Raw genomic sequence first — 56,299 nt, 5'->3', positions numbered from 1 at the left:
CCGAAAAAGAGCATCGTCCATGGAGTTTTCAACCCCCGAAGGCGAATCGAATAGCACATTGATCAATTCAGATGAAGGCAATGAAGAATTAAGTGTAGGTGAAGTTGTTATTCAAGAGGAGTCTAAGGTATGTTGGATAGGCTGGTCTTGCATTGTATGAAATTTTATGATAATGTGTTATGTGAATGTTTCTTATTCATGCTAATTATATGTTTTTTAAGTTGATTTATTTGGAAAAATCTGGTACAGTGATATGGTTAGTTGAGATATTAATAAAGTATGCTTGACTCCCATGTGTGTTTGCACTTTTTTTTTATATTTTTTATTGGAGCAGTTCATTATATAGTAATGATCTTAAGTTGATAAAAGTTTTTTCTGGTGTCTTTAATTGAAGGTCGACGAAATTACCGACGTCATTGTGATGAGAAAGGATGAGTTGGAATTGAGACACGAGGTTTGAATTATTCCTTATTATTTGTTACCACCATGGTAATGAACTCGTAGTTTTTATCTCGACTCGTTAACCTAATTCAGAATTGTAATTCGTTGAATCGTAAGACGGAACGTAAATGTGACTCGTAAAATATAAAAATTATGAAAAATTTGATAGCAAAAATTTATTTTACCAATAATAAAATAAATCTCAAATAAACCAAATTACCTAAAAGACTATAACTAATATTATACCATAACAAGTTAAAAGTCACAACTCATAAGTCATAACACAAATTCACAACTCAACTCAGAAATCAAAATACAAATTCACAACTCACGAATTTATACGATACCAAAATAACTTCAAATAGCCAATAAACTAACCAAACTAGTAACAATGAACAACTAATTAACTAAAGTCTAAATAAGTCATTTAATAATCTTTCTATTCTTCATTAATCATAAAATCTTCCGCATTATCATCTTCATTTTTAGGAGCAGGAGGAAGAGGTCCTTGGAGAAGTTCTTCAAACTCATCATCATCAAGATAAGAAATAGTTAAGGGATCCTTAGAAGCACCAATAACTTTATTACCATTTGCTTCATCATTCAAATCAGGATCTAAAATTAGAGCATCCAAATCTTCTTCTTCTCCATCCTCATCAACAACAAAATTTATTAAATTATGTTTAATTCCAATTACAACCATCTAAGTTCAACAACAAAGTTCAACAATTCAATTTGAACAAAAACTATTAGCATAACAAAAATTCAAGAATTGTCTTCAATGCCACAACAACAATTCAATCATTCAATTAAAAGAAATTCATCAAAAAAATTCAATAAAGAATTTTAAGTAATTCAGAACAAAATAGAGCAAAGCAAATTTTTTTCTAAAGTTCAACAACAAAGTTCAACAATCCAATTTGAACAAAAAATATTAGCATAACAAAAATTCAAGAATTGTCTTCAATGCCACAACAATAATTTAATCATTCAGTTAAAAGAAATTCAACAAATAAAATTCAATAAAGCATTTTAAGTAATCCAACAAAATAGAACAATATCTTATCACCTCTCACTTTTTATCTGTTGGTGCAACTGTGCAACGGAAGGTTTCAGATTGAGTACTCAAAGTTTTTTATGCAGTACTTTTCTTATCTATTCTTATTCTCATTGTTTTTTATTTTTCTTTCAATAAAACACAATCAATATGAATTCTGAACCTCTATCTGGGCAAAATTGCTTCTCTTTTAGTTTACAGGTTATACTATTTCTTTTTAATTCACATAGTATCCTTTACATTTCACACCTCATGTCTTTTATGTGTTGATACTTGATAGAAAACTCTATCCTAACAGCAGAATTTTTCTTAATGGAATTGCACCTTTAACAAAAAAAAAATACTAAATTGGACTTCATTCTTTAATGCAAAATAAAGATGATTGAACTATCCTTAACTAAAACATAACATAGGCATATTAAGGAAAAATGAGCCTCAACTTTCACAATAGAAGTTTCATGTTCCATATCTAAAATAAACCAACTAAACAAAAAGAAATTCAAAGATTATTTAATAGATAAAGCAAAAACAGCATACAATAATAATATCTTTAGATTACTAAATCATTAAAATTGCATATCTCAAAGAAGAAAAATCAATAAACAATACAAAAGCTATATCATATACATACAGCATACTGATATGAAATACATGCTTGCAATAAACATGAACACATAAGTTAACCTCAATTTGAAAACCTACTATAATTCACATAAAACCATATTCCAGATTGAACAATATAATCAATCTGCAATATAATTGATAAGCCAACAAAGGTAATATCAATTCAACCTGCAACATAATCAATAATAAACAAGCACAACAACAGATTGAGCATTGAAGATGATAAAAATTAAAAAAGAGCTTTTAACTTACCTGAACTACCAGTGAAGGAGAGGAGAAGAGGAGCAACAATCCAAATTCCAGAGCTAGAGAGGTAGGGCCAGAGAACCAGAGACAAAGAGGCAGAGCCAGAGAATCTCGTAAATCACAATCGCAAAGTGACGCTCACACAGCCTAGCCACCACCAGTCTGATTCGACAACAACGGTAGCAAACCTTATGGCAAGTCGGTGACACTCCAAATTGGGAATTTTGGTCACGGAAAATTCAAACTTCAGAGGGATAGAGAGATAGAGTCAGAGATTGAGAGACTTGAGAAAGGTGAAATTTTGCAATTTTTGCCATGGAGATAAACTGTAAAGTGATGAGGAAGGTTAAGAGATTAGGGAATTTACTGCTAGTCTGCTAGGGCTCCCCATCTTCCATAGTCTTCTATTCAAATTAGGCTATTGGGTTGGATTGGGCTGCAATCAGGGCCAAGAAAAGAGCTTCCTCCATCTTGAACGCAACATCGCGGCAAAATCGGCGATTTTGGCGGCTCTGCGCTTTTGCACGGCGATTCCACAAGATACAGGTGAGTTCTGGACGAGAAGCAAAATCGACATGGAGAGAAGATTCAAAAACGTGAAATCGTGCGTTTTCACGTGTTGAAACGCGATTTTAACTACCTTGGTTACCACGTTATAGTTAGTGCGTTAATGATACTTTTAATTGGTATTTGGTTTTGTGAATTGATATTACAGTTGCCGGATCAGAGCGGGAATAGTGAAGAGGAAATTTCAGTCATAGAAATGTGTTTTGATTCGTTGTCTCTGGCACATAAATTTTATGCAAATTATGCAAAGAAAGTTGGGTTCGTAACTAAAGTCAGGAACACGAATTTTAACAAGACGCGGAAGGAATCAAAGATACCCATTAATCAATCTATTCACTGCACGCGAGAAGGTTATCGGGAGTCTCGATTGAAGGCAGCAACTCGGGCAAACAGAATTACAACCATGAGATGCAGAGCAAGGATATATGTCATGATGGATAGGGAGAAGGAAAGTTGGATTGTGTCTAGATTAGAATTGAGGCATTCTCACCCTTGTTCGGCTAAGAAAGCGGTCTACTATCATGAGTAGTTGACGATGCATGCTAAGTGCGTCATTACAGATAACGACAAGGCTGGCATAAGACCCAACAACGTATCTAGCATTGGCAAACGAGGTTGGTGGGTCTTCAAACTTGGGTTTTTCCGAAAAGGATGTCAGAAATTACATCACAAGCAATCTCCAATGTGCTGATGACAATGCAGACTTTAAGGAGATGATGAATTATTTCGTTCGAATGAAAGAGATCAATCCCAACTTCTTTTATGCCATAGATGTTGACGATGCTAATAATTTCAGGTACGCACTCTTGGTAGATGCAAGGTGTAGGGTTTCGTATGAATATTATGGAGATGTGGGTCGTTTGACACCACTTACAGAAGAAACAGGTCTGTATACTTATGGGTCAATCAGAAAAGCAGTTATTTTTTTAATTTGTTTTTGGGTCTGTCATTTGTTTTTGGTATTTTTGCAGGCATGGTCTACCGTTTACATCCTTTGTCGGTGTAAACCACCATGCGAAATATACTCTTCTTGGTTGTGCTTTACTTGGGAGCAAGGAGATCCCTAGTTTTGAGTGGGTGTTCATGAAATGGGTGAGATGCGTCGGGACTGCGCCAAGGGGGATCATCACTGACCAGTGCAAGGCCATGGCCGGTGCTATTAGGAAGGTCCTACCAGATACTTTCCACCGATGGTGCATCTGGCACATACTGAAGAAGTCACAATTCAAGCTTGGAGGTTACGCTAGGTACGGAGAATTGAATGTTAAGATGAATAACATTGTGTGGAATTCTCCTTCTGCTGACTCTTCTGAAGTTGATTGGGGTGGATTCATCAAAGAATTCGACCTATGTCAGAACAGATGGCTAATAGGTCCGTTATCGTTAACTTAACTCCTGTCTATTGGTTGCATATTGCCTATTTATTCACTGTTGGTAATTCTGCCGGTTTGATTTGGTTGTTGTGTTTTTTTAGGAGTGTAGTCGATGTTTTTTTTTTACCTAGTCAGTGGATGTTCTTTTCAATACACAAACAGATGGTTTCTCTCTTAGAAAACTGGATGTTTTTTATTTGTTTTATCAGTTCTTTGGAAGCTGTCATCATATTGTGTCTAAGCGACACTCTTATGCTTTGTTTTTTTATTCGTTCAAAGGCATCAAACACCTAGAATAAGAGGCAAGAATCATACAGTTTTTAGTCATCTAGCGCAGTGACTTACCCATTTTCTCTTGGAAGCTGCTACCTTGTCAAAATATCTGGAATTGGCATTGAAGTGAGGACCCAGCCCCACATAACTCAAGGTAGGGACCTCCCTGAAAGAATCCAGGTTCCTTTTTGCAACACTGTTTCCTATTAAAACAATCATATTTAGTTTCAGTACACAAATCTTAAACACTGAAAATCCACAAAATCATTTAGACCAAAATTCCTGGGAAAATACAGTAGAAGTCATCCTTAAACCGTGATGATTTCGAGTCATTAAAGGTGAAACATATCTACTAAATGATCTGCACGGTCAATTTTAATTGGTTAGGGTCAATTTTATGAGAGATTATATTTATTAAGAACTCCATTCATTCTAGCAAAGTGTTAGTATGTTCTACTTACGTTGCTGTTGACCCAACGACGGGGTTGCAATGTGCACAGGTCTTCTCGGAGCAATACTAGATGTAGCCTTCCTTCATACAATGCCACAGCTTGCTCTTCCCCTAACGACACATTGACAGCCCATTGTCGCACTCGATCTTCATCACCCTCGTCGAGCTTTCGCCCTTTTAGTAACGGATGCACCTTTATAAGAGTACACTGGGTATGGTTCTTTTCCATCTGAGTCATTCCAGGTGAAATCCGGTGGCTCAGTGGACTAAGTGTCCTGCAAGATGGAGTGGTTGGCATCACGGTCTACAGGGGCTCTGTGTATTGAAGTTGCTCAAGGTATTCTCATATTCTTTTGCTCTCCAGGTTTCGCATTGACAAGAAATCAGGATTACTGCATCAAAATCAACCAATGTTAGAGAAAAGTAAATTTTGTATGCGTACATTTCCTAATTCCCTAACGTGCAAAATAGACCCAAAAAAAGAGTTTTGCATAGAAAATTTGCCCGTCAAATTCCCATTCTTGATGTTGTACTAGTGTTATGGAGAGTGTGCCTGCATCGGGAACCCTGGAGTCAGTTGTTTCATGAGGTGTGTTTTCCTGATTGAGGTTGCCGTCGGGGGTCTCCAAACTTCTTTTTTGTTAGTCAACTCCCTGGTGAAACAATCGGCTCCTCTTCTTAGCAAGAGGCTCATTGTCCTCATCATCATCTGGGCTCATTGGGAGATCTTTTTCTTCAGATGATTTTGAGTCGGACCTATGTGGTCGGTCCTTTTTAACCCCCTATTTTCTTGGTAGCTGATCTGCTTATTTGTTTTATGCACATCGAATATATTACTTAAAGAAACATCCAATCATATTGAAATCAACCTTCTGAAAATACTTAAGCTAGTCCAGAGTTTAATCCATACACAACCATAAACGTATACTCATTTTCAGGCTAGTTTTCGATCTCTCTGCCCGCCGTGAGCATTTTCTAGTTGGAGGTGGATTTGTTGTGCTTCCAGTTGGTCATCTTTCCATTGCTTCCTGCTCGCTCTTTCTATCGACGGAGCTTCCCTATTTGTAGAAATAGCGTGAATCAAATTAACAATAATGAAGTCAATTTATTAACATGCTAAGTCGTAAATATGTGCTTACCCCTGGCGCAACCGAAGCTTTTCATCCATGCTTTTGTTGTGTTTTTTTTTTTGCTTTTCTCTTTTTAGCTTGAGGTGATCGGCCTTCTACGTCTTTACTTTTTCCCTTTCTAGTCAAGAGGCATCCCTGATTTAAGAAATGAAAAGAATCATGGATCAAAATCAAACGCCCAAGTATCACCAACAAAAAAATCCGAAACACAAAAAAAAAAACCATTCAAATCTTAAAAAAAACGAAGTCATCCCCAACTACCTAACACATCTAAAATCGAAAAACATATGTAAAAACAACCATTTAGCAAAGAAAAGAAACATCATGATGCCTCTCAGAAGCAGCATCCACTGACATACTGGCATAAAGTATCCGATTTCTAGAAAGAAATGAGTACCTCGGAAATAACATATTGCGCCTTATTTTCTAGACTTTCCGAGATCCACGCAGCAAGCCATGACTCATGCTCATGACAGTTGTCAAGCTGACCATATTACAACTGCTGAAAATAGAGAACCTGGACAGAAGAAGGGGACAAGTTATGCTCTATAACAAAAATGACATGCTCAATTTACTAATAGTCATTGAATGCATCCTACCAGCATGACGAATATGTTGCCCTCACAAGTTTTGTTCCTTTTGAGCTTATACTTCTCGGCTGTCGTGTCGAACCACTTTAGAGTTTGCAACGGCCAGTTGAATCTTCTGGGATCAGAATATCCAAGACGGGGTAAATGTGCCATGGCGAAATTATCTGTTGTGTTGTAGGGCACAGGAACATTTTCATTACCACCAGTAGGAAATATCTCCTAAACTCCATCCCATCTGATTTCTTGCCATAGGACAGCTATAAACCAAATCCCGGAGTTCATTTGTTATCCATCTATGGAACCTCTTTTTGATGGCCACGTGGGCCGGATTTTTGTCATCCAGGGTTGGAAATGGATCGCCTACAACATGTCGATGCATTAGTGCAAGGTAAAATATATACACCCAATGATATTTACACGAATATGCCTGTGGCACATTAAGTAATTCAGAGAGCGGAACTTACCACGAAATTCCGCCCGATTAACGGCATTGAGGCGGATGTTCCCAACGTCGAGTATAAAAGTTCTTGTCTTAACTTCATACGATTCGGCCAGGTGAACTATGATGGCCTGCTTCACAGACCAATTCGGAACAAGCCCCAAGAATCCGAATCCGATTTCATCAATCTCCGCAAGCTTCTCAATGGCGTTGTTTTTAGTTAGCTTGCTCATCATGTCATGAATGTAGCTGGGCGAGTATCGCGACTCTAATACTTTTTGTCAATGGCAACAGTAGCTGTAAGTCACAAATAGGATCATGTGGAATGACATGTCGATAACGGTAAATATCATTTTACCTTTTTTCCCATCTTGATTGGCTTTTCGGCAACACAACCCTGGTGCTTGTTCACAAGAAATAGTTACATAACACCATGCCCAAATCCTTTAATAAAACCTGTAGATGAAATCAGAAGCAACATCCAACAAGTCCTTAATTATACACTGTTATTGCTGCTATATAAAACCCCAATCAAATAATAGCATATACACCCAAATCAGAAGCAACATCTAACAATTCCTTAATCATACCCAAATCAGATGCAACATTCAATAAGTCTAATCTATGGTGCCCAAACCCCTATATCAATTAATACCAATTATTCAACACTAACCAAGTATCGTTCGTTATTGTCTATAATACCCATCAAAAACAAAAAGAAGAAAGATTAAAGATAATGGTCTAATGGATTATATTTATTATGCGTAAATTCTACAAGATTTGTCATGCCCATCTTTCTTATTTGTTATTTTATGTTTTTCCCATAATATTTGTTATTTTCGTTTTTCTATGCACAATGTTAAAACTCAACTTTATTTTATTCTTTTTTTTTTAATTTTATGTCCATATGTTATCAAAACTTTATAGTACCAGGTCTTAACTTACTATATAGGATATTAAAGCTATCACTCTGTCATTTCAAATAGTCCCATATTTATTCCTAAAAAAATAAAATAAATTCGAGTGAATGAAATTTGTCTTCAACTTGTTCACAAGCAATTCTAAGTGAAATGAGATTAATTGGGGTCTAAAGTTGGCTAACAAGTCCGATACTATAAACTAAACTAGCCATACAAACATGAATTCATGTAGTGGGAAAAACATGTTAACAATTTAGTTCAAGTTTAAATAGTGAACATATAGCTTATTTCTTAAATCAGTATGAAATTGCTGTGCACATCAAAGACACAATCCTATTAAACTATATTTTGAAGCAAATAATAATAAAGGAAAAAAAATATGCAAACCAAGTTCAATCCTTAAGCAGGTGAGAGAACACTACATCATAAAGCATAATAGAAAATCAACTTTTGTCTCCCGAGAATCAAATTCAGTTAATGTATACATTCAATAGTTCCCACCTAAAGAATGCAAATATAATAGAAAAGATCATCTAGCAAAATGAAAACATGATTTGTGCATGACATTTGTTATAAAAATCCACATGTTCTTAGCCTCAAAGCTATGTGTTAGAAGGTAGAAACTGGATGTCAAAGCTGCTTGAGTAGGCTTCCAATACAACTTCCTGGTTCATATAAAAACACAAAAATTCACAAAAAACAGTTATAAAACACCATGCCCAAATCCTTTTGATAAAACCTACAGATAAAATCAGAAGCAACATCTAACAATTCTCTAATTATACCCAAATCAAAGGCAACATCCAATAAGTATCATCCACTAAAATCCTACATCAATCAACACCAATTATTAAACATTAACCAATTAGTTCTATCAAGCGAGGTTTCGAGGCTTGAGCAAGGGACGTCCTACTGCGTTTGTCAGAGCAGAACATGGAGGCTTTAATGGCGCTGCCAATAGCGACACACTCTTGGTGAGAAGGAGAACCCCCTTGTTCCTTGCACCTGGGTGGCACGACGTCGCTACGGTAGAGATGGACGAAACTCCGATTAGCGCACCAGTTAGCACGTTGACGGGATGGAAGCGTTGCGACGTTCTGGAGCGAGCTTTGGAGGTCGGCTGTTGTCCGCACGTGGTGGACGGAGGCGTTGCGTCTGTTGACGGCGGAGAAAACGTCACGCGATGAACCTGGTAGTGTGACACTACGCGCCGTGGATGGTTTTGGAGTTCTGCTATGGTGAAACGGTGAAAAGAGATGAAAGGGTTTAGTTAGGGTTAATTTTATTTACTTGGGTGAATTTTGGATGTTGTTGAGGTGAAGTTGGTTTCGGAGTCCCAATCCAATAGGAGTTGACAAAATTTTGGTTGGATCCCTCTTAATTTCCTAGCATTATTGTTACATAATAACCTTCATGGAGTTGCTATTTGTCCAAAAATATTCAGAAGAAAATAAAAAAATCATATTAATATAATCTAAAATTATTTTATTTTGTATTCTTTAATTATTATTTACTTGCTTTATTTTATATTTTTTTTAATTATTATTGAAATAATTAGATAATATGTTAAACATAATAAATATATAATTAAAAATATTACATGTATAAAATAATAAATATTAAATTAAATAAAATACTTTTGATTATTATCTCTCTAATATTATGCTAGTTGTCAATTTCATCACCTACTCCATGGTCACCTAGAAAGTATGTTGTTCACCTTCTAGATTGAAGTAATCTTTCTATATTTTGATCAATTCTCGTAAGCGTATGCAATATTAAGGGTTGTGTAGAATTCAAAGAATTGCTCATGATAATTTGAAGTTTCTAAATGGGGCCATATGAGAAATCATTTGACCTAACTGTGATTGCGAACTTGAGACTAGGAAGTGTGACCATGCATGAGCGCCATGTGAATTGTGTTTCACATTAGCTTCATTGTCCTGATTCATGCACTATATTTGACTTCTCCAGCTAATACTGGTCAAATACAAAATCCAACAAAATTAGGCAAAGTGACGACTGATGAGGATTATTCCATTATTCATTATTATTGTCTAATTCATGTGAGTACCTTTGAAACTAAGAGGGAATAATAATTATTTAAGTATGGTGGGATATTGAAATTTACGAAAGCATATAATACAGGAGGAGTATGTAAGATTAAAGCCAGAGGACTCTTTTTTTATATTAAGAAATGAATTCCTTCCACTAATCCACTTGGTGGAGACACTTTAATTTAATCTAAGGCATATTGATATTAGTCACAATGGTGAGAAGATTTGAATTAGCTGGCGTGAGACCCGTATTTTTACTTGTCCCACTTCATACATAAAAGTTATTCCAATTCTCCATTTGTTCAACCCGACCATTGACTTTTTTTTTTTTTTGCCACCCACACTGTTTGTTTTCAATCCTACCTACTAGGGGTGTAAGTTACGGAACCGAATCGAAATTTATCGTAAAATCGAACCAAACTTACAACAACTAAATAAAAAATCGAAAAAATCGATTTTTTTAGTTTTTTTTGAATTAAATCAATTGGTTCGGTTCGGTTTTTGGTTGGTTCGACAGAAATCGAATCGAACCGAACCAAATTGAAAAAGTGGCTTAGTAATGCATTGAAATAAAAATTTTAGACTTAACAAATATGTTTGTTTTATGTTTAGTTATTGGAATGAATTGAAATTGTGTTGAATTTGAATGTAATATAATATTATTTCAGTTTATTAATTGTTTTGAATATCATTTTACTAAGATTAATTTTCTATTAGTTAAGATTTAAAAATAAAAAAAACCGATCAAACCAAACCATTTTTGATTCGATTAGATTCAGTTCGATTATTGCAGAAACAATAAACCGATTAATTGATACTCTATAAAAACCGAACCGATAACACCCTACTACCTACATCCTATGGATATGAGGAATTACATTAGATATCCCAATAATATAAAATCACAAGAATAATCTCATCAAAGAAGGAATGTCAAAAAAAGAGAAAACTTGTATTTCATACTATTTGGTGTCAAATTTACATCAAGTTGTAGACGAGCGTTTGTTTGGCGTCCACAAAAGTGACAAGAAAGGCAAAAGTTGACTTTGCCTCGGATATTTTGAAAGGTGAATTTCAGGTGGCAGGCGTGAGTGCCGTTGATGAAAGATGCTGAGGGGAAAATCCAACGGGTTGTGGTTGTGTTTGGGTGTGGCGGTGGTCACCCTCGTAAGTAACGATGAGCGTGTTGGGGTCGTCTTGTGCTCTCTCCACGTGCTTCCTGGCTGGACACCCTCTCACGCTACTGCACCTGTAGTAACTACTGCCACCATCCAACATTAAAACTAAATTAACATCCACACCTTTTAAAATAATCATAATTCATTTTCCTAATTAACAGAATAAAATAATACCGAGGGTAGGGTGATCCCTTGATAGGTTTTTGACCGTATTTCCTCCACGAGTATTCGTCGGTTGGGATATCTGCAATCCTTGAGCTTATTGCCGCCATTCGAACCACTCGTTTCACACGGGTTTTCCTGTAAAATGATATAATTTTATTATCCAATTTAATTTTATTATTTAAATTTAGGTAATTTTAAGAGTAGTTAGATAAAAATTTAGTTACGAAGTTGATACTTCAAAGTCGATAGATAAAAATTTAGTCAAATTAGTTAAATCATTTTATAGCTTTCAAATATCAACTTCACGTGAAGTCGACTAAACCTACGTTTTTACTTTAAATTTAAGAAAATGTCTAGGAGACCAGCAACTTTATTGAATTCTGGTCAATATATAACCAACAAAAAAAGGTGAACATTTAGATAAAATCTCACATCATTAAAATCATCATTGATAATTATTTGATGGATATAAATCACAACAATTGCTGACCCTAACAGAACACTTCTTAGTCGAAGAAAACAAGTCATTAATTAATTACCTTCTCTTGGAGCAATGACACTGGGAGGAGGAGGATGTGGCTTTTCCCGAGGAAAGGGTGGCGTCGTGACACCTTTTACGGTGAGATGAGGAGAGAGGAGGCTTCCCAGCGGCGATGATGAAAGGACCTATCTTACCGTCGGAGACGCTGCCATCTCCGGTGATGGTGGACATGAAGGAGGAGGTGGTGGTGGACATGGGAGGAGAAAGCGATGTGCTACATGATGTATTTGGATTATTATTATTATTCTTAGACTTTGAGTGGTTATTTGGATTATTAATTGATGGCTGGTTGACCTGAACGGGCTTAGCAAAATCTAGAGTCAAACCCTGAGGAGGAGGAGGTGGCACTACGACTTTTGATTGGTCAAGCTGAGGTTGAGATTGAGAAGGTGCGCGACGGAAGCGAGCATGACCGGTGCGATTCAACAAGTTAATAACCTGTTTGAACTTTGAAACTGTGAAGTCGGTGATTTCTGTGCAGTCACGGTTATTGAGATCGATGCGGTAGTGATTATCGTGAGAAGAAGAAGAAGAAGAAGAAGGGGATTGTGAAGAGAGAAGTCGGATGAGATGCTCCATGCTCTTCAAACCAGCGGAAGCAGCTTCTTGTATGGCAATCTGTGACTCCATCTTGGGTTGTGGTGAAGAGAGGGAAAGAGGAAGGAGAGCTTGTTATAAAAGAGATTGGGGGTTGGGAAAGTCAAACAAGTCTCTTCAATCCAACGGTCCAGATTCATTAATACTTCGTGGTGGGTCCTCCCCACTTGTTCCTACGAAACTGCTAAACAATCATAATTCATATCTTCCTTTAACTAACTAATTAATACCTCATTTCTTAAGTTTTTTTCTAACCCCAAAATGGTCAACGCACTTTCACGTACTCCTTTTTCAACACGCTAATCAATTAATACCTTGCTGTATTTTCTTAATTTTTTGCAAAGTTAATTTACGGTAATAGGTAAAATAAATTTAAGACTCCTATTCAACATAGCATATATATAGTAGTTTAAATATATATAAAAAATAGAGACGTTTGTGATACGGTTTTGACTTTGGTGCGCTTTAATAATAATTAGAAAAGGAAAGGAAAACTAATGCGAATTTGTTGGTGAACAGGAGACTCTGCATAAATCACATCAACGATGTATAATATTTGCTACTGAAATAACTTTTCAAGTCTTTAAAAAGCAAGTTGTTACTTTTAAATTAAGTGAGGGGTTATTTTCTTATCGGCCATGATGGAAAAGCTTTGTTATTCCACACTGTATAGTACTATAGTCCACTAACAAAATATATAAAATTAGTGGAGTGGCCTCCTCGGATGTTTCTCCCTTTATCTTTTTTCCTTTTGTCATTTTGCCTATCGTTGACTATATCTCTACTTATTAAAGCAGCAACTAGCAAATAATGGAGCTTTAATTTTGAATTAATTTTTTTTCATAGCTAGCTTGGATTCCCAATACAATGAGAAAAGTAAAATATAGATTTAATTATTTTATTTATCTTTATAATTTTATTAAATTTATAATTATATTTTTATAATTTTTTAATTAAATTTTTATATTGTTTCTAATTTTTAATGTAAAAAATATTAAAATTAATTAAATGTTTTTTTATAAATTAAATATATTTATAATTAAAATTTTAATTAGATCTTTGAACATATATTTTTTTTAAAAAGTTCATTTTAATATTTTTAATAAAAAATATTTAATTATTAAATTAAAAATAATATAAAAATCTAATATATATATATATATATATATATATATATATATATATATAATTTAATTATAAGTTTATAAAATGATAGAAGTTATAGACTAATTAAATTTAAATTATATAATATTAATAAAGATGAAACAACATAATCAAGAGTACACAACTTGAATCTTTTTGTTAGGTCAATGTCTAATTTGTGCAGCCATCACATAGAGGAAGAGAAACGTTATGATGGCATGTCAACCAAAATACAATGTTCTGATTTTTTTGTCACTTCAATTCAACCATATGGGAATAAAATAGGAGGAGGAGTAGCACTTCTTGCTATTTTGAATAAATTGTAAATTGAAATGAAATCGTATAAAGTAACACCCATTTGATTTGATTTGGATCAAGAGCCGATGATAAGAATTTATTCTATGATAATAATAATGATAATAATATGCTTTTCATGATGCGCCAGATGTTTAATATTCCAATTTGATTTAATTGAAACCTTAAAGCCCATAGTGAGTTGATGAATAAGGACGATCAAGCACCGTTGGATTAGTCCAATGGGCGAGATGCATGTGGTGGTGGTTGACCTAAGATTTGTACGACATTTATTTAAATAAAGAGAAGCACATGAGTGCGCGTCAACCAAATTGGAGTATGTGTATATGTTTTTATTTCGAAGCACGTGGAGCTTGGGAAGGGGTCACTATTCAAACAATAAATACGGTTGCCAAACACATTATTATTATTAGAAATTCTTCTTTAATTTGCACTATCTCTAAGTAAACTCAAACCAATTGATATTTAGGTACGAAAGTGGTCCAGGGAAACAAATTGTTGGTGAGCAACGTAACCTTGTAGACGAAGAACCTGCAGGTGCCGTGAAGTTTGAATCTTCCGTGAAAAACTATATAAGTGGGATTCTCTTCAATAGTCAATAATGTTGTAACTCGTAAATGCATGCAATTTCCTTTTCCAATTCTTTCATGCCTTTAGCTAAAGATTCAGAGAAAATTAATTTTATATAAAGTTAACAGTTGAGAGTCGATAAATAATTTAATAAATTTGACTAAATTAACCTATGATTATTACGACCAACGGCCATTTCAGCTACACCTATTGAAGAAGAAATTTCAATGTATAATGACTTGAACGAGTCCCACTACTTTAATTCCTATTTTCCATTTTAATATTGAACCTATGTCCGACAAGACTCAAAGCGTTTATTTTGAAATACTAAGACATAGATTTAGTATCATGTTTATTGATTCAAAGACTGGTATTAAAATTTATGTCTCTTTCAGTATTTCAGTACTTTCAAAAAGTAGAGACATAGAAGACTAAAATTTTTAGAGATGGAGACTAAAACTTTAATAATATTTTATACATAAAATACCTTCATTTCAATTAATTAATTTCAATGTTATCCTTTGTACAAATTAAATTAGAATTTCATTATTGTTTGCACCAAATAGAATATTGAAATTTATTATAATTTCAGTCTCTTAGTCTCTGTCTCTCAGTCGCAATCTTTTCGTCTCTATCTCTTCACCAAACGCTACCAAATTTATTTATGTGGACTACAACGAAAATACATGTCACTTTGAAACAGGGAGATGGGAACTAGCTAGATAAGCTATTTTCTCTCCTGTTTCTTATATCAATCCAACCATCATGATATGACCCAACAAATTTATATAAAAGCTCGAGTAAAGTTTTAAGAAGTGTTTATGAGTTGGGATTCGCTAATGAAAAAAAGAAAATGCATAATGAATACAGAAGAAAAGAATCGTGATGTGCAAGTGTTTTCAGTATGTTAATATGAGAAAATTGTAAGAAACATTCTGTTTTTGGTCAATTGAAAATATAGATTTAGTTAACCTTAAATATCATGGACCAAGATGTACTTCGTTGCAAAAAGCTTTTATTGTATTGGGCTGTTATCTGTTGAGCCTTCCCACCCAGAAAACGAAATCCAAAGATAAGGCCTAAAGTATAAAGCTAACATTGAGTACCCAGGAAAAGAAAACGAGAGGGACAATCATTGTTTTTTGTCATAAGAGAGAGGTAGCTTAATAACTTGGAAAACTCTTTTGGGCTTTTGCCCCGTTTATATACCCAAATAAAAAGGAATCCGTTCTAGCATGACTATGTTATAGTGACTACGGTGCTATGAAGTATGGGCACTTTACTGAATTGTTGTGTCTACGTGTCGGACACATTTCAAATGCGATATCATTTGACACGCATGTCTGTTGTATCCAACCGTATTTTAATAAAAAATAAAAAATAAAAAATATTTTTTCGGACGGATCTAAACACACCTAAATACCATCACGTGTCAATGTGGCCAGTCTTATTCTTAACATATATTCTTAAAATAAATTTAAATATAGTATATATTATTATTTATTAAAATAAAAATTATTTTAAATACTTGATATAATTAAAATAAGACATTAAAAATAATTAAAAACATTAATTTATATTTTAATATCAATAAAATATCAACATATCATTATAATTTATCTAAAAAATACTTTATATTTTATATGTATGCGTGTCCCAGTGTCATGTAAGATTTTAAAATTCACGTGTCATATCCTGTTCTGTATCTGTGTCAGTATCTGTGCATCATAACTACGATGACTATGGTATTTCAAACAATATTGCTAAAGTTAAAGTAACATTTTTTTATTATTAAACAATATTTTTTTAAAAATATTACTTAAAAAAATATTATCGAAATATAAAAAAATATGACTTTAATTTTAATAATACTTGCATAATGACCATATAGCATAGTCATATACTAGAATCCACTAATAAAAAAATTCAAAAAATAATTAATTTGGATTGGTATAGTGGTTAACTCACTAATTTGCTTAAATAATGATCGGAGGTTCGAATCCTGCGTTGTTCATATAGTATTGTCTAATAACAAATACTTAAACGACAAATTAGAGATATTGTAAAAATGATGGATGTATTAGAAAGTCAATAATACTAGCTAAATAGATAATTAAAGCTTATACATTCTATATGATACGGAAATAATAGATAAACATAAAGACAAGAATTCAAACTGAATAAAAAAATACATTAAAATTGAAATAGGAACAAAAATGATAGATTGAAATTGAGTACAAAGAGAATCACTTTACTTTCTACCCAATTTCTTGACGCAACAAGAAATGGACTCCTCAACCTAACTTGTCAACGCCATAGTTTGGAAATTGAATCGAAGGGACTCCTCAACCTTCTATTCAATTCCCCGAAGTAACAAGAGAGGGACTCCTCAACCTCAATTGTCCACACCATGGTTTCATCACGAAACCAAAAAGGGTTTTTGAAACCTCTAAAAATTCTATGCTACGACTACAATAGCTAAGGAGGTATTTATAATCTCTTATTAGGTTAAAACAAAGAAAACCCTAAAACCCATAAACATAAGGCCCAATCTAGTAATTAAATAAACAAAATCAAAATACATTAAATAAAATATTCTAAAAATGTAAACTAAAATATCTTCTAAATAACTCTTGAACTCTTCATATCACGAACATTTGAAGCACGTATCACTATAGATAAGAGAATTGTTTAAAAAATGGATAATAGCAAGATTAAGTGTCATGATATATTGGATTATAATAAATTAATAATCAATATATTGTCCGATAGAATAGTAATAAACAATAATGCTAAAGAATCAGTATATTTTATAATTTATATTTATTACTTAATTATTATTAATATTTTTAATAATGTGAGATTATATTTAATAATGTAAGATTATACGCTATTTTTTTGATAGTTAAATATTAGTTAAATTTTAATAAAAATATTAGTCTCTAAGACTTTCTCTAGTAATAAATATTTATTCTTCTTCAGTCTTAGCAAGTGTGTTGAGCCTTATTTTTTTAATTAAAAATGCTAAGGTAATTTACTAATTTACATATATGAAACATTTGCAACTCAATATCATGTAAGTATGTTTTTATTTTATTAGACCAATTCTAAAATTTATTATTTACATTGTTTACGAAAGTCATTGTCTATCTAGTAAAATCGGACCGAAATATCTTAAAAGAAATTTAACTGCAAATTTATCATCAATTTTATTATGTAAATCATGGAATTTGGTCATAATTTATGTTTGTTCATAAAACCTAAAGGAAACCAACAATGCAAGTTAGTATGGAGGACAACAACACTAAATCAAAATAAGAGTGAAACATATATTATTACTAAATTGTGAACTAATGGTTAAAAAAAAAATGATTACCCAAAGAAATGAACAACAGATGGACGATCTGCGTATGGTGTTGTTTTGTTTTTGAGAAGTAAAAGAAAGTTAGATGAGCAATTATTGGAAGAGAGCACGTCATAAACTAGTTTTCATACATAAGCTAAGGCTAAGAGAGAGTAAAACTATTGTTTACATTAAAATAATATGATTCCCTTGGGAAGAAGATCTTTGCTGCAAGCGCAGATCACTGAATACTGCCCAATTCACATGTGCATGAACCACTACAATGCCGCCGAGTTAGTAGCATTTAGCTTCTTTATACTATACTGCTACCACTTCATGGAAATTCCAACCCTTTTATTATTATTATTATTTAAATCCTCCACTTGTTTGGTTTATGTTTATATCATGTCATAATAAATAAATAAATAATTTTAAAAAGTAAAATTTGAAAGTATGTATCTATCTATAAGAGAGGCCTAAGAATAAAGATTTCAACCTCTTTATTCATGAAACTTGTTTTCGCACCTTAATTAATAATTTTCAGCATGATCACGGGTAAGGATATCTACGATGTGTTTGCAGCCATTGTGCCACTGTATGTGGCTATGATCTTAGCATATGGTTCAGTTCGGTGGTGGAAGATCTTCACGCCGGACCAATGCTCCGGGATTAACCGCTTCGTTGCGGTGTTTGCAGTTCCACTCCTCTCTTTCCACTTCATCTCCTCCAATGACCCTTACGCCATGAACTACCACTTCATAGCAGCTGATTCTCTTCAGAAGCTTGTGATCTTGGCTGCGCTTTTTCTATGGAACACCTTCACAAAACACGGTAGCTTGGATTGGACCATCACCCTCTTCTCACTCTCCACTCTCCCAAACACACTCGTCATGGGAATCCCTCTCCTCAAAGCCATGTACGGCGACTTCTCCGGCAGCCTCATGGTCCAAATCGTTGTGTTGCAGAGCGTTATATGGTACACTCTCATGCTCTTCATGTTCGAATACAGAGGTGCTAAGCTTCTTATCTCCGAGCAGTTCCCGGAGACTGCAGGCTCCATCACCTCCTTCAGGGTTGACTCCGATGTGGTGTCGCTCAACGGCAGGGATCCACTGCAAGCGGATGCAGAGATTGGTGAAGATGGAAAGCTTCATGTCGTGGTGAAGAGATCAGGTGCTTCCTCCATGATATCTTCCTTCAACAAGTCTCATTTAACTTCCATGACTCCTCGAGCTTCCAATCTCACCGGTGTTGAGATCTATTCCGTTCAATCATCCAGGGAACCAACACCCAGAGCTTCCAGTTTCAATCAAACGGACTTCTTCGCCATGTTTAATGCAAGCAAAGCACCCAGTCCCAAACACGGTTACACCAATGGCGACTCCAAAGGAGCGACGCCGAGGACATCGAATTTCGAAGAAGAGATGATGATGAAGATGCATAATAAGAAAAGAGGAGCGAGAAGCATGAGTGGCGAACTGTTCAACTCTTCTTATCCGCCTCCGAACCCTATGTTTTCAGGATCTACAAGCGGCTTAAAGAAGAAAGATAGCGGCAGCGGAACTACTCCTCCTAACAACAAGGAGTTGCACATGTTTGTATGGAGTTCAAGCGCTTCCCCAGTCTCTGAGGGGAATCTCAGACAAGCTGTTCATAGTGCTGCATCTACGGATTTTGATAAGGCGGTTACACCAGAGACTCTTGCCTCCAAAGGTAATAATTAAGAATCGTTGAATAATTTGATAAGTTTGACTAAATTATTATCTAACAGTTCTCAGCTATCAACTTCACATTAAGTTAACTGCACCTTATTTTCTATCAATAACTAACTGGTGAAAACTTAGGTGCAGTCGTCGATTTAACGTGAAGTTAATAGTTGAGAATCGTTAGATGAAAATTAAATCAAATCATCTCACGGTTCTCAGTTATCAACTTTACGTAAAGTTTAGATTTTTGAGAGAGTAGAGAGTGTAATACATGTGTGCATGGATGCATGCAGCTGTGCAGGAGTTGATTGAGAACATGAGTCCAGCACGTAGAGAGGCGGAGATTGAGGAAGGAGGAGGGAAGAAGGTGGTGGAGATGGAAGAAGGAGATGCAAAGAAGAAGCAACACATGCCGCCGGCTAGTGTGATGACAAGGCTCATCCTCATCATGGTTTGGAGGAAACTCATTAGAAATCCAAATACTTATTCAAGCCTTTTGGGACTCACATGGTCTCTCATATCATTTAGATTTCACATAGAAATGCCGAGTATTGTAAAAGGATCCATATCTATACTTTCTGATGCAGGTCTTGGAATGGCCATGTTCAGTCTAGGTACTTGTCTTTAATTTGTCTCTTGCTCAAACCATTTAATTAATTTCTTTGTGTATTGTATGTTTTTGTTTAATGGTTTAATTTTCAGGTCTGTTCATGGCATTGCAGCCGAAGATAATTGCATGTGGAAAATCTGTTGCCGCGTTTTCTATGGCAGTTAGGTTCTTGACAGGTCCAGCTGTGATTGCTGCTACCTCCATTGGCATTGGTATTCGAGGAGTTCTACTGCATGTTGCAATTGTTCAGGTCAATGCATGCAATTACCTAATAATAATAATAATAATATGGTGGAAACTTAGGTGCAATTAACTTCACGTGAAGTTGATAACTGAGAGCCACATGAGATGATTTGACTGATTTGACTAAAGTTTCATCTAATGATTCTCAGCTATCAACTTCATTCAACTTCACATGAAGTCGACTGCACCTGAGTTTTCACCTAATAATATATATACTTGTTAATGAAATTATTATTAACTAAACCATTGATTCATCAGGCTGCACTTCCCCAGGGTATTGTTCCCTTTGTGTTCGCCAAAGAATACAATCTCCACGCGGATATCCTCAGCACTGCGTAAGTCGTATTTATTTTTTGGTAGAAACTCGCAGTCAATTTAGTCAAATCAGTTAAATTATTTAACAGTTTTTAGTTATTAATATCACGTGAAGTTGATTATATTTGAGTTTTTTTTAGTTAATTAATAATGTGATTATATTAATTAAGACTTAAGAATATATGTGCAGGGTTATATTTGGAATGCTGGTAGCATTGCCCATAACAATTCTTTACTACGTGCTCCTTGGACTCTAATCAGAATCTATCTACTTATTATCTTGGAAGAAACTAAACAAGTGTGTGATGCTGTACAAGATATAATATATAGTAGTATAGTACTATTGATTCATATCAAAGTTTTGATTTTATTTGTTGCAAAAATTTCTAGCTATTATAGATCAGTCTTAATTAGAGATGTTCACATTTTTATTTTGAATTTTGATAACACCAATATCAATGTAGCAAATGGTATCATGCAATTTAATATAAGAATTTTACTTGGCTAGCTGATTAACGGTAGCACTGGTCAAGACTCAAGAGAATGGCCTCATTCTAAGTATTGAAATTAATTAAAAGCCTGAACTCATGGCACGAAAACTCGTCATTAGCAGTAAGCTCTACATTTTATACTAATATTAATCTTCACAATATTAAAATATACTCATTGACTTATGCATCGCCAATTCTATCATGGTAACATTCGCATTTCCAATAAATTTAAATATTTAATAACATTCAACTCTAGTTTAGTCTTTACAAGCCATGTGACTTACATAGATGATAGTAAACGGCTCTAATTGGAGCAAAATTATTAAGGGTAAAGTATATTTTTTGTCCTGAAGTTTCACAAAAATTTTAAAAATACCCCTAAGTTTTATTTTGTTTTGATTTTGTCTCAGAAGTTTTCGACTTGCATCAATTATACCTCTAACGGCTAATTTTTAAAAAAATTTAAGGTCAATTCAACAACAATTTTATAAGAACAACCCTCAACACAAGTAAATCAAGCATAATTTTCATCTATTATTGTTAGATTGGTCTTAAATTTTTTGAAAATTTGGCCGTTAGGGGTATATTTGATGCAAATCGAAAACTTTTGGGACAAAATTGAAACAAAATAAAACTTAGGGGTATTTTTAAAATTTTTGTCAAATTTCTGAGATAAAAAAATATACTTTACCCAATTATTAATTCATGTTAACTTCTTGCATGTTATTAATATCTGTAACAATAATTTAAGCTAATTGAAAAAGGTAATATCAATGGTTATATCCGTAATAATTATACGTTGTTTCAAGTATTTTATTATGAAAATTTAAAAAAAAAATATAGGTAGACAATGAAAATATTAAACAATGTAAACAATGGATATATTAGATGTTCAATTCACTAGGTGTATAAATAATTATTCTAATATTAAGATCTAAATGAGTAATTTGGAGGATTTAATGTATTTTACTTGAATTAGATCAATTTTAGAATTCATCGTTCATGTTGTTCAAAAAAATTATTGATTACCTACTATAACCAACTTTTAAGCATATGTATTGATTGACCAACGCAAGGTTCTTGGAAATGATAGATAACTCTAAAATCATTTGTATTTGGTACATAAGACAAAAATAATGCATTAATCAAAGTAATGAGATTAGATCAGAGACATGACATGTGTCCAAGTTCCTTATAATCTCACCAATATCATCCATGCTTATGAACAGGAATCAGCGGTGTCTGTGCTTAAGATAGAATTTAAGAAACACACAAGTGATCACCGTAATGAGATATATATAAAATTAATTGAAACAAGAAGAATCAATTTGAGTTGTGAGTACAACATGTTGTGTATTAGTCACTGATCACGTGCAACTCCAAAAGGGTGTCTTGTCCTTTTTATATTATGAGTTCCAATTTGGAAGGTAGTAAGAGAAAAATGGATTGGCAGCATTATATTGCACATGAATGTTGTCCCTGTTCCAGGTACCTCTCAGACAATTATTCAATAAACTAAGTTTGTGTAAACAATGGTTTCGACAAGGAACTCTGGGACCCATGTGGGGAACGCCCTCCTTGGCCGACTTATTAGTTAAGACATGACGCAAATATAAATATAATTTTGTTTTCTTTGTTAAATACAGATCCTGAATGATTAAGATTACAGACAGAAAAATTATGTAGTCAAGAGATTCCTTTTGTAAGTAACTAAAATTGAATGTCGTATGTTTAGATATTCAGTACTTTTGTATCCGGTAATGTGTATGTCCAATTACACAATAATACAGAATTTGATCCTATAATAAAATTGAAGCCAGAGAAAAATGAAAATTGTGAACCAAATCATCCATATACAGATTGGTTTCTAGGGTATTCATGGATCGGATCGTATCCGCAGATCCGCGGTAAATATCCGCATCCGATCCGAAAATTGCGGATACGATCCGATCCGCAAATTGATCGGATCGGATCGAATTACGGATATCTGCTCTACATCCGCTTATCCGATCCGTGGATCAGATCCGCACAATAATAATTAAAAATAAATAAATATATATGTTTGATATTATATTTACTTGTTTGTATGTTTTAGTTAGTAATTATTATTCATATATTGTATTATTTTATTTTTGTTATTTAGAAAGAGTTTGATTAAAAATATTTTAGGAATAAATAAGTTTAAAAGTATAAAAGAAATATTTTTATTGAATTTTTTTACATAAAAATATTATTAAAAAGAGAATGTTTAATTATGCGGATATATCCGATCACTCCTATTGGTTTCATCATATATATAAACACAAATAAAAATTAATTATTAGTATATAATATACATTAAAAATGAATTAGATTATATATATATGATTGATTAATTTTAGTAACTAATTTTAGTGTATAAATAATATTTTTGAGGCAAAATTTATTCACTCATTTGAATTAAGACCGAATATCATTTATAACTACATTTAAATTTCTGGCATCAAACTACACATACTGTATGACTTTGACAACATCTTCAATTGGATGAAACTAATTAAAGGATAAGTTTGAGATAGAGTAAATGATGATCGATGATATCTTAATTAAAATCATAGACACCTTGGTTTATCTGTGAATAATCGTCGTTAAATTATTCTAAGAGAATAAAAAATGGCAATTGTTGATGGAGCAAAAGAAAGAGCCGAGTAGTAAAAAGAAAAAAAATGGAAGAAGAAGTGAAATGAATTGTTCATGAGTTGGTGAAGTAATTACGAGGCGAGAAGAGGCGGCGAGGCGAGAAGATTCCCATGTAACGCGGTGAAGCAAGACTATCAATGGGCTTATAATCCGGCATTACGAAACCTTCGCATTCTTCATGGCTGCTCCTCCTCTTTGTTTCTCCTCCATTGAACGTTTTGTACTTCACCAACTTCCCAACCCATGACTTCTTCTTCGTTGACGGGCTCTCCGACGACGACGACGACGACGAAGAGTTCATCTTCTGATAGAGGTACCCCTTCACGGCATATAGGCCTTGTTCCACCACTTCTAGTGGCGGCGACATGAGCGGATTTCCATCAACACAGAGCTTCTGGAGCTTGTTGAGACAGGCAATGGAAGGAGGCAAGGAGGTGATTCTGTTGTAGCTGATGTCGAGTTCGACGAGGGAGAAGAGAAGACCGACGGAGCAAGGGAGAGAACGGAGGAAGTGAAAGTTCTGGCTGATGTTGAGGGTTTCAAGGCTGACGAGTTTTTCGAGGTCTTCGGGGAGAGAGCGGAGGCAGTTGAGGCGGGCGTCGAGGAGCCTGAGAGAGGTGAGGTTTGAGGTTGAGTGTGGAAGGAAGAGGAGTTTATTGGAATTTACTGATAACTTTTTCAGCTTTTTGAGTTCCAAACCAATATTTTCTGGAAGCTGTATTAGTTTGTTGAAGTTGGCGTTCAGTTCCTCCAATGATTTGCAATTGTCAATTGTTTTTGGAAGGTATTGGATCATGTTTCCAGCTACATTCAAGACCTTTAGTTTACACAGGCAGCCAATGGAGTTCGGTAGCCTTCTAAGCTGGTTGGAGTGCACATCCAACACCACCAAATTCACCAGTCTTGCTGTCAACGACTCCGGAATATTCTGTCACAACATGTCAATATGTCAAAGGAACAAACAATCCATCATATCATCGTTAATGGCAAAAGAGAAATGTTAAGCGCCATCAAAATTTATTGTCTTTCATTGTTACTAGCAATTAATTTAATTTTACTTTTTTTAGTTTAGTTTATATAGTTTAATAATTCAATAACATATTTTATTTTATATTTTTAAATATTAATAATTAGGTGAATGTTATCCTACTTTTTTTTAAGTAACATGTAAGTTATCCTCTTTGATGTATCATATTTTAATTGGGTGTTTATTTTAACTTTGAGTTACCTTCTTCACTCTTTCGTCTTCGTTACGCCTCCCAAGCATTACTGTTTCATTAGTGTTTCATTTTCTCTTCGCAGATCATTCTTCTAGAAAAGATATTTCAACTCTCTCTAATTGCGTTTACTTCTCCTCACTCCTTCGTTGTCGTCATTTCGCCTCCCAAGCTTCACCGTTTCATTGAGTGTCTTATTTTTTCTTCCCAAATCATTCTTTTAGAAAAGGTACTCCAACTCTCTCTAACTACGTTTACTCTTTTCCATTGTACTCCTTCGTGGTCGTCGTTACGCCTCCCAAACACTAATAACTTACATGTTACTTTAGAGAGGGTAAGATAATATTCACTTAATAATTAATTATTGACTAAAAATAATAAATTCTGCTAGTTTTAATATTTAAAAATGTAACTTAAAAATACATTGTTAAATTACTAAATTAAAAGATTAATTTGATTACTAAAAATAATAACTAAAGATAATAAATTTAGATGGTTTGCATTTTTGAAGCAGTTATCCTCTTATCTAAATGTTTGTATCACCATTAAATGATTATCTAATTTGTTGTATTTGTACCTCGAGATTGTTGTTAGAGAGGTCCAACTTGCAAATGGTGGCCAAGTTAAGAGAAGGGTTGGGAAGAGAGTCCAAAGACATGCCACTGAGGTCCACAATCTTAAGTCTCTCTTCCTCTATGCCTCTGCTCCAGCTGCTGCTGTTGCCGCCGCCGCCGTTCCTCTCTGCCTTCTTAATCATCGGCTGCTGTTGCACGTACAACATCGTTAGATAATAATAATAACCACCATCTTTTGTTATTTCGTCATTTCTTCCTCCAATCCCATTTAGCTTTTACATAAACCAAACAGAGACAATAATATTGGAACTAAATTATTGTACATCACTTGAGAAGATAATGGAATAATGAAAAAAGACAGAAATTAAAACTAGGAATTAAAGAGTGATGGAGTGTGATTGGATTTAAATGGAAGAGGGAAGAACGAGGGGACGTACGGATTAGAAGGAATTGAAGTAGAAGACGGTTAAAGTATAGTGATTATTAGTGAATACACAAGCCACTTGTTTTGTTGCTGACGTAGGATCATATCACACTATATACAACGTGACACAAGACAACCAAGTACAACAACCGTATACTTAGGTTTTTACCTGCCCATGTTGATAAAGTCAACCACACACATTTTTATTAACATGTTAACTTTTCTACATGTTATTTGCATTATTCTTTTAATGTATTTTTATATAAAATTTTTATTTTTTATATAAAATTAAACACAATAAAAAATCAAATTCAACGAATATATGAAAAAAGAAAGAGAAATTTATAAAAGGTGATAAGTTTAGTTGTTGCTTATATCGTTATCTAAAATGAAAATATGATTATGTACCAAAAAATAATATAATTAATTTTTTTATGACTAAATAAAAAAGAAAGAAAAAAAAAAAACAGAGACAAAACTAAATTAATTGATTAGGTTCATATCTAAATCTATTAGATGTTGAAACTCATCTCATGGTTGACTCTAATTCGAGTGAATGTGCGCGTAGAAACAGCTGCTTTAGTTATCCAACCCGTAACATTATTTGCATTCCTCTAAATTAAAAGAATAGATACTCTTCAATTTTAATTCATAATTTTCTATATATGCTTTGCCAAATTCCATTTCGGGATATCCTTACCAAGCATTTTTTGGTTTACAAAAAACAAAACTTTTAAACAGTTTGTTTCACAAATAATCTCACAAAATCTACTATCTCAAATTAAAAAATAAACCTCTCAAAATCGCATACCATTTATACAATTCAACCAAAAAAAAAAAAGACAAAATAATACAATTAATACAACTTGATAAATGAGAGTAGAAATTTTTAGAACTAGTTTGAATTGGCTTTTAAAAAAAAATTTACAGATAAAATTTATTTTATATTTAAATAAATTTTAAAAAATATTTAAATATTAAAAATATCTTTTGCGTTTATTGTTTTAAATAAAAAAACAAATAATTTATTTTTAAAATATTAAAAAAAAAACATATTTAAATAAATTTTAAATTAAATAAAAATATTTTATTTTTTAAATAATTATTTTTTTTAATTAAAAAAATCAATTAAAACTAACACTTATTTATCGGGTGAATCCATACAAACTATCCTACAAATAGAATTTAGATTTTTTAAATTTTAAATCTTATTTCAAAAAATAAAATATAATTTTTTATTATTTATTTTATAGATAAAATTAAAAAAAATATTTAATAATAAAATATTATACTTTATTTTCTCAAATAAAAATTTAAAATTGAGAGGATGAATCAATAGTTAATAGAATTTGAAGGAATTGAAAGTGAGGAACATCATTCATTGGAAGACACGCCGAACGCTATCTAATTAGCTATGCATATGCAAATGGCGCTGACCATGCAACTCACCCCCTTTATCCCTAAACTCGGACGACAACGACATTCTCACAACCTTAATTTTCACCACAAAACAGCTTCAACATCGATCATCGCTTGTTGCTCTGTTCGCAATTCTTCAGAAGCAGAGGTGTTAGTGTCAGAGTTCAATCCTAAGATTCCCATAGAAGAAGCTGTGACACCCCCAACATCATGGTACACTGACCCTTCTTTCTTCCAACTTGAGCTCCATCGCATCTTCTACCGAGGCTGGCAAGCTGTCGGTCAGTTTCTGCTTCTCTAAAGTTTCTAACTTTTTGTTAACCATGTGAAAATGAAGAATTTTTCACTTCAATTTACTACCTTTATTTGTATTTGAATATATCATCAAATGTGTACTGGGTTACTGTCTCCTAGATTTTCCTATTCGTTCCCAGAATTTCTAAATATTAAATTGGTTTTACTAACCAGGATCAACAGAGCAGATAAGGGATCCCAATAGCTTTTTCACTGGAAGGTTAGCTTTTTTTTTTGTGATCTAATTTTACTTTTAATTCAGCTGGATTTGTCCTTTAGATATGTTGGTGTAGAAAAGTAGGCTAATTGTTGCTCCATTTGGTTCTTGGAAGGGGGAAAAGGGTGTTTAGAGGTCAATTATTAAGTTGTGCACTCTGCTCACTTTCTTTTCTTCCAAGTTTCTAAGAACCAATTGGAGGATTATTTATTGTAGACTAGGAGATGTGGAATTTGTGGTCTGTCGAGATGAGAGTGGGAAGCTTCAAGCCTTTCACAATGTGTGTCGACATCATGCCTCTCTTCTTGCTTCTGGAAGTGGACACAAGTCCTGCTTTGTCTGCCCATACCATGTGAGTTCACTTGTAGAACTCACTATGCATATTTTTTAGTTCAAAAATGATATTTGTACACCAAAATCAGCCACTATGTATTTGTGTATAAATACATGTGATGTTTAACTTATTCGCAATGTGTATTTTGTATTCCAGCATGTATTTTATACTTGTGGATGTGGCTGATATTGTTGGCTGATTTTAGTGTACACCTAGCATAATTGTTTTTAATTAGATATGATGAAAGGCAATCATTTCTTCAGGGATGGACGTACGGGTTAAGTGGGGCACTTCTTAAGGCAACTAGGATATCAGGAATGCGGAACTTCAATGTAAAGGTATGAAGTTCTGAGTTCTGAAATATTATTCTAAGTTATCTGTTGTTCAATGTGTTTGGGGTGGCTGATTTCTCTAACCTTGAAAGGTAGGATTTTGGGCTTATACCAATTAAAGTATCTACCTGGGGACCTTTCATTCTTCTCAATCTCGAAAAAGAGAGTCTTCCTCTGATGGAAATTGATAGTACTTATGTAGCAAAAGAATGGCTTGGTAGCTGTTCAGAAATATTGAGTACCAACGGAATTGATTCTTCGCTAAATTATGTTTGTAGACGTGAATACACCATTGATTGCAATTGGAAGGTAATCTCTTGGCGTAACTGATCATAATTGGCCTAACTCGAAGGTATGTTTGAAAATTGAAACTTTCTTCTTCTTTACAGGTATTCTGCGATAACTACTTGGATGGTGGCTATCATGTTCCTTATGCACATAAAGGCTTAGCATCCGGTCTTAAGTTTGATTCTTATTCTACCACAGTATGCTTCTTTGCTACCCTTTATCAAAATATCATTTACAATACAATGTACTTTATCATGATATATCTCCCACCCCCCAGAATATCATTTTGTTAGATCTAATTAATGTGCTATATTAAGCAAAAAAAAGATATTATGATACTCCTAGAATTGGATTTCTGGACCTCTGGTTATCACGGATTGCTTACTGAAGGGTTCTTATGAATGAAACAGATATTTGAAAGAGTTAGCATCCAAAGTTGTGAAGGCAGCTCCGGGGAAAGCAAAGACAATTACGACCGACTTGGAAGAAAAGCTATATATGCTTTCATTTACCCAAACTTCATGATTAATAGGTTCCTGCTTTGTTATTTGGGCAATTGGTTGATCTTCTTTTTAGTCCCGATGATATTACTTTTATGGATGATAAAACAATAAACAGCCATCTTCCTTCCTTGTATTCGTTTTGCAAATCAGTGTGCTTTCTTTTTATAACAAGTTGTGTTTACTGGTGGCATGACAGGTATGGACCTTGGATGGACACCAATCTTGTACTTCCACTAGGACCCAACAAATGTCAAGTGGTATTTGATTACTATCTTGAACACTCTCTAAAGGTAATTTCAAGTCATGCATCTGCCTGATATTATACCCTTGTTCGGCATTGGTATTCCTCTCTCAATCTGTTATAATAAACCTTGTGTTGATAGTTTCTCACCCTCTGCATATGGTGGGAAGATACTTTGGCACTAAGATAAATAGCATTTGAGCAGGGTTAGTGACTGTAATCATGTTAAGAAATATAAAGTCTGGAACTTTGCTTTTCATACTTTGAATGGTTCCAAGGAAATGCAAAAAATAATTATTTTCTTGTTTGGATGGATTCTACTTGATCTTATTGTCTCCATAGTTCTTTGAAGGGTTGAAACTTTTCTTCTCTCTAACATTCTTCTTTGGCTGAGTAGCATGACAAGGATTTCATAGAGTTAAGTTTACAGGACAGTGAGAAAGTGCAGGTACAAATGTTAGTTTTCTAGGTCTGATAGAAATTTTCAAAGTGTCATAACATAGTACTGAAGTAGTATATTTGGCTGTTCTTGTTGATGATCAGATAGAAGATATTGTGCTGTGTGAAGGTGTTCAGAAGGGCCTCCAATCCCCGGCATATTGTGTGGGTAGGTATGCCCCTAAAGTTGAGCAGGCCATGCACCATTTTCATTGTCTGCTTTATGAAAACCTAAAAAAATAAATTCCATGACTAGGTATGTGTGTGTGAATTTGAATTTGATGCATGCCATGCATGCAATTACTCCACTTGCAATAGTAGTGGCTTTACCGAACGTGGTTGTTGTTGGGAAAATTTACTGAGCATTACCGTTGATACGAATAAAACCAAACCAGCAGTAGTGAATGAATCACTAGATGTAAATATGCAATGAGGATCTCTAGACCTAATAGATTCACTTAATACCTCTTTGTTTTGTTACTGGTGTTAAATTCTGCATGCAAATTGCTGTCACCATTGTTTATTTATTTTATTTTTTTCCTTTGAATGATTCAAGATGCTTTAAGGCGTAGAGAGGTTAGATTTTTCACATGTGCATTCTAAACTTAATCAGGGTTGAACCCAAATAAGGAGAAATAAGGGCACTGGTGGGTGGTGGCTGGTCTGCAAAACTCATCAAATCTTGGGCAAGCAGCTAAAATTGAAATAATAATCAAATATCTGTAACTTTCCACATATAAGAAAGTATGAATTGGTGTTTATCAGGCTCACAAAATACAGTAATAAAAAAATAGGGAAAAAAAAAAGAAAAAAGACCATATACATGTTAAAACCATTTGTACAACAGTATACCATTTACCATTACCAGGAGAATGTAAGCTATCAAGTCAAAATAAAAGAAATTGCACACACGATAGAAAACCAGCTAGACACCTATACATGATTCTCTTCAGAAGCATCACAACAAAAACACCTTCGAACACGGTCAGCACACTCCCTAAAAGAGTTACTGAGCTGCTTTTCTGGCTTTTCTGGTACTGGTATCAGTTTTCCAACCACAGCAAGAGGCCAGCTGAAAGTGATGGGAAAAGAAATGATTTTAACATATATATGTACATGAAGAAGCAACTCTTCTTCTCAGCTACCATAAATGCATTAATCTCTCTCTAGTGTAAACAAACTCGTTGAAAACTGACCTGATAAATCCAATGATGACACAAATGAGCCACTGTTGCCAAGTTAGCTTGACTGTTTTAACGAACTTTTCTAGAAATTCAATGATGATAATCTGATAACAAATAAAGAAAGAAAGTTTATGTTCGTCCTAAAATATAAGAATATTTCATGAATAAAGACCAAATGCTCAGCCAAGAGTTCAAACAAGACCAACCTGAAGTACTACAGTCAATGCCACTATCCCCATAAAGAGGTAATTTCTTGTCACTCCCTTGAATATATTGAACTCATCCGGCTTGCGGGCATTAAATTCATTAAAAACCTGCAATTTTGGAAGTATATATGTTTTCTTTCTCATCATTTAAATGAAAATCCGAAGATGAAATCTATGGCCGTGCTACAATAGCTTAACAACAAAACCTTTTGACAAGGTTGATTTACAATGTATTAGAACATTTATAACCCAAGTGATACTTATAGAGTTCAATCCTTATTTTCTCAATCTTCTAAATAAAGAGAGTAAATTTTAGCACCAGATTAAGGTAGGCCTCAGAATTAGTTCAATACGGTAAGTACTTACTTGACAGAGAACAAAGGCATTGAATATCAAAGTGTCCTTCACTTTGAGTGCGTGGTCACTGGACTTGTGTGCCAAATTCAGTATGGAAATGCCTCGGAAATTGAGTATAAGTAGGACAGACACTTGGTAAATTGCCTGAAAGGTTCCAACCATTACACGGATATATGTAGACAACAGAAATAAAATGACATCCACCGAAGCAATGCATTATACTTTTACTTTAACACTCATTAGTTGGTTGTTTGTAGCTTAGCGAACTTAAAAAAATTCCCCTGTATTTAAAATGAGAGGGGCGCTACTAGTTGTGAAAGAGCATTCACCTGTATCAGCAGATTCCTCCACATAATATTTGATATAAGAGGTTCTCTGAAAAGCAAACAAGATATTATTAACTTCTGTAGATGGAATCTACCCCAGCACATAGCACAGCATCAGATGTTATGATAATGGAGCTGCCTACTAAGTATAGGTCGATTCTCCGAAATGTATTTGAAAATACAGGCAAGAACACATAAACTTGGTGCTCACAAGTATCTCCATGGCTTCTTGCTACTGGTTATTTTCAGAGGGAATCACATAGTATTATTAAATTGATATGTTATGTTCATGTACCCTGATATTATTGTATTTTGCCTATATATATATATATATATCAGTTTTTATGTTGTACAATATACTTCTCTCTTTAAAGTTCGTTCTTATAAAGATCTTGATTTGAATCTTGCTGATGGTCCTTAGTAAGTCATTTGAGAGTACTAGTAAGCTCTTTCTAAGGCTCGTGACATGCTCCAACCTTGGAGTATGGTAACCTCCCTTCCCTTAAAAGCTCATTACAAAAGAAAGAGTAATCAGAAAAAGGATTGGCTTTCCGTATTGTCTACAGTTCTTTAAATATTCAAGTACCATGCAACACTATAATATCATATCGAACAAAAAGTCATGATTCAAGGCACCAAGTTCTTTATAAAGGGGCATTTTAGACCTTCGACTCATTGGATTACGATCCATTAGATGATCAGTTGGTGGTTCAGTTGCCAAGGCTAGAGCTCCAAGTGTATCCATGATAAGATTTACCCATAGAAGCTGTTGAGGAAAGCATACATATAACTTGTAAGGATGGCCTCTTGAATAGTGAACACAAAATCCATGACAGACTAATAGAAAGTAATACCTGTACTGTATTTAGTGGTACGTCACCGGAAGAAAATGCAGCAATAACATTTATAACAAGAGCTGCTATATTCACTGTAAGCTGAAACTGGATAAATTTCTGAATATTTGCATACACAGACCTCCCCCACCTGACAACCTGCATTGTTGGAGAAAATTGAAAGCAACAAAAGTTATGCTTCAGGTATCAATTTATTATTATCATCTTATGTTAAACAATGTCAAGATTGCATATCAATTCTATGCAAAACCTATAATTTGGCAACAGTTTACACGCTGAATAAATAGTGGACTAACCTTTACAACTGAAGCAAAATTGTCATCCAATATAATGATATCAGAGCTCTCTTTCGCAACTTCTGTACCTTGAATCCCCATTGCAAGACCTATATCAGCCTGAATACCAAAAAGTAAAGAATCACAATCATAACCAAAGTAATCAAAAGTAGTTTGTATAATTTCAACATAAAAACAAGCCTTAGATCCAAACTTAGAAACTAGGAAACGGAATCATGTCATATATGAGGACTTGTCATATGATTCCATAATATGGATCCAATAGAATATTTTTTATTTATTTTTTTTGGGTCTTTGACTGTTATTCAGACTCTTGCCAAGAATCCAAACAGAATATGAAATAGACGTAGGAAAAACAATCTTGGCAGTGTACACCACTGTTAGTTATTGTCATCTTCATAGAGAGTACTTATCACTAAATGAACAAGGCCCCAAAAAGTGGGAAAAGAACAAACCTCATGTAAGGCAGGAGCATCATTAGTTCCGTCTCCAGTTACAGCAACAACATGCTCCTTCCTCCTCAGTGCTTGTACGAGCAAAAGCTTGTCATTCGGAGACGATCGTCCCATAACCTATCACACAGCATTGGCAATCAATTTGTTGAGAAGCTACATCACTATATGAGCACAAGCAAAAAGCTATTGTAGTAGTTGAGTAATACTGATATCTTTTCAACAATCTTTAATCTCTCTTCATCTTGCATCGCACGGAAGTCTTTTCCTTCAATGATGACATATGGCTCTGTAGCTTCGGAATATGAATTAAGTATTCCACATTCCACGGCAATTGCTGTTGCAGTTTTGACATTGTCACCGGTGACCATTTTTACCTAGGATTAGAAACCAAACCAAATAAATCAACAACGTTTTACATAGAAAACTATATATGCAAAGCACATTCCAATTTTTAGGCAAAATAATTTCTCAGTCACCAGAACATTGAAGATTTAAAGTGGCTAATAATAGATAAATTGATCTTTGCAAACTAACTTAAAGACATCAAAAGCAATTCCTTAGTTATTTCTAATAATTCATGTGGCAAAATCCTCCATTTTTTTCAACATCAAAGGCTTTTATTAATAATACCTTAACTCCAGCTTTCTGGCAAAGCTTCACCGCATCTTTCACACCAGGTCGACAAGGATCCTGCATTTCAAAGGAATATTTGATATAAGAAATAACAAGAACAAACTGAAATGATAGAAATCAACAAGTAAAGATACTCAACCTCCTAGCACAATATAGGTAGAAGATTTTGAATGTGAACAAAAATGTACGAGTTAAAACACAATATTAAAAATAATCTGCTGGGAGACAATTCCTAATTACATTCAACAAAGTTGAGTCCATGATGAACGGGAAAATATGAACAATGTGCTAACGAGGTTCTACTTCAGAAGAGGAAAATCATGATCATACAGCATACCAAAAGAGGACAGTCAGGACAGTATTTTATGATACTGATAATATAACAGATGAAGAGGGAAGTACTATTTTAGAGGAAAGAAATACCTTCAGACCAACAATAGCCAATAAGATGAGATTATCCTCAGGTAATGACCAGTGAGCAAGGTCTTCACTAGTTGGAACTTTCTCCATTTCATATAATCTATATGCAATGGCAACACACCGTAGACTACGAGAAGCCATATCTTCAATAGCTCTTCTAAAATAGTTCATCTGCAAACCAGAAAAACTTTCCTCAGAAGAACTTTGCCAAAACAGGACAAGACATTTTACTGTTAAATGTCGTCCAAATATATCATACAGTACTACTATTTGCACTTTTAAATACACAATAAAATGAAAAAAAGACGAGGCAAATTGTGAATACCAAATTAGTGAAAATTATATAAAGACAAATGATAGAGAGAAAAAGAGGATGCAAAACGGGAAAAGCAAATTAATTAGTTATTGATATCAATATGTAAACTATTTTCTCATACCTTTCCTTCATCCATCTCTATTAAGTGATCATTTACATCCATATACTGTGTACAGCATCCTAGGACTATCTCAGCAGCCCCTTTCCAATGTATATGGATTTCAGATTCAGTCTGCAAAGAAGTGTAAAATTCATAGTAATAGTGAATTGGATGACAAACAAGATATGGAAAAGTATTGACATTTTATAGTAAAAATTTCATTATGGTACCGTCTGTACTGCAACCCCGCCTCGTTTTTTATCTGAATTGAATGGGAAGACATGAATAATTGATGATTCTGCTCTAGCGGCTTTAAAATTCATCCCAAGCTGATAGGTCATATAACAGTCATAACCAATTGTTAAGACCCAACGATCCTAGAAGAAGAGAGAAAGGAAGTAGTTTCAAAACATACCTGAACAGCCCAATGTAAAATTGCCTTCTCCGTTGGTGATCCAGAAACCTCAACATTGTTACTACCCTGTGAAAAACAGAATCACGCAGAATGTAGTTGAACCACTCAAGTAGGCCATTATTGTAGGAATGGAAAAAAAAAAAGAACAAAAAGAATTCTAGCATACCTCAGGTACAAAAACACTGCCATTGGTGTTCTGTGCAACTCCTTCAATCAGCAACGAGCAGAGTATAGGTTTGAGCTTTGACTTCTCGTGAGGAGGATCAATGTTCTCCCCACCAATGATAGCCTCAACCACAGTCATCTGTCTCAAAATTTGGGTGAAATGAAACTCAGCTAGACACACAATTATCTCCAACAATGGCAACAGAAATGAACTTCTTCCTCAATATTCAACCAAAGTAAGCTGTTAGTTGTCAACACACAGAAAACACTCTGCTCCCTATTTAAGTTGGCATAAGATATCATAGCGATCGGCTAGTTTAAGTGTTGAACTCCAAATATTAAATGCTAAAGGAGTTCCTTCTTGTCATAAGCTACGAAGCAAACATGCCAGAGCAAAATGGCAATATTTGCAACAATGTTTTATGTAGCATACCATAAATCTGAATCAGGTTTATATACTGCATCCCAACTAACCTGATTCATAGTCAATGTTCCAGTCTTATCACTGCAAATAGTTGTGGCTGAGCCCATAGTCTCACAGGCAGAAAGCCTACGTACCTGCAATTCATTGAACTTATATAAAATAGTCCGTCTGAAATAGTTATGTCAAAATCCAATAGCACAAACAAAATTCAGCATACCAAAGCTTTATCTGCCATCATTTTTCTCATAGAGTAGGCAAGTCTGTAAGACAGTTGATGGACAAAGTTTTAATAGAGAGAAATGAGATTCTAAAAGAATGACAAAGAGAATAACTGTAATATACTATAGTATGTCAAAAGATTTGCCAAGACAAACACAAGTGAAAAATAGAAGAGTGAAGGGGGAGGCTAGAAATTCAGTTAAAAAATTAGGAACTTACGTTAAGGTAACTGCTAAAGGGAGTCCTTCAGGTACTGCAACCACTACAATAGTGACCTATATATTCAATGTGTTACAGACTTAGAATCACCTCAAATGTATTAATTTCAAAGCCAATAACAGTTTATGAATATGAATACAAGTGGCTAACAGATCATGCATGTTTCGGTAGTCCAGTACTTATCAGTGCACATACCGCAACAGTGACTATCTTTATTGCTCCATCAATTGCAGTACTGAGTTTAGTCTTGCCAGCTGTAAATTGAACACTTCCATCTGGGTTTCTAGAATGCCCAGAGAAATACCTGTGCTTATGAACTGCCATTTCAGAGACATGCATGACAAAATCTTCACTAAATTGAAAAATTGCAACTTAAAATTGTGTTTTTGGCAGATGGAAAAGGATCCTCTAAAGTGACGAGATTGGTAAAGTGATAAAATGAGGAGTTAATCACCATTGAATTACCTTAATTCAAGAGTGATTAGATCTTCATTTTCTGACTTTACCAACCTCCTCACTTTGGAGGAGTTTGATCATTTCCTGTCATTTCACTTTTGAGACAGTAATCCACTCAAGTCTCAATACAAGAAAGTATTCTTGTGGTCTGTAGAGTCCCATTTTGGCAACCAACTAGACTAACATTTAGCAAATGATAACTTACTAAATGATTTTAAAATTTGCCAAACACCAATGCAGTATTTGTAAAAGGTTAAACTTGAATATACAAAGAAACAGATAGCAACCTGGCCAGTAGCACAACCAGAACGATGACGGCCACAGAGAGCCCAATTATACCAATGAAGGTGGCAAGACCATTCAAGCGTACCTATATTGAGAACTCATATAGGTGAACAGCCCAAAAGGTGCAGGAACTCAAAGAAAGCACAAGTAGAAAGGGTACCTGCAAAGGTGTTTCTTCACCATTGTCTTCTGAAATGTTAGCCATTAGAAGCCCCCATTCGGTATTAATACCAACAGCCGTTACCTTAATAAAGGATTTAATCAAAAATGAAAAATCAGCAAAAAGGGCTGTATAATCAATAAAACATAGGAACTAAATCCAAGGAAAAATATGGTCAATTTTAATATATTGAATTATTGATGGTTCATTTTATCTAACATTTTTATCCCTCCAAATTTTTGGACTCAGTTGTTTCAAGAATCAAAATGTGAATGAAATCCCATCTTGAATACAATATGTGCATGCATTTTGATGCCCTAAGAATAATTGCACCTCTCTCTCTCTCTCTCTCTATATATATATATATAGACACACACACACATGGCAAAAGAAAGTAAAACATTACGAGCATAACACCACTGCCATCTGCAACTTTACAACCAGATATCAGAATAGGGTTCTTAGAATTCTTTTCAACCTGCAAAAAGGAAAATGATTATCAAGCTTAAGAAATGAGACAAGTAATTTTTCTTATTTAGCACATAATGGAAAAAAACACTTACAATATTGCTCTCCCCAGTCATACTAGATTCATCAACTGCAAGAGAGTGACCGATGATCAAAATTCCATCAGCAGGGACCTAGAAAAATCAGGTATAAACTAAATAACAAGAAGGATAAGCATTAAGTAACCATCAGGCATGATGTGCAAAAATCACAGAAGATGAACTCATGTACCTGGTCACCAATATTAAGGGGTATGACATCACCAACAACAATGTCATAGATTGAGATCTCAACTCTTCTACCTCCTCTAATTACCTTCTCATGCAGAGAGAAAATTTAAGGATTGAAAAAAAAATATATAAATATGATAAGGAGGATGCTATAATAATAATAGTAATAATAAAGAAGTACAGAGAAGCAAAAAATCAAACCTCCAAACGAATGTTTCTCTTCTCCTCATTTAGGTCCCGAAACTGAAGAGACTGCTTATAATCACTTATAGCTACAAAAGGAAGCGGAGAAAGAAAGAGAGTGATGCGCACTTCAAACGATAATATTACTACAGATGTAACTATTGTGATAAGTGATAACCTCCATAATATATAACAAAGTTATATAAAAAAATCAAGTTGAGAAACAGAACCATAGAACATGTTTGAATGCTTTATTAGAAACTTTACAAAGACAAAATATTGGCATAGTACCTGTAACAACAATAACAAGAATAACTGCAAAAGCAATGCTTCCACCATCATACCATCCTTCCTTAATACCCTGAAATATAAAATTAATTCTTCTATGGATGAAAACCTATTTCTCAACATTTAAAAACATCTTCCTAATCATAGATGGTATAGGTACAAAATGAAAGTACAGCTACAAAGTATAAGGGATGATGAAAGACAATAATCAAAACAATGCAAATTTTAGTTAGACTGCAATGATCAAGTCTTGACACTGCCAATAGATTGCAATTTACTTTATTATTAGAACCAATGTATGCTAAAGAACCATAAGTTTGTTTGTCAATATGGAATATGGTTGAGACAAGTCCAGTCTCCATTAAATGGATTGGTACAAAGATGAATACCTAACAGGATACATTGTTTCTGATATAAAGGAACATTATGACTCTGCCACGTTTTCTCACCTCAGATTTTATCCCCAGTACTAATGAAGCTGCAGCAGCTACCATTAAAATAATCAAGGTCAGATCCTTGCAAGCATCCCAAACAAACATCTGTTATAGACAACATAAACAAAGACATCAGCCCAATAACCATAAGCGGACCATCCAATATCAGAGTGCACCAGACTTTACCAAGAAACTTCTTCCTTTCTTTCGAGGATAGTTGTTCGAGCCAAAAGCCTTTGTCCGTCTTGACAAGTCAGCGTCATCACCTTGAATCCCCTTTTCTAAATTGGTCTCCAACAAACTTGCTATCCCTTCAACCTTAAAATGTGATTCAGAAGAATTGCATGAATATTTATAACGTTAATAAATTGGATTACCAATTTAAGAAAGAACTATTATTGGCACACTTACCCCTCCTTTTTCTTGCAGAGTAGCAGTATTATGATCCCTTGCAATTGAAGAAAGTAACTCTAGCCCAATTTGAAATTCTCCAGTGGTGCTTGTAGGATGTGGGGCAATTCCTAATTCTAAAAGACATTATCATCAATAGTGGGAGAAAAAAGAAGACCCATAAATAGGCTCTACACTTATATTAGATCAAGCCATTGTAGGACACATAATTGTAATAAAGGTCGAACAAGATCATCACTGATAATTGGTTATACTGATATCCTAGCAACAACTTAAGAATAAGATAATACTTAAGATACCATTTATTATGTATCACCGTAATAAAGACACTTCTTACAAATCATGAGGCAGCCATAAACCACAAAAAATGACAACCATATCAGCTACTAGTATACTGCAATTTATACACAAATAATCACGAGAAGATTGACTCACCACTTTTCAATTTTTTTGCAGACTCCTTGAAAAGATACGCTGCCTAATAGGAAGAATAATTAATTAAATCCATTTAATGTCTGATAGATGAGCAATTATAAAGAGAACCAGCCAAGGAACCAAACTCTGATGACTTGAACATGCCCTCTAATCTTTCTCAGCACTTGCTCCTTTTCTTCTTCTTTCTTCAAGTCCAAGGTGTAGCGAAATCGGCGAGAAGCGTTAAGCACAAGCGCTGCTTGCTAAAAAAAAGAAGAGAATTTTTGTCTAGTCATTAGAAAAGCACTAACTTCCAGAAAACGAAAAGTAATACGTAGCCCAAAAGCAGCAAAAAACAGAATAATCAAATAGAACTAGCCATTGATAAAACAGGCTAATATAATCATAACAAGAAACACTGATGTTGCTAAATAATAAGTTTATGGCAACTTAAAGTCCAATGGAGGATCTGCTAGTTTTGCAAAGTGAAGTTTATATTTGTTCTGGTGACTTCTAACTACTTTTCTTAAGGGCATATTTGCAACTTCAAAAGAAGTAATATCTGCAAACGTTTTTTTTTTTTTCCTTTTCTTTTGTCCACTGCTAGTTTTCACATTGCTGTTCATGTTTATATCCTAGTCTCAACTACAGTTTGCCTCTCTTAGTGTTATGGTGTTATAACTTATAACCGTTAATGGTTGAATAATCCTCCTGGTTTTTTCCATTAGAAATTAGCATTATCCATCTTCTTCTCTCTTTTTTTTTTTATTTTTTATTTTTATCAATAACATATATCAGACCTGGAAATCCGTCCATCTTATAGAATTCAAATCCACCAGTCATAATTGAATCCCATATCTGGAAACTCAAATCATCCCTTATCCCACAGGGTCCAGTGAAGTAATTTTCTTAGTTATGGAAAAGAATGGAATTTTCTAAAGACATGAACTGCTCTTCAGATCAAAAGTAGATAAAACAAAAATTTATGAAAAACTGGACCTATCTTGCTCCCACTTTATATAGATGAATCTAAGAAGACAAGCACATTATCTTGTATGCACTGTGCAATAAACATACGGTTTGATCTCACTGGAGCTTCCCAATTTGATTGAACAATGGTTGCTGCGTCCAATTCACCTTTAACTACAACTCAGTTGACATGTTCTATGTGGTGCAACATGGATTGAATGCAACAAAATTCTTAACTTGACATGTTCTGCCGGTTCTGTTTGTACAGAAAGAATCCTGGAGTGCTGTTGTTATTCTTGACAGAACAACATGTTTGTTCCTTGTAAATATAGAAAAGTATTCCATGTAACACTTCCTACGATGCTGATCCAATTTTGATAAATCAAAGGCACTAGAGCAAAGTTAGCCCCCAAGAATTTCACCTGTTCCTATCCTCTGGTGTACAATGTTTTGAAGAGATTCACAAATCGCAAGCTGATATAAATAGAACCAGAGATCCCAAATATTGTGCTAACTGGAGCTTATATCATGTAATTACTTCACTTTTTTCAATGCCTCAAAGTTCAAAATAGTCAAATGCAACGTTCATGTGTAGATAGGTCCTTGTTCTCTCAATTTGCCAAATTTTATAGTTAGAAAAAGGGGAAAAAAAGGATAAAGAAGATAAATGAAAGAACCTAGTCTAATCTCATATCTTAAAAATTACAACTGTGGACCTCAGAATCAATGGCAAATTTATGAGAGAGGGGTTTCTATAAACTTGCTCTGCAAATCCCAGAACACTAAGAATTAAATAATCCTAAAATATTTCAGCTTCTTGTTTTTTAACCGGTACCTCTATTTTCAAATGAATATAATATATCAAACACTGAATTTTAAAAAGAAAAAAGAAAATGAATGAATATAAAAATTATTAAGAGGAGAAAGGGATATAGAGATATACCCTCCAACGCTTGAGTCGTTGAACGGAAGCATCTTTTGTTCTGGCAATATCAAAGGGACTGGAGGAGGAGCCTCCGTCGTCGATGTCACCGGAGCTCCGAGGAGCTTCTATGTCGTCCTTTCCATAACTCATGCTTCTTCCAATAACTGTCGCAGGAGAGATCACACTGTATGTTACACTCTATCGTATTCGTTCATAGTGGCATTATCATTATCATTATTCTCCATCAACCATCATTTCAATTGCAATTAGCAAATTAAATCAATTTAACGGTGAGTAATAGTGAGCATTGACAATTAAATTAACTAGTCTTTGTTGACTTACCAGTAAAATTAGAGAAGAGTAGGTTTTAACAGTGACAGTGATAGCAGCGTTGTCTTCTTCTTCTTCCTTATCTTCGTCGATTGCTCTTCAACCATTCATACAAACAAGAAACGACGAGCTTAATTAACGAAGCGTTTAAATTTTCGCATTTAATTTTAAAAGAGAGATACTTTTCTAATGCTATTGGTTTTCTCAGGAATCACGGGTGGAAGTTGTAGATTCAAGGAAAGTATCCACCACGCTAAGAATATATTCCACTCTTTCTTTATTATTGTTAGCTTATTTCTAACGATTTGTTCAAATTCTGAGAAGATCGGAGCTTGTGACACCATTTTTTCTATGCACTCCTCTAAACTCTAAAACTCTAGAGTCTCATGCTTCAAGGCATTCCATTTTCCATTATTCTCACCACTGGTGTATGACATGATATGAGTTTCAGAAGAAATAATAACGAATCGGATTTGGATCCTCTAAAGTTTGAATTTTATTTTTAGAGAGTAAAGTGTGATTTATTATTATTTATTTTTTATTTTATAGGTGAGACAAAAAATAAATATGAGAGAAAAACTAAGAGTAGAAGATCATAGTTTATCTTCTAAAGTACAAATTTAAAATTTAGAGAATCTAAATTCTAACGAACCATAGGATATTCTAGTCATTTTAGCTCTTTAACTAATTAATTGCTAGCAAACTATGTTATGACAAATTCTTTGGTGCCTATAAATTTAGTATCAAAATTATAGAACTTATCTTTTATGGTAAATTTTAAATATTTAAAAATTATTTATTTTTATATTTTTAAATTAAATATTAATTTTTATTTTTTTTAGTAAATTAGATAAATATATATAAGTACCATAGCGTACACTTTTTTTTTTTTTTTACCAAAGATAGGAGACTCGAACCCGCAACCTCTTAATTGAGTATAGGGAGACTATGCCATTTGAGCTATTACTCGGCAAAAAAAAATTTGAAAGATAGGAGACTCGAACTCGCAACCTCTTAATTGAGTATGAGGAATTTATGCCATTTAAATTATAATTCATTGGCACCATAGCGTACACTTATGTTATACATAATTGTTCATTTGAAGTTATCTTTATAACTATGTAATTATTCTTGAAAATTTTTTTTTGGATAAATAATTTTTAATATTTTTTATCATCATGTGATTAGTACAAATATTAAATTATCTTATAACAAATAAATTTTATTAATTCAGATTAAATAGCAAATGTAAAGAGTGTTATAAATCAGTCATACATAAAAAAAAACAAGAAAAAAAGAAGAATTTATAAAATGAAAAATTCATTAACTTAACACCTTAATGTTTTTTTCACTTGTTTTGTTTCCGATAAAACTCCTTTATAAATAGTACTTTACGTAAGTAGTCACTATTTTATATACTTAAATATAAGTCTATGAATATTTTTAATTTAATATATAAAGAGAAGATCATATCAGTGAACATGTGAAATAGAAAATTATTTTGATGTTTAATAATATGTCATGAAGGGGTAACATCAAAGCTGAGGATAAGTGAGACAAGCCATTTGGTAACTAATGGCCGTAGGAATAGGACACGACATATTCCATTAATGTTGATGGAAATTTGGAAAAAGAAGTCAAGGTTCACATGATGGAGCTAAAATAAATAAACTCAAAAGTTGAAATTATGGACATTTTTTGTTTTCAAACAACTATATATATATATACCAGATGAATAATAATTACCTGTATAGAATAACGAACGGTGTGGTGGTTAGAATCACACAATCAAGATATGAAGATATGATGAATAATGTAAATGTAATAGATGATGCATGTGTGTCACGGATTACATATATATAGATAGAACTTACGCACATATATGTATATATAGCATGTGTTATTCGTGCATGACCCCAGCCAAAGTGCTGAATGCAGATTCAGTCGGCAGAAAAATTTAAGAAATTTTTATAGTATTCGTTATTAGTTGTAATAATATTATATATACTTGTCTCTTTCATTTTATTAAAAGTAATTTGGTATAAATTAAATAATTCTCATAGTTATGAACATAGTATTATATATATGGTACATAACATCTCATCACATATGTGAAGAGACAATTACATACAAAATAATGTATATTTTGTAGCCAATTAAGAAGTATGAAGAACAAGAAGAATCACCTTAATTAACATGCCATCATGACCAAAAAACTCAACATGAGTAAGAAATATAGAATTAAGAGAAGGTATAGCTAGTTATATATACCTTAAGATATACAGCTAGATGCTTAATTAAGGAAAAAATAACTGATGAGAATTTATATAATTAATGTGAATATGGATCAGCAACTACATTAATAGTCGAAAAGCAAGCATCCAAAGTTGTATTATGTGTGTCAAATACTGATTTGTCAATTTAATTTGTTTGTCAAAAGATAAGTTTGAACAAGAAGAAAAAGGTTTATGTTTTCAATGTTATTTATTTTTATACAAGAAGTCTTAATTAACAAGGTAGAGAATGACAAGGGAAATTTAAAAAGAACAAAATTGTATATCTTCACCTTATAGTATGAAGGGTAGGAGCAAAATTGCATGAAGGAGCAGACTAATTGGATAATCACTTTTAATTGCATATTTCTTTTGTTCTGCGACTATCTTTATTTAATTCTTGCATATGAAGCCTTTTTTTCCTTGAACCTTCCTTTGTTTTTATGAGGTGGGACATAGGACTAATATAATTAAGTAAGGCAAGGTATATATATATATATATATATATATGTTTATGTCAATAAGTAGCTAATGTTTAATTTAATTAAAATTATTGTTTAAATTGTAAATTTTTATTTAGAGTAAAGTATTGTTTTTGTCCCTAACGTTTGAGGTAAGTCCTATTTATATCCCTAACGTTTTTTTTTTTTTTTGTGACTTAAAAGAAAATAAACAAAAACTAAGAAAGAAAGAAAAAAACAAGAAACTGCTTAAGAAAGGCAGTCCCGCTGAATATTACTCTCAAACTCCTTCCAAGGCAATGGAAGCTCCACTTGGGGAGAAATATTCCTCATTGCAGTCTTTGCCATGATGTCTGCTACTGTATTTGCATCTCTCAAGATCAACCGAAGATCAGCACGCCATTTCCAAGACATGATATCTCGGATTTTTAACACCAAAGGATCAATAAACCCAGAGCAATCTTGTAAATTATTGACAATAGTAAAAGCCTCCACACAGTCTGTCTCACATATAATGTCTCTTTGTCCCGAGTCCCATGCTAAAAGAAAGCCTCTCCAAATAGCAAACAACTCTCCTTGCAAAATGCTACGACTCTCAATTGTTCCCAGACAGCCTCGTTGCCACCTTCCCTTCCAATCTCTAACGTTTAAATCGTCCTATTTGTATTCTTAACGTTTATAAAAGTGATTCAATGTTATCCTACTATCAATTATACTAACAAATCAGATTATATTTTTTATTTTCACTTGGATGTATTCATTCTCAATTAGGTCTCACTTGGATGTGTTCAATTTTAATATTATACCCATTATTTGTGTTTAGATTCAATTATGTCTCTAAAAAAGTGAATTATGTAAATATTGTAGGAATTAGTTTCAACATTTGATGAGCTATTTTTCGGAGTAGATCATCGATTCTATCTCAGACATTTGTATTCTAACTTCAAGAAGAGATTTTCAAAACTCAAACTAAAACACTCATCATGTGTAATTAACGGCAGGATAACATTGAATCACTTTTACAAACGTTAGGGATACAAATAGGACGATTTAAACGTTAAGGACACAAATAGAATTTACCCCAAACGTTAGGGACAAAAACGATACTTTACTCTTTTATTTATTTCATTTTTCTTTAATTTCCACTGCACACTACTATGAGAAAGTAACAGAATACTCTTTGCTCTGTGTACAAGCAAGCAAGTTCTGATCTCTTTGGTGTGTGATGATCAACAAGACACACGGTTTGATCGGTTTCTAATATATATATATATATATATAGTTTCCTTGTGGTTCATTTGGCTTCTGAATCACTATTAGCTAGAATTATCTAACTTTTGAATATTCATGCATAATTTAAAATAAAAATATTATTTGTACATACAAAATTAACTATCAAATAAATTATTATATATATTTTTTTATATTTTAATATAAATTTTATAAGCATGACTGATTTAATAGCCGATGAAAATTTTTAATAACATAAAGAATAAAAGGTTAAATCTAGTTAGGACATTTTTTTTATAATGAGTCACCAAAAACATATTTAAAACTTAGTTATTTTAGAGTCTGTTAACATGATTAGGCAAGAGATAATTTATTTTGGGATTCTGTTAGAAAACCAATTAAGACCGTAGTCAATTTAAATTAACAAATTGAAAAACAGGTCTATTACAAAAGAAAAAAAAATATAATTTTTCACTATCTTAATTTTTTAAATTTTAAAATTAAAAATAAAAAAATTAATTAAATTGGCTTATATTATAGTTAGTCTCCTAAAAACAGAAAAAAAAAATTAACACCACCATATATTTAAATTCAGCCACTTAGTATAATGTGACATATATTCAGTTTCTACCACAATAATAGTAAAATTTTTACTATAATAATTTTAGAAAAATTACATTCACTGATCCTCTAAAATTCTTCTTGGTTCTATCAAAAAACATACAAATTTCTAACTAAGCTTACAACCATTAAGCTAACATAGTTTAGATTTCTTATACTAAGTATTTTTTTAATTTAGTAAGAAGAACCTCTAAAATTCATGGCACAAAATAAAAAATACATCAAAAAAATTTGACATAATCTAAGGTTTTTTTTTTTTAAGTGTATCTCTCTTTTTTTTTATTGGTTTTACAAATTTATCGTATAAATGTCTTAAAAAAAAAAGGATAAACTATAAAAAAAAAAGTTACATATTCAATGTAAATAATGAAAAAGAAGATTCATATAAAAATGAAGTGATAGTAGTAGTTAATTAAAGTACTTTTGACGTAGAAACAAGATTGTTGATGTTATGAAATAAAACACAGTAGATGAAAAAAGAAAAACTAACTACCATAGTTACCGCCCCACAGAATCTGAATCCAGAATATAATATATATAAAAACATAAAAGATCAGAGATAACAACAACGAACCAAACGCGCTTTAAAAGAACCCAATGCAAAGTGCATACGTATCATCAACTTCTTGTTTAATTTGTTCTTTTCGTCCAGGTTAAGTTTATTCAGAATAAGAATGCATGCTTTTAATTTGTTGTTGATTTATTCTAGAGTGAAAATTCACGTGTATTTATTTTTACGTAAAATTGTTAGTCGAAATTTGTAAAATAATAATTTAATTAAATATATTAAATTATTTAACGATTCTCAATTAACAACTAGTGTTCTGATTAATCTGATTAAGCAATAATATTCATATTGTTATAATTAATAAGACACCAGTAGAGTCTTTTATCTTGGGTCAACGTCATACAACACGAAGTTGAAACGACACAGCACGAAACTTCTGGGAAATTTTCAATGGCCCTTCTTTCCTATACTCTATTATTGATACCTTGCTTCTAAGTAACATGCATGTGTATAATTATTAATTTGTTCATCAGATAAATCCTATACTTGATAATGTGCCAATGCAAATGAAAATTTTGTTTGGTTATATATATAAGTACGTAGTCCCCCTCAATAATGTTATACCAATTTTTTTTTAAGGGAAAGTATAAGGCTCATCATTAGTATATAAATATCTTCTCTTATAATCTGTGACACAAACAAAAAATATAACTCAAATTCTTGTGTTTTATATAATTTTTAAGTGCTAATTTTAAAATTAGTTACTAATATGACAATACATTATTAGATATGAGTAAAGTATTGTTTTTGTCTCTAACGTTTGGGATAAATCATATTTGTGTTCCTAACGTTTAAATCGTCCTATTTGTATCTTTAACGTTTATAAAAGTGATTCAATGTTATCTTACTATCAATTATATTAACAAATTAGATTATATTTTTCAATTATTTTCACTTTGATATATTCATTCTCAATTAGATCTCACTTGAATGTATTCGATTTTAATATTATACCCACTATTTGTGTTTAGATTCAATTATGTCCCTAGAAAAGTGAATTATGTAAATGTTATAGGAATTAGTTTCAACATTTGATGAGCTATTTTTTGGAGTAGATCATCGATTCTATCCCAGACATTTGTATTCTAACTTTAAGAAGAGATTTTTAAAACTCAAACTAAAGCGCTCATGATGTGTAATTGACGGCAGGATAACATTGAATCACTTTTACAAACGTTAGGGATACAAATAGGACGATTTAAACGTTAGAGGATACAAATAGGATTTACCCAAACGTTAGGGACAAAAACAATACTTTACTCGTTAGATATTCTGTGTATATTGTGATTGTCAGATAAATTAAATTTTATTATTACTAATATGAGAACACATTGTCATATCTCATTATATTATTAGTTGATATTTTTTATTACTATGAAAAAATAAATTATTAATGTAGCATCTCCTTTAAACTTTTTGGTTATGCTTTGGATTGTTCAAGAGCACGAGGATTTATCGGAGGAGACAACACCATCTTTAATAAATTTGATTTCAAAATGATATATAGACAAAAAGAGTCAATATAGCTAGAAGGCATAAGGGGAACAGCAATGACATATTTTTACTTTTTTTTTATCTATTTATTCATCCTTGTGTCATTCGCATATTAAGAAATGCCAAACTAATAATAAAAAGTAAAAAAAGAAATAAAATAGTAAATCAAGTAAAAAATTAAAATAGTATATAAATGATTGTTTACTTTGAGTTCTTGATATATATATTTTTTATACCTATTCAAAGATGCTAAAAATATCTTTTTATAAAGATTTTTGTGTTAAAAGTATATTCTATTTATTTAGTCATATTTTTTTAAAAAAAATAATATTTTTATAATATATCAAAATTAAATCTTATAATTTATTATTTAATAGTAAAAAAAAAATATATTCATATAAAGATAATTGTAAAATTTTAATGGTAGTATTTATCTATATTTTTTATTGTTCAAGAATGATAGCAAAGTGACTATGATGATAAAAAAAAAAACATTGTACATTGAGAAAGAGAAAATAAAAAAAAAAAAAAAAACAAAAGTAAACACTTTATTTTTAAAGAAGTTAGAGAAATTTTAGTAAAAGTTATTGATAGATTCATATATAAATAGAATAATATTAATCCGCATTGCAGAATAATTACTTAATTAGTGTACTCCTCCAAGTCTTTTTTTTTTCTGTTTGTACTTTATTATTGGTCTTTATTTATTAATTTATATAGGATTGGGAAGTATCTAATAAAGATTAAAAGTATAGTACGTAGAATTTGTTTACCTTCCCTCCACTTTCCTCCACTAACAACCAATAACAATTATAACGCAAAAGACTTTAAATAAGGTGATTGCTATGATATCTAAAAGTGTTTGTCTAACTTACTAAAAAGGATTAAAAATTAATATTTAATTTTAAAAGTATAAAAATAAATAATTATTAAATATTCAAAAGTTGTCATAAAAAGTAAGATAAACAAAAATTAGACACCAAATTATAGGCATCATAAAATTCACTTTAAATAAAATGCTGTCTCTCTCGTTAACTTAGTAGTAGGCATCAACTTTATAAGTTTCTTTTTTTGATTCAATTGTCCTTGCATGAATTTAAGATAGGTGAGTTTTTAAGTTTGAACGTGATTAATGCTCGAACTATATATACGACTATATTAAATGAATGCCGTAGAAAACAAGAAAAAGGTTTATGAAACTTGAGACATAATAAGACAGGAATCTACTGAGTCAATGAGTTGGGAAAGTAGTTAGTTGCATGGAGGGTGGTCGGCAATACTATGTACTATGATCTTGTTCCGTTAATGACGGTTCGACTTCGTCGGCAAACCACCGTCATCGTCTGAAAACCCAAATACATGGAATCCGTGTGTCGGTGGATGTAACCGCTTTTAAATGTAAGATGTCATTTTCAGATCATAGTATATGTAGGGGACAGGGATCATGAACACTACTGTGGTACTTTCGAACATTTTATTGAGAGTAAAGTGGCAAATTAGATTTCTGAGAATTTTGTTTTTGGACTAATTAGTCTTCGAAAAAAATATCAATTAGATCCTTTACGATAACAAACGGTGAATATGTATTTTTTTTGTTAATGGATAGTATGAAACGAAATAAAATTGTCTATGTATTTCGTTATTTACAGTGGTGCTCGGTCACATAAGCATAAAAACGATGTAATGTTGAACAGTGAAATATGGTGAAAACTCAGGTGCAGTTGAATTCACGTGAAGTTGATAGCTGAGAGCCGTTAGATGATTTGACTGATTTGACTAAATTTTCATCTAACAGCTCTCAACTATCAACTTCACGTGAAGTCGACTGCACCTGAATTTCCACCGTGAAATATTTATTAGGTGAAAACTCAGGTGCAGTCAACTTCATCTGAAGTTGATAACTAAGAATCGTTAGATGAAAATTTAGTCAAATCAATCAAATCATTTAACGTCTCTCAACTATTAACTTCACGTGAAGTTTATTGCACCTAGAGTTTTCACTTATTTATTATCTTTTGAATTTTCATACAACCTTTATCAATTGTTATCTATCTATCTATCATAAATCCTACCAAAACAAGTGAAATTTTACTTCAAAAATTATTATTTGTGTGACAATATTTTATAAATAAACACGTCATAGCAGGTAAATGGTACATATAAGCACCACCATTAAGCTTTACATGATGAATTGATAGAAAAAAGACATCGCGTGTTTATCATTTGCTATCATAAAAAATCGAAACTAATTAGGCTAAGATCAAAATTTTCAAAAATCTAATTATCACTTTACTCTTTTATTAATATTGAGAAAATTAGTATCAAGAACATTAGCCATTTAGCCGGATGTTTATAAGGGAATTTCGGTTACTTGATAGCCTTTTTTTTTTTTTTTTTTTTTGGTCGATGGATTGGACAACCTCCAATCCTAGGTTACACACTCACACACACCACACCCACACACACATGATATCCTCCTTTTTGCTCAAGTTTGCACTACATGAGGTTTGAACCCAAGACCTCTTAATAAGAAGGAGGAACTAATGCCACTTGAGCTAAGTGTGTTGCATGGTTCATCATTTGGACCTTATAGAATTTGTAGACAAAGTCTATAATTCAACTGGAACCCTTTTTTTTTTTTACACAACTGGAGCCTTTTTGTTTTTGGACGGGTCAACTGGAACCTTTGAAAGCTTTATAATTGTAATCGAACAGAGAATAGGGGTTTCTTTGTGTAATTTTCCATTGCGCTCCATTGGGCCAGACCTCAGTTCATAGCCCATATTTTTCATCGACATAATCTCGCGAAAGAAGAAAAAGGCATTTTTGGGTGAAGACGAGATCCCTGTTTCACAATCTGCAAGCCTAAACCAACTTCCATGACACTTCCACAATCCCTCAGCTCGGAGTAAAAACAATCATCCAGCCCAGAACAAATTAATTATGAATGAACTTTTGTTTTACTAAATGCAACATTTAAATATGTTAAACTTCAAAAGTCAATGCTTAATGGTTGTCTGGTTGACACAACAATTTGTCCACCTGAGAAAACATCGTTTCAGCACATATAAATATAATTAAACAAAATTATCATGGCAACGCCAGTTTTAACATAATGCTGCACTAGCAACATCAAAGGGATTTTTCCTTCTCCAAAGACCCCAAAAAAATGGATGCTTCAACGTTATTCTTCATCGGAATAATTGAACTTTACGGAGTGGGATTGTAAATCAATCTGTCCTCCCCTGTAAGATCCACGTTTCTTCTTGGTCTTCTCATGACGGAAATCCCTGTAAGGATAAAAAGAATTAGATCTCGTAAAATGCTAGCAAAAAGTGATGCCTACAAATGCATGGAAGCTACAAATCCAAACTTGAAAGAATACCCATAAAACAGCAAGGATTTGAATCCTCTAAAGTTTGAATTTCATTTTAGAGAGTAAAGTGTGATCTTTCACCATTGATTTCATAGGTGGGACCAATAATAAATATGAAAGAGAAACTATTCAAGGGTAGAAGATCACACTTTACTCTCTAAAGTGAAATTCAAACTTAGAGGATCCAAATCCAAACAGCAGATTTTCCATTGAAAGTAAAAATGCAACCAAATGCACGAATAAATTTGTAGTTTTAAAACAAATGAAAAAGAAATTAGAAAAACTGTTAATTACAGATGCATGAAACATAATTTCAGACAAATGCAAAAGATGGAAAGAAAAATTGTTTCTACTACCACATAAAGTAACAGACCTTCCTCTAACTTGGCCAAGGATTTCCTCTGCTTTGGCCCCATAACCCACCTCGGCACCGGACTGCAATAACAAATTTGTTAGACCGTGCGACCCAGAAAAGAATCACAACAATGCATGGGAAATTGAACACACCTTTGCCCAATAGGAGTTATCCTGAAGCCTCTCATCAGCAAACTGCACCTTATCTACCTGTACTCGTTGAAATGCTTTCTTTGCAGATGTCTGCATACAGTTGCGTAGACAAGAATTTCAAGGAAAATCAAATCTTAGCAACCACAATGAAATTGGAATCTTAAATCAAAAGGTTAATTTCATAAAAAGCTTATTTGTGAGAAGAAATAATTGTGAGTGACTCAATAGTGACTAGTGAGATTTCAAAGTGCCACCTATTAACCAAATAAATATATTCAGGCACAACTATTAGTTATAACATACCTCAGCTGATTCCATCTGTTGTTTCTTCTGAGATTTCTGTGCCGAAGATTTCCCTCCAGCACTCTCAAGCTGCCCATTAGTGTGCCCGTTTGCAACATTTTCTTGACTGGAATTTGAGTCATTTCCAAGGTCTACACTTGTTTCTGCTAGCTTCTCTCCTCCCTTAGATTCATCCAAGTTTTCTACTTTTCTACGTTTGGGTTCCTCAGCTGCCTTTTTGTCTGCAACCTGTTGACCATTTTCTTCAGAAGTTGGTCTTTTTCTTTTCTTTGTATCTTTCTTCTCCTCATCCATCACTTCTCTATTTGATGCTTTAGAATTATCCTTTTTTGAAACAGTTCCATTGCAACCTCCAGTCTCCTCTACTGCATCCGCTTGACTATTTTCCTTCTTTTTCTTTTTCTTTTTATCCTTGGATTTCTTCTCTGCCTCAGCACCATCAACAATTTTGTCATCTGCAGATATTTCATCCTTTCCCTTCTGTTCTGTAACCTTAGTTTGCAACTCCACTTGGTTATCTTCTAAACTAGCAAGAGACTCAGAATCTAACTTGTTTTTCTTTTTCTTCTTGTCCTTGGATTTACCCTCTTTGTTTCCAGATTGTGTGCCATTAACTGCTGTGGTAGAAAATCAAACATAGAGATTTTAGTTGGCAGGCCCCGGAAAAAACAGAGATACACGGTGCAAGTATCGAGGAAGAAAGAGAAAATAGCCATGACAAAAGAGAAGAATTTGATGATTTTGAAGAATACCTTGATCTTTTTGATCTTGGATATTTGACTTGGCATCTTTATCACTGGAAAGAGATGAAAAAAGTAAAACAGAAAATCTTAATCACCGCATAGAAGAAAGACATTTACAGACCCAAAACATAACTCGTGCAGAGAATAACTGGTGGACAATTAAATAATGTTATTGGCTTTTCCCATTATTAGAACCATGTTGATTAGTAATTACCATTGTTATTGTCCCGCTGATGCATAGTTCTGAAATGCACCATTTGACGGGTAATGCAGTGTCCTTCAAACTTGGAAAATAAGAAGGGTTTTTTGCTAGCTTCTGCTAGCGAGGGCGTTACATTACTCATTATATATGTTGAAAACTACAATAATAATAAAAATTATGCGAAATACAAGCCATTGATTTCCATGACGAAATGCAAAAATGCTTTATTGATGACAACACTATACGTTATAAGATTGCAGTAGATATACTGACACAACTCTTGAAGTTTAAACATAAGCTATTTGGCAATTATATTCTTAAAATCTTAAAGCCACAACAAACACCCAGATCTTTTAAGAATGTAGCAAAACCACAGTTAAAATATGCTTCAACAAGAGTACCTATAATTAGAGAATATCAAATTGGAGTCTCCTCTTTTTGAAATATACTTCTGATCCAAGAAAAAGAATTACATAAATAAAATATCTATCCACAGTCTACACAGCTTGGAGCAAATGGGCATTGTAACAACACAAAGCCTATGGTTCAAGCCTTACCGTATCTCCAAATACTTGAGGCACATTTCTTCTAAATCAATCGACATATCCTCCACATTATCTTTCTGCATTACAAGCAGGAGCAACAGTATCAAACAACAGAAAGAAAAAAAAAAAGCCAGTGTCTCGTCAATCTGTTATTCAACAGTTATAAGCATAAGAACATATACAGCAGGATATTGAAGAATTTCATTCTATAATGTGATATCACAGCACACGGCACACATTCTGCTATCGACAAACAAATATAACTGATAAAAGCAAACTTGCCATCCAAGCAAGAAGCTTTTCTTCTCAATTTAAAAAAAAAAAAAAAACATTGGATTTCAATGAGCATTACAAGGTACAACACCATTATAAAGTAAGAAAAAGTCTAGGGGCCAGCAACTTTTGTGTTTTACGGCCAGCACTTAGCCATCAAAACAAAAATGAGTGATCTCCCACCATTAGATGTAATCTCACACCATTAAAAACACTATTGATGGCCAATTGATAGTTACAAAACACCAAAATTGATGGTCCCCTAGCATTCCTCATAAAGTAATCCTGCTAAGTTGTTGCATCAAAATCACAACTTAGGACTATAGATAAGCATGATAATAGGATTATTGTACAACTACGAATCACAAGTAGCTAAATAAATAAGTGAAACCTGTGAAGCAGGTTAAGATTCCGGTTCGAACTTGTAACATGGGAAATTCTGAAGGTAAAAAGAAAAAGGCACAATAGGGAATTAATTACCCACCTCGATTTGGGCCTCTTTGCGAAACTTTTTTAGGGTTTTGGAGAAGGAACTGCGCTCCAAGTAACGAGCAATGGAGTGGTGAAGAAGAAGCTTGAAGTTGGAAGAGGATTGCTTCATGGTTTGATTGGTTAAGAGAAGTACTTGGCGGGGAGTGAAAGCGAGGAGGGTAAAAGCGTCTTTTTTGTTGGCAGATGGAGTTGCAGGCATGCGGCGAAGAGTTTCTTCCTCTTCAGCTCTGACTTCAGTTGCTACCTTCGCAACGAAACGAAGCTGAACGAAACCTTGCAGGTCCTGAATGAAACAAGGGTTTTAGTTGACTCACAATTAGGGTTTCTTAACGCCATGGCTATATTTACAAGTTTACATTCTTGACCTTTTATGTTAATTAAGTTTTTTGCCCAGTAAAATATGTTATTTTTTATTTGACCCCTATTTAAAAAATTATCTTTGTGACTTAGCATCCATTTAAATAGGTTTATAAGAGATCTTTTAAACTTTTTAAGTAGGCTGAACGCGGATAGGATCGGATCGCCAAAATTTCGATCCGATCCGCACTAAAATCATCGAATCGGATCGGATCTAATATCCGCAGTTTTTAAGTTTGGATTCGATCCACACATTTGTGGATCGGATCGGATATCGGATATATCCGCAAAACTCAAAAATATTTTTAAAAGCTTATTTTTATTAAA

The 56,299-nt window shown here is 33.2% G+C and overlaps 6 protein-coding genes across 13 annotated transcripts; 2 read left to right on the top strand and 4 right to left on the bottom strand.

The window, feature by feature from the left end:
• Positions 1–11,100: 11,100 nt before the first annotated feature.
• LOC107642920 (putative WRKY transcription factor 11) lies at positions 11,101–12,713 on the bottom strand. Of its 2 annotated transcripts, none has more exons than XM_016346432.3 (3): positions 12,051–12,713; positions 11,521–11,646; positions 11,101–11,429 (listed from the first exon to the last, which is right to left on the bottom strand). In XM_016346432.3, the coding sequence occupies exons 1-3, from the start codon at positions 12,680–12,682 to the stop codon at positions 11,243–11,245; spliced, it is 945 nt and encodes a 314-aa protein (XP_016201918.1). In that variant the 5' UTR covers positions 12,683–12,713; the 3' UTR covers positions 11,101–11,242. The 2 variants fall into 2 exon arrangements, with proteins under 2 accessions (XP_016201918.1, XP_088358418.1); XM_088502292.1 differs by having other exon boundaries at positions 11,101–11,426.
• A 5,780-nt stretch (positions 12,714–18,493) lies between these two features.
• Positions 18,494–21,433, top strand: EIR1 (Auxin efflux carrier family protein). Its single transcript, XM_016346421.3, has 5 exons — positions 18,494–19,733; positions 20,020–20,340; positions 20,429–20,586; positions 20,838–20,914; positions 21,085–21,433. Exons 1-5 carry the CDS (start codon positions 18,566–18,568, stop codon positions 21,149–21,151), a joined length of 1,791 nt encoding a protein of 596 aa, XP_016201907.1. The 5' UTR covers positions 18,494–18,565; the 3' UTR covers positions 21,152–21,433.
• A 2,683-nt stretch (positions 21,434–24,116) lies between these two features.
• On the bottom strand, positions 24,117–26,062 carry LOC107615750 (plant intracellular Ras-group-related LRR protein 6). The gene is made up of 2 exons (XM_016317787.3): positions 25,859–26,062; positions 24,117–24,992 (listed from the first exon to the last, which is right to left on the bottom strand). The coding sequence occupies exons 1-2, from the start codon at positions 26,060–26,062 to the stop codon at positions 24,117–24,119; spliced, it is 1,080 nt and encodes a 359-aa protein (XP_016173273.1).
• Positions 26,063–27,631: 1,569 nt separating this feature from the next.
• Positions 27,632–30,822, top strand: LOC107642900 (choline monooxygenase, putative (CMO-like)). The gene is made up of 10 exons (XM_016346407.3): positions 27,632–27,980; positions 28,168–28,213; positions 28,427–28,562; positions 28,808–28,882; positions 28,973–29,185; positions 29,266–29,361; positions 29,575–29,696; positions 29,864–29,957; positions 30,306–30,356; positions 30,452–30,822. Exons 1-10 carry the CDS (start codon positions 27,695–27,697, stop codon positions 30,587–30,589), a joined length of 1,257 nt encoding a protein of 418 aa, XP_016201893.1. The 5' UTR covers positions 27,632–27,694; the 3' UTR covers positions 30,590–30,822.
• A 205-nt stretch (positions 30,823–31,027) lies between these two features.
• On the bottom strand, positions 31,028–45,234 carry LOC107642879 (calcium-transporting ATPase 10, plasma membrane-type). Of its 6 annotated transcripts, none has more exons than XM_016346397.3 (35): positions 45,094–45,234; positions 42,540–42,624; positions 42,216–42,361; positions 40,450–40,566; positions 40,325–40,367; positions 39,890–40,005; positions 39,665–39,796; positions 39,494–39,583; positions 39,048–39,117; positions 38,775–38,845; positions 38,575–38,658; positions 38,400–38,477; positions 38,243–38,314; positions 37,837–37,920; positions 37,679–37,761; positions 37,131–37,239; positions 36,936–36,991; positions 36,715–36,757; positions 36,548–36,631; positions 36,075–36,212; positions 35,909–35,974; positions 35,724–35,822; positions 35,515–35,625; positions 35,081–35,248; positions 34,655–34,714; positions 34,231–34,398; positions 34,025–34,141; positions 33,570–33,668; positions 33,274–33,411; positions 33,085–33,185; positions 32,423–32,468; positions 32,103–32,237; positions 31,737–31,844; positions 31,543–31,634; positions 31,028–31,418 (listed from the first exon to the last, which is right to left on the bottom strand). In XM_016346397.3, the coding sequence occupies exons 3-35, from the start codon at positions 42,345–42,347 to the stop codon at positions 31,280–31,282; spliced, it is 3,249 nt and encodes a 1,082-aa protein (XP_016201883.1). In that variant the 5' UTR covers positions 42,348–42,361; positions 42,540–42,624; positions 45,094–45,234; the 3' UTR covers positions 31,028–31,279. The 6 variants fall into 6 exon arrangements, with proteins under 6 accessions (XP_016201883.1, XP_088358415.1, XP_020962828.1 ...); XM_088502289.1 differs by lacking the exon at positions 45,094–45,234 and adding an exon at positions 44,799–44,831; XM_021107169.2 differs by lacking the exon at positions 45,094–45,234 and adding an exon at positions 44,714–44,750 and having other exon boundaries at positions 39,890–39,999.
• A 6,884-nt stretch (positions 45,235–52,118) lies between these two features.
• On the bottom strand, positions 52,119–56,088 carry LOC107642864 (nucleolar/coiled-body phosphoprotein). Of its 2 annotated transcripts, none has more exons than XM_016346362.3 (7): positions 55,608–56,088; positions 54,863–54,927; positions 54,113–54,156; positions 53,361–53,977; positions 53,058–53,147; positions 52,924–52,985; positions 52,119–52,464 (listed from the first exon to the last, which is right to left on the bottom strand). In XM_016346362.3, exons 1-7 carry the CDS (start codon positions 55,812–55,814, stop codon positions 52,359–52,361), a joined length of 1,191 nt encoding a protein of 396 aa, XP_016201848.1. In that variant the 5' UTR covers positions 55,815–56,088; the 3' UTR covers positions 52,119–52,358. The 2 variants fall into 2 exon arrangements, with proteins under 2 accessions (XP_016201848.1, XP_016201856.1); XM_016346370.3 differs by having other exon boundaries at positions 53,361–53,974; positions 55,608–56,063.
• Between the last annotated feature and the right edge of the window lie 211 nt (positions 56,089–56,299).

This window comes from Arachis ipaensis, chromosome B1 (genome assembly GCF_059453495.1).
Source record: "Arachis ipaensis isolate K30076 ecotype BB chromosome B1, ASM5945349v1, whole genome shotgun sequence".
Classification (NCBI taxonomy): domain Eukaryota; kingdom Viridiplantae; phylum Streptophyta; class Magnoliopsida; order Fabales; family Fabaceae; genus Arachis; species Arachis ipaensis.
This window is presented reverse-complemented; position numbering and strand designations above follow the sequence as displayed.

Coding starts and splice junctions, on each gene's coding strand:
- LOC107642920 (XM_016346432.3), bottom strand. CDS start 12,682: ATGGAGTCACAGATTGCCATACAAGAAGCTGCTTCCGCTGGTTTGAAG. Junction 11,647..12,050: donor TGTCATTGCTCCAAGAGAAG/GTAATTAATTAA, acceptor ATCATTTTACAG/GAAAACCCGTGTGAAACGAG. Junction 11,430..11,520: donor AAGGGATCACCCTACCCTCG/GTATTATTTTAT, acceptor GGATGGTGGCAG/TAGTTACTACAGGTGCAGTA.
- EIR1 (XM_016346421.3), top strand. CDS start 18,566: ATGATCACGGGTAAGGATATCTACGATGTGTTTGCAGCCATTGTGCCA. Junction 20,341..20,428: donor AATGGCCATGTTCAGTCTAG/GTACTTGTCTTT, acceptor TTTAATTTTCAG/GTCTGTTCATGGCATTGCAG. Junction 20,915..21,084: donor GCGGATATCCTCAGCACTGC/GTAAGTCGTATT, acceptor ATATATGTGCAG/GGTTATATTTGGAATGCTGG.
- LOC107615750 (XM_016317787.3), bottom strand. CDS start 26,062: ATGTTGTACGTGCAACAGCAGCCGATGATTAAGAAGGCAGAGAGGAAC. Junction 24,993..25,858: donor TCTCTAACAACAATCTCGAG/GTACAAATACAA, acceptor ATGTTGTGACAG/AATATTCCGGAGTCGTTGAC.
- LOC107642900 (XM_016346407.3), top strand. CDS start 27,695: ATGCATATGCAAATGGCGCTGACCATGCAACTCACCCCCTTTATCCCT. Junction 28,883..28,972: donor TGCGGAACTTCAATGTAAAG/GTATGAAGTTCT, acceptor CTTGAAAGGTAG/GATTTTGGGCTTATACCAAT. Junction 29,362..29,574: donor TTGATTCTTATTCTACCACA/GTATGCTTCTTT, acceptor TGAATGAAACAG/ATATTTGAAAGAGTTAGCAT.
- LOC107642879 (XM_016346397.3), bottom strand. CDS start 42,347: ATGAGTTATGGAAAGGACGACATAGAAGCTCCTCGGAGCTCCGGTGAC. Junction 36,758..36,935: donor CCTTTAGCAGTTACCTTAAC/GTAAGTTCCTAA, acceptor ACTGTCTTACAG/ACTTGCCTACTCTATGAGAA. Junction 35,975..36,074: donor GCAGTGTTTTTGTACCTGAG/GTATGCTAGAAT, acceptor TGTTTTTCACAG/GGTAGTAACAATGTTGAGGT.
- LOC107642864 (XM_016346362.3), bottom strand. CDS start 55,814: ATGCCTGCAACTCCATCTGCCAACAAAAAAGACGCTTTTACCCTCCTC. Junction 54,157..54,862: donor CTCAAGTATTTGGAGATACG/GTAAGGCTTGAA, acceptor ATCTCTTTCCAG/TGATAAAGATGCCAAGTCAA. Junction 52,465..52,923: donor CTTGGCCAAGTTAGAGGAAG/GTCTGTTACTTT, acceptor TTATCCTTACAG/GGATTTCCGTCATGAGAAGA.